Below are 72,089 nucleotides of genomic sequence, written 5' to 3' on the forward strand. Positions count from 1 at the left end.
GTGAAGAAACCATAGTGTGGTGGTGGATTACTTCGGTGATAGAACCATGCCATTGAGAGTTGACATCCTTGGCCATCTCTTCAGGCAATCCCGCACAAAATTATTGCTTTTGCTCAGCGAAGTCTATCTTTTGAGAGACAGTAGCGTTGAGATGTAAATCTCAAAACTTGTCTAGAGAAGCTTCAAACTCCGCCATTCGGTAAGCACTTTGTCCTTTGTATCACTTGCAAGGAATTGCTTCATGATGGAAACTCATAGAGTTTTTCATGTCTTTGGGACTTCCCCATTGCCACGAAGGATAGCCCACCATTGACAAGCAGATTTCTGAAAGTGCATAGCTACATTGCGTAGCTTGGAGGACTCTGTGAAGCCCTCGTCTCCAAAGGCCGCATCAAATTATTGGATGAAGGCCAATATGTTGTTGGTAGCACCAAAGGTGCCATAACAAGTGAGAAAAGAGATACTCTTTCCTCCCTCTTTGAACTTCTTGAGCTTTTGGGATTTGCGTTGTCCTTCCCTCTTGTATTCTCTAGGAGAATAGCTATAGCTTTCGTCGGAAGAGGAGGAAGGTGAAGAAGAAGGAGAAGAGGGTGACCTCTTTCTTGCCCTTTTCTTCCTTTGTTTTCTCTCCTTCTTTTCGGAGTGACGAGAAAAAGAACTGTGGGTTGACCGTTCCCTCTTGGGAGGAGTTGGCGACCATTTAAACCACCGTCTTTGTGGAGCCAGAAACTTACGGATTCATTACTTTCTTGTTCTTTGGATTCCTCCTCTCCTATGGGAGAGAGTCTTCTTTTGGGGGTCTCATCAAGAGGCCTCCTAATCTCTCTCCTCTTGGAGAGGAAGGAAAATCCCATAAGCACGAAGTTGTTGAGTAACTTCGGCTTGCAAAGCAGGGTTACTCATAGCTTGCTGCAACTTAGTAACAAGATAATTGACAAACATGGGGGCATCATCATTAGCACCTTTATGTGCAAAATCAAAGTTATAAATGTTCATTCTACTCTGCTGGTTATTGTCAGCCATGCTAATTATACGTATGTATAGATTACTTTGTGCTTTGGTACCCTCAAAAACCTTAGTCGCTACTCTTCTTTACCTTTGAAAATCAGTTCTCAAGAAGCCACACCCGTGGTTTAGACACTGTTGATTGCAAAGACTAGTGGAGAGGGTCTAACATTGCTCGGTTGATTATGGTTCCTGTTGAGCTTGCTCGTAGCTCAATAATGGTAACCAAAGGCAAGCCCCGAAAGGCTCCATTATTAAGACTACAGTTCCTAACGGTGTACCAAGCTAAGCCCTTCTCAACCAAGATAATAGATCCTGCCCCACTTACACTATTGCAATAGACATGCCCAACCTTTCATGGACAACTTAAGGACCTCTCTTCTTCTTAAGCAAGAAAAGAGAAACCAATAGCTCTGATACCAATGTAATGAAAATGGCCTATGAACATTGAGCATAGCGAAATTGAAAGAATTAAAGAGAGCATTTTGTGAGACTTCTTTGAAAACATAGAGGGTGAATTTATTTAGCGGTAACAACTTAATCACAATACTTAATTAACTTGGCATGAACAATACTTTTGCGAGAGAGAGAGAGAGAGAGAGAGAGAGAGAGAGAGAGTTTAGAGAACTTAACAACAGTTGAGGACCGGATTTATGTGGAGCCGGTTCCCCCTCTAATAGGCTTTTGTATTATAGATTCTCCCATCAAGAGAGACTTGGTACAATATAATCTTTGTGTTCCTTGTGACCTAGGTGATGCAATGAAGATGGAAAGCTTCATGCATCACGAGCATAATATAGAATTTGTAAAAAGCATTAACCATCCCGAGCCTCAGTCCTAAAGCCTCAAACACCTTCACAGGTGGAGAGAGCTAGCGGGGAATGAAGATAGGAAAGAGGAAGAAGAAACATTCATAGGAGAAAAAAATAGTTCCTCACTTATCATCACTCTTCTTGCTAGCATACATAATAGCATAGTAATGAAGATGGAGAAGATGGCAAGCTTAAGCATTGAAGCATAGCTCTTGGTTGGATTTGCATTCCATAGTCAAGAGTGTTGGTGTAGGCTCTCAACTTCTCTACTAGCTTGGAGAAGGAGATGGAGCTCTTGCACTTGCAACTCACACAATGAGAGTGTGTGTGTGTGGGGAAGGGAGAGTATACCCCCCAAGCTAGCCCCCTCCTTGCTTTGGTTCATATATGCTATTTTTGCTCCATTATGACTTGCATACAATCCAACAAGAATGTTTCAAACCTATTTTTCTATTTTTGTTGAACAAATGTGAGGAGTAATGGTGCACTTGCGATCAATGTGCCTGTGCATCTCTACTATCCCAATAAGCGTGTTCAAATGTAGGTAAAACAACGCAAGCAGTAGGAGCACAACTATTAGAACATGCAATATCCTCCTTAGAACCTAGATCCACAGAACCTGGACATACATCAAAACCTTTAACAATATTTCATATACCCTTGATAACAAGTACATGGTGCATCATGTAAACCCACAATGGATAGTTGTCTCCATTCAGTTGATCATCAACGGACAATATCTTGAAAACATCATTGCTCTTAGCTAGTGAGACTAAACTCGTTTTGAATGAGTGACATCATGCAAGACGTTAATGTTTGCAAACAAACCATGAATCCATGTAATTTGTTAGTTAGAGGCTGTGGGTTAGGCTTTGATTGTCATTTTTGGAAACCACCACAATCTACCCACCTCAACACTAAATACCACGAGGGATTAAATGAAGTTTAGGCAATGGGATTATCGCAAAGCACGGATGCCACTCGATTTGAGCATTTACAACAAGTATGGACCGAGTGTTTCTCTTCTATTTCAGTTACCTATTCTGGCATCTTGAAGGCATATGATATTACGCAAGAAGATGATTGTTAAAAAAATATTCACAGTTGGATAGTTAGTCGGGGCTTTTGGTATGTGTTTGGCATTGCTTTGGTTGACGAGTATTCCAACTGTGTTGTATTCGGTAAGGAGCTTGATGCGTTTCGTGTCAAGACTCTTGCGTGTCTTCTCTTGGAGTGCACAGACCATTAATAATGCCCAACAAGACGGAGCGAGAAGCATGCGGCTGTTTTCATCAGTGAATGCATAGTGGGGATTTCACTTCTAATACTGGAGAATTGTTGAAGACCATTTGGGTGGATTTCTCTCCTCATGAGACTATTATTAGTCAAAGGATTATGGTAAAATATGCATGCGAACCATTGCTTTGGTTTGCATTTGCAAAAGCATAAAAAGCACTCAATGAACTTCATGTCTAGAAAGTAGTTTATTGAGTGCACAATATAGGCAACAGGGGCAGGATAGGAAGAAAGAGGATTTCATATTAGTTAAGAGGCTAATGAAAGCCACCAGATATTAAAGCAGAAAAGATAAAAACAAATATTTTATTGATGTCTTCAACTCCAATCATTATCCATGTGGTATATCCTCTGTCATCCCAGAGTGAAGCCCACATGCACAAAATGGAGTCATTGTGAAGCACTCTCTACTCGTCGGATACATCTTTGAGGTCTCTTGGGATTGTTCCTACAATGTTCAAAGACTTCTCTTCTACAAATACAATCAACCACTTCCCTGACAGTGAGAAGAGATGCTTCTGCAAAGGATTTATGATAGGATGCCGTCACACACGATTCTTACTGCTCATTCCAAGAAAAAAAGAAGAGTGTTACAATAGTATTACACAGATTACAAAAAAAGAATGGTACTTCTTCTCAATTTCTACAGCCTAGAATGTCTCGAGCATCGGTGGAGAGTGATGTGTTCCTACACAACTTCTGAAGGTCTACATAGCCAATGAGAGCATCTTCAAAGTTTGAATCCTCTAGTTTTGCATTGTCGAATGTCGACCCCGAGAGAACTGCATTCCTGAAGTTTGCTCCTTGCAGATTTGAACCATCAAACACAACACGATCGAGGATGGCATTTGTGAAGTCAGCCCCTGAATGTCAATAATAAACAAAACCCTATATGAAAAAATATTACAGTATGTAAGCCTTAAGCCAACAAAATGAGGATCAAGAGGGACAAACTGTGCCCATGTCCTGAAGGGACGATACTCGAGCAATTTCTAACAATGTCATATCCTACCTTGCCTGGCTGCCGTAAGACACTGTAGGTAGCAATCAATTGCTTGAAATCTGTATCTCCTAATCAAATAAATTCAACACACACATACTCCAAGGAAAAACTAAGGAGATGAAAAGACTAGGGTAAAGGATCCAAGAAAAGGATGGGTCTCAAAACTAGGACAAGGTTAAATCCATCATATCTTTTTCATTATTTGAATACTTGATGTGTACGTAAAGATTTTTACATAAGCTTTCTTTCGACATAATCTTGATTCGATACCATGGAATATCATATGAGATTGGACAGTGAAGATTTGAATTTCCTTCAATTAGCCCATATGATTTGAAAAGTAAATACACACACACATTACATGCAACCCTCTCTAAATAGAGAGCACAAAAGCGTTTTCCAATGATATGAGACTTCATATTTTCTAGATTATAACCCTACGTTTTGGAAGATTCAAGATATGTTTGAAATTGTAAAGACCTACCTTGCTCAAAGAAAACAATATCAACTACATTGTCAACAATGTTGAATTGATAGAAAATTAAAAACTCACCTTTGAAGCTTGCACCTACTGCATATGCCTTGGACATGGTGACCTCAGTCATGTCTGCACCATCAAACTTGGCATCAGACATCAAAGCTGCAGACAATGTCTTGCCCTTGAGATTTGTCTTGTCATTACTGTAATCACAGAAGCGGAGGTCAAGAAGTTTGTCAGCAACACCATTTGCTTGACCAATTGTGTTTCCGACGAATGCTTTCTCACAGCGGTTAGGATCGTTGGAAAGGGGTGGCAGTCTCTGCAAAAAAAATGCTTTAGCTAATTAGAACGATGACCAATTCCGTGTAGTTGACATATTTAAGGTGTTCAAAGATCTAACAAGGTTTTTCTTCAATAGCTCTATCATTACCACTGCAGCTGATGCAAGAGGGGTTGACGACCATAAATTCAGTACTGTGGCTGCAGCACATAGACCGCATGCTACTTGCTTGGGGAGATTCCACGCCTGTTCTTCAGGAACATGAGCTGCAGTTTTTTACAGTTTCATCTCTCTCTCTCTCTCTCTCTCTCTCTCTCTCTCTCTCTCTCTCTCACACACACACACACACACACACACACTCTCTCTCTGATAGATGCATACAATTGGAGGAGGTCCCTATATCTATTCACTAACGCACACACAAAACCCCACATCAGCATAATATGCTAATAAACTGGTCCAAGGGACCAAATCTGGTCCCCGGGTAGACATTGACAGGGAAAACTGCAAAACTCAGACTCTGACCCTGGAAACCCAGGAACAGAGGCCTGCCTCATGCCAGCAGCCTATCGGGTGGGCAAACATATGGCTCGTACCGCAGGAAAAGTCAAGTCTACTTTAGATACAGCCGGGCACAACCACAAAACATCCCTCCCTCCCGAAACTACTCCCGGGAGATACAAGAGCGACCACCGGATAGAAGATGAAACTCTTAACCCCCCCTCTCGGCTCCTCAACAGGGATCCCATCCGAGAGAGCAGGCATGAAGGGATAACGTCTCCTCTGGTAGAAGTTTGGTAAAAATATCAGCACGGTTATCTTAGTAGAACAGTAATCGAGTCAGACAGTACCATCTAGGGTCTTCTCACGCACAACATGATAATGTATCTCTTTATGCTAGGTGCCGGCATGAAACTCCGGGTTCCTTGCAACAGCTCTTCAACTCTGATTGTCTAACGTGGTCATCTACTACGGAAAACCGATCTCCAAATGGAACCTCCGTAACCACATTGCACTACAAACAGCCTGATACTCAGCCTATAAGGCAAATATAGGCTGCTTCTTGCTACTCAATGAAATTGCTCTTGAACCAAAAGAAAAAAAGTAACTGTTGAACATCATTTTGTTTTAATTTGCTTTAGGAGCCAAGGCATGAGTGTGCTAGAGCATTACACTTGGCCTAGGGCCAGAAGCTGTCAACCGAGAGCACCCCCAAGATCCCAAGGCTGACACTTTTGTCACTAGTTTCATCCCCCTTCGACAGCCCACCTCTAAAAAGCTTGGAAGGGAGACTTATTCCACTTTCTTAGGGAGCACAATGTCCCCTCGGAAATCCCGAGATACTTCGTCATCATTCGTGTTGGCGTGACAGGAACCGGTACATTCTCCTCCGAAGCCTGAGAGACAGGGGTACGAGAAGAGGGTTCATCAAGAGACAAGAGGGACAAGAGTAGGAGAAGAGGGTTCATCAAGAGGCAAAGGGTCTCCAAGTATCGGCAAATCGGGGGTCGTCGTGGAAGACTTGGGAGCAAAAGCCCCCTTTGAAGTTAAAACCTCCTCGAAGATAACATCACGGCTGAGTCCAACATCCTTCTTCTCTGGATCATGAAGTCCATATCCCTTGGAAAGAGAGCCCAGGACTTGGGGTCAAACTTCCCTCTTTGCTCCTTCAAGACATGGACATAAGCATCGCTCCAAAAAATCTGAAAGTGGGAGACGACTAGCTTCTTACCAAAATAGGCTTCGAATGGGGTCTTCTTAGGAATTGAAGAGGTTGGAGATCTGCTTATGGTATAAATTGTCGTTGCAACTGCGCTTGCCCATAAAGATTTTGGCAAGTCTCGATGCTTAAGTATGGCCCGTGCCGTTTCTACCGATGTCCTATTCTTCCGCTCCACAACACCATTCTCTGAAGGTGATCCAGTATTTGCAAGCTCTTGCATGATGCCATGGTCCACACAAAACTGAATGAAAGCATTGAAGGTAAACTCCCCACCTTTTTTCGATCGAATAGTCTTCAACACTTGATTGCTTTCCTTCTCCACAAGAGAACGCCAGTTCTTGAAGAGGTCAAATGCCTCGTGCTTGTCCTGTAGAAAGTATACCCAAGTAAAGCGGTTGAAATCATCCACCAATAACATGAAATAAAGAGCCTTGCCGAGAGAAGGGGTCTGCATAGGTCCACAAAGGTCGGTTTGAACCAACTCCAATGTTGCATGCTTACTCCCACCATCTAGCAAGCCAATAAGCATTTGCGCACAAAAAGCAAGCCGAAGAGCATCATTGATCAAATGACCAAATTTGTAATGCCAAAGATCACCTATAGGTATCTGTGTCGTTGAAGAAAGAGCATGGAGCCTGTAGAGTGCGTTCTCTGCCAAGGCCCCTCTAACCTCTTTGCCGGATTGTCGATCCTAAATAGATACCGCATCCTCTGTAAAGATCACCTCCATGCCAAGCTTGCACACCTCGTACACAGACATAAAAAGAAATCCCAGCTTTCGAGCATAAAGTACCTTGGAGGTATACATACCCCCTCTGTGATCGGGAATGAACTCCATAGAACCCTTGTTGTGAATAGGAATTTCAGATTTGTCGCCAATGAAGATAGTACCACAGTGTCATCGCATGTTGGACAAAAGATCCTTGGAAGGTGTCATCAGACGTGAGAGTCGAAACATCACTATCAAGAATCCAATCACGATCATCTCGACCCGCAAGAGTCAACCCCACCTCCGATGTCCCTGGAGAGTCCTTTGTAGGGAGAATCTCCAATTGAACAAAGGTTGGTGACTGCACCACTGCCGCCAATGTCAAACAGTGATGAGGTGGCATGACCTAAAGGACAGACAGAAAGAGGTGAGAACCCTGCTGAAAGATGTAGAAGAAGTCGTGACAACTTCCAAAACCAATCCCAGAGGCAAAAAATGCAAGGACACCAACTTTTAGAAGTTGTACCAACTTATGGGGTCTTGTCCTATGGGTCCCAATAGAGAGACAAGTGAAACCGGCCCGCAGGGCGGTAGACTTTAGCTCCCGAATCTTCACTTGATAAACTTTACTTGACTTTACAACACAGAGAAAACTTTACGAATAAACTTGTGACTCAAAGCACGGCTTGGGAGCTAGAGTGCTTCAAGCAAACAACGACACCCTGTAGGCCCCAAAGACTGGCGCTCCTTTTGGTAATTCTTTATTCTTATTGCAAATAGAAGATCCGAACGCTTTCACCTAACTCTCACCAAGCTGTCCAAGCTTGTCCATGGCCGTAATTGCAGGTTTTTGACCCTATTTCGCCAACATAACGGCGCAAAAACCCCTGTAGGTCAAAAGTACACGTCAAGGACACTTTCCCTTGCAATTTAGAAGTTTCGAGTGAGCTGCAGGTCAGTTTCAGCATGCTGTAATTCCCTGTTTTGTCACTGTCAAGTGCCCAAAGCCCCGTTTAAGCATCCCAAGGCTTTCCCGAGGCTCCCCCGGCGATGTCTTGCAATTTAGGTGCGAGAAACCCTAAACCTGCAGAAAAACACAGCAGGCTGTAAATTTTTGTTTTGGATCTGGTTCCTGTACAGAAGGCTCTTACCTTGGCAAACGTACATAAAACCCCCAGAATTGTACATGGTCATCTGAGAAGCCTAACTAGTGGGGCATTACCATATGTGCAAAGGGGAGAGAGAGCTGCATGAGAGCAAATCATCGCGCTACATGAGACAAGGGAGAAGGCAAGCTTTCGATTAAAGTTGTGATCACCTACACACACACTTGTGTTCACTTGTAGAGCAAAAATCAGCCCCTAGCCTCAAATTGGGCGCCCCCTCTTGGGATGAGCCTGGCAAGTGCACCTGGAGCCGCCATGTGTCCAGTTTGTCTTTTTTGAGTTAATTCCTAGTACCCACCGACTTATAAAGTCTAGCAAGGGGGCCTAAATGACTTTGAAATGAGCCTAGACACCCTATTACTGCTCGGATTTCAGTGCCGATTGGCCTGACCATCTCGTAGCGACCTACCCTTCCCAACTGTGGGTGAAACTCTCAGCCATCGGCCGTTTCACACTGGCCAAACAATATCCGGCCATTTGTGACTTCAATAAGAGGGTCCCAAAAATCAAGGGAAAGAAACCAACTAAGGTTAGTGGTTGCCACAGTCTCGTGAGAACAAGCGTAAAAGGTTGATGACGTGGTAGTTGTACCGACCTCCGCGATTTGACTGCTGACGTGGCATCCGTACAACTTTTAACAAATTGCACTCACTGCCTAGCGCTAGCTTTCGGACCCAAATGCTTTTAGACCTGAAGCTTCACTGCTTTTGGAAGGCCGGCCTATAAATAAAGTGTCAGGGCCTCAGTCTCAAGTAGATAAGCTTGGAAGCACTCCTGAGACGAGGACCCTCCTACATTGTCTTCGTGAAGCATAAATAATAAAGAAATACCAAAAGAGGCGCCAGTCTTTGGAGCCAATCTCTCTGGGTGTATAACATCGCCGTGCCGTGTCGTCTCTCTCTCAGTTTTGTTCATTTCTTTCAATTTTCTCACGTGTATTGTGGTAGATTCCCGACTTGGAAGTGTCCAAGTCTGTTACAGCCGAAGAAGTTGAAGCATCTCCAAGTCGCTTTAAACATTATCTCTTGTTGAAGCTCCTGCATCTTCTTGATGTAATCTAGCATGGAAGAGTTCTTCACATCCAAGGTCCTCAACTGCACCTCCAGTGTTATCTGCTTCATTGGAGAAACTCGAACATAAAGTGAAGAAAGTTGATCCCAAATCAACTTCGCATCTTTTATCAATCATATATGGCTAATAATTGATGGTGTACTGTTGAGGATAATGAAAGACTGGATTCGAGCAATGACATGCTTCCATAACTTTGCTCTCGCAGGGTCCTTTGGCTTTTGAAAGTTGCTCGATACAAACCCTCCGAGCTCGCAAGAGTCAAAGACCGCCATCATGGTAGCTTTCCAAATGGCATAATTGTCTCCATTCAATTGCCGATCCGAGGCAAACGTAGGAAGGGTAGGTATCTTGATTGGTTAATCACCTACTCCGTAGTAGAACTAAGACCACAATCTCCCACTCCTCGTTGACGGGTGGTTCATTGCCACTGCCACTCTCATCCCCATGACATACTTCGCCATCATGAGCTGAATTTGTGTCAAAATCATCACTTCTCTCCATGGTGTTGGATAAGTTAGGCATCTGACGAAGCTAGGTCAAGGTAGAAGAGAGAAAATCTGCAAATCTGTCCACTACAGCCGAAATCAGCCCCAAATGAGTGAAAAACGCAGAAAAAACAGCAAACCGTCTCTTTTCGTCGCGGAAATTTAGCGCCAAAAACTTGCACAAATCACCAATCCAATTCAAGAGCACACTGTGGCTCTAATACCATGTCAAAGGTGCAATGGAAAAGGGTGAATCGGGTGATGAACTTGTCTACAACAGCGAGCAAACCTCCTCTCCATACCGGGCAGCCAATAGATCTCGGATCTATCGCGATGGATCCCCTCGTCGTCAAGCTCCTAGAGCGTACTGTCCACCGAACGGGCACGCGAACTCACCGCACGCAATGCCCCACTGAGAGGGTGTGCACACGGCAAGGGAGAGGGAGCGCTAGTAGCAAAAAGAGAGATCGCTATGGGAAAAAAGAGAGAGAGAGAGATTCACTGAAAATACTTCACAACTTGAAATCACAGTTCAATTCGAGACGACACGGCCTAGCGTAGTTCCATGCCCAGAACTATTGGCCCCAAAGCCTGACGCCCCTTTCGATATTTCTTTGATATTGAATCTTGAGCAAAGTACAACTCCTGTAGGTGACCTCTGCTCTCAGACTCTCCATCCAGATGCTCTAAGAAGTGAGGCCCCTAAGGGTCCTTTTATTCCTACAAGGGATACCAAAAGTAGAGCCCAAAAGTAGTTAAACTTAAAAGTAAAGTATTCCCAAAAGCAGCAAGGGCAAAAAGCGGAATTCTATACAATCTGCCACGTCAAGAGCACAAATTACGGACATCTGTACAGTCTACCACGTCAGCACCGTATTGTCGTGTCAGCATGCCACATCATCTTTTCTATACGGCCTGTCCATGTCAACCTGTCAACGAAAAGTCCGAGTGGTCCTGCCACGTCATCACTTTGTGGCATACCCCCCTCATGAAAGAATTGTAATCGCCCTCGATTACGCCTGCAAAACAGACAGAGGCCATAAATCAATTCAGTAGACACTGACTCTAAGTACTGACCCACTAGACAATACAAATCTAGCACTTGCACAAAGACGATTTAGTCAATGCACATTCGCATGACATCACAGGACATCACATGACAAATCAACACAGAAAAATTCATTCCAAATCTCACACAATGACTGCCAGCAACGTATTAGTAACCGCATCTAGATCCATCCCGGACCTCACTCATGGCGGATTAACTAATCGCATATTGCGATCATGTCTATAGAGATTTTCAACTCAAGCACTATCGTGTGCGAGAAATCATTTTCGGGGATCCCAAGTCGAAGTACTTCTCTCATAAAGTCATTCAGTAAAATACTGTCAGCCCATCAGTATCCCTTAATCCCAAAGGAAAATCAATGACTTTATTCCATCTAGGTAATCCGTGACAAAGGAGTGGGGTAACTCCTCTCTTATGCAGTCCTGCCTGCACTAGATTCAACCCGCTGATCTATGGGAACTCTTGGAATAGCCACAGCTAGACCAAAAGCATCGAGGTAAAGTTCCAAATCTGAGGAGTCTCTGCTATGTGCTCCTCCTCCGTTCATTTCACATTCAATGTTGAATGGTTCTTATTTAAGATCCACCGTTCACTTTACCTTTCTCTTTCACGTCTTGGAAAGTCAGTATCTGTTCCTGAATGAGTATCTTCTCGCTCTTTTTCAATTTAGGTTCATCCAAGAGCTATCGCAGCTCCAAAGTCATCATCATCATCTCATTCATAATTGTGTTACATGCTCACAAGTAACAGATTCTTCCATACAACATTGGTTTCATTCAAGAATTCAAGATCTTCTTCCGAAAAGTCTTATTTCATAATTTCATACAACAAAATAATGCTCATTCATCCATAATGTTCTATCTTAAATAAGAGAGAGATTAATATTTCAAAGCAGGAAAGTGTTTTTGTCACGATTGTGACGTATTCTTTGTCTTTGTTCTTACATTATACACTCTTCTTGATTCATTAGCTCGTAAGGCCTTAGCCTTTATCCAACAATTTGATATAGCATTTTCTGGAGGCCGCTATACAGAGCACTCCAAGATTAGACGGGCAGCATCCTTTCTGAAAGGCAATGCATGGACATGGTGGTCCACTAAACAGGCGCCGATAAAGTGGCTGAAATTCAAGATTATTTCTTCATGGCTCACCCAAGAGTATGAACGAGATGTGAGAACCGATTGGAACCATCTTCGGATGATCGGAGGTGACACTTTGGATGATTACTGTAAAAGATTTTGGGATACTTTCCTTTCAACCTCTTCCATCGAGAAGATCAGTTTTAAGAAGCAGATTGAGAGGTCTTGTTGTGGACTTCCCAAAGAAATTCGAGACTACTGTCTTGAGAAGAAGACAGAGTCCATTCAACAATTGATGGGACATGCTAAGCGGGGACTCGCTATGCATTCGGGTACCTTGACTTACCCACCAGATGAACCTTCAACAAGTAGACGGACAGATACACGATCTCCTTGTCCCGCTGTTTTCCATTCTGTCAGTCATTCTTATTCTTGTGCCTTGTTGGGGCACCGTGCAACAATATGTCCTTTTTCTCCACATTCAAAACTGTAAGGATTCTAGTTACTAATTCTTAATTGAGTACTTAAATTCATGATTGAGACTCAAGAAACTTTGACTCAGAGATAAGACTTAGAAGACTTTGTGTTTGATTCATTGAAACTATGATACAAAGACTCCTTATATAGGAGATGAACAGCTTCATATCAAAAGGTATGACCCTTCACGAAGAGACACATCCTTTAGGCGAATAGACATGTCTTTAGGCAAATAGACACATCCATTCGATGAAGAGCCGCAACCATTGGTTAAAGGGGCATGACTAGTCGTCGAAGGAGTGTGGTTGTTGGTGAAGAGACATGACTTTAGAGCGAAGGGTTGTGACCATTCGAGAACAGGGGCCCTCCTGTGTTAGTCACACTTCGCATCTGCATATGAAAAGGTTTCAAACTTTACCGCTTGTCCACCTTCTTTGAATTCCTTGGCCTTCTTGCCCTTGTCGTCAAGAAAATCATACTGATTAGCTCTATAAAAGTGCCTCCGCTTTGAATAAAACGTATAGTCCGTTCGTCATTTCTTGCTCTTTCTATCCTCATCACTCGAGTCAAAAAAGGATGAGCTATCCGAGCTGTCACAAGAAGATGAGGACGAACTAGACAATGCTTCGAAGCGTACACGCTTCTTCTGTTTTCTTACTTTCTAAAAAGAGGATTTTCAGCCCAAGTAACCAGGTAAGTCAGCTCCCTTGTTACGTTTCTTCAATTGCTTCTCTTTTGACCCAAATAGTTGGTTGACTCGCTTTTCAATAATGTCCTCGAGTTCATCTTTAGTAAACATCCGTGGGACAAGAGGTTTCTTGATTGCCGGTGACTTAATGGCTTTCTACCAATGAGTATGCATTTCATCCATCCAGTGCTGGGTCAAAAATTTGGTATATTGTGGACCCTTGGCAAACTAAAGAATCTGCTTTGGGCACTCGTCAACCTGCTGTTGACATTGCATCTCCATGAGTTCATACTGTGAAGGCCGAGGTGGCCCGTACTCATTCCTTGCTAATCCGCTTGAAATTTCCGTACCACCTCCCACTTCAGAGATGACAAATGGAGTCGTCTGAGTCTTTTCCAAATCCATATGTGCCGCGAGAAGAAGGATCGGATTTCCCAATAGCAGAGAAATTGGGAGTGCTCTGATACCACTATAACAAACTTGGGCACCCCAAGTCTAGAATTTGTTGGGACACGAGAGAGAGATTCACTGAAAATACTTCACAACTTTAAATCACAGTTCAATTCGAGACGACACGGCCCTGCATAGTTCCGTGCCCATAAGTATCGGCCCCAAAAGCTGGCGCCCCTTTCGGCATTTCCTTTTATACTAAATCTTGAGCAAAGTACAACTCCCATAGGTGACCTCCGCTCTCAGAGTCTGCGTACATATGCTTTGAGAAGTAAGGCCCCTAATGGTCCTTTTAATCTAACAAGGAATGCCAAAAGCAGAGTCCAAAAGCAGTTAAACTTAAAAGCAAAGTATTCCCAAAAGCAGCTAGCTCAAAATCTGCCAACAAAAGCAGTTAGCGCAAAAAGCGGAATTTTGTACAATCTGCCACGTCAGCACCGTACTGCCACGTCAGCATGCCACGTCATCGATTCCGTACGGCATGTCCACATCAACCTGTCAGCGAAAAGTCTGGGTGGTCCTACCACGTCATCACTTTGTGACAACCGAACAAGAATCTGAACTCTAACACAAGTACCCCTCTGCGCGTCCAAGTACTCTGGAATTAGATTAGAGTCATACAAGTATGGCAAGCCATCAAGGTAGCCCATCTTACAACCACTAAATTGTCTTTGTTGTGCAAGCACTTAGCAAGATCCGCATTGATCGGAAAGCCCGTGCCTGTCAGGTGCAACAAAATTGAAATGGTTGACAAGATCTGGACTTTACACTTACACAAATCTTTACTTCTTTCCTTGCTTGAATGTGTGCTACTTAGCACAGATGGTGGTTCCTTTTAGAGAGAGTATGAGAGACGTATAGATCTGAACACAGAAAGAGAGAGGACACGACACCCGATGGGGTCCCAACCAAGGGCCCCCCACACTGTTGCCAATGTGCTCTTTGCTTTTGATTGCGTAAATGGAATGTACACACATGCAATACTTCAATTGCAAACTCTACTGACTCAAAGGGGAAATGCCACCGCGATAACTCTTTGAAATGAAGCACCTCCAAGGCTGATTTGATGCACCTTTGGATCCGCCACGATGTGGGGTTGCAGATGGCCACAAAGGGGAGGATCTTAGGCTGATTTGCGCTCCCGATGTGAGAAGAATGAAGGGCTAAAGGCTGGCTGCAAAAACGCAGCAGATCTGATGCGCTTAGCAAGCCTGAAAATGGAGTAGATGATCGACATCGATGGGAGCACTCGATCCAGCGAGGGCCGAGAAGAGGCTCAAAACTGCCGGAGCGTCAGGGTTGCAATAGGAGTGTCAACAAAGAAGAGGCTTTTCCGGCGAGGAAGATGAGCCAAAACCTCAAAATGTTGGGCAGCAATGGGAGCACTCGATGCGGTGAGGGAATGGCCGAGAAGAGGCTCAAAACAGCCGAAGCGTCGGGGCTACAGCACGAGCGTTAAGAAAGGAGAGGCTTTTACGGCGAGGAAGATGAGCCAAAACCTCAAAAAGCTGGTCTACAAGGCTGATCTGGCGATGTGCTTGCAATAACACCAAGGCATTGCTGAGAGAAAAAAACGTTGGGATGATCCACAGCATTCAAAGCCGATGAAAATACACAATGCTTGCTACTTCTTTTATACTGCTCTTTTAGGTGCCAAGTGGGCTTGAATTTTTCCTTTTCACTTCTCACGTAATATCCGTGTGAATATATATGTAGATAGAAAAATCTTCTATCAACAGAAGATTGTTTTCTTGTTTCGACCCCAAGTGTTGGATAAAACCCTCAGATCCCCACATCCTATTATCTTGTCTATCCTTGACTATCACCACTCTTTCGATGTGTATCTTTATTTTGTCCTAGCTCCCTATTTTTAGTCCAATTTCAGCTATCCAAACTTTTGTAAAAAACTATTGTGGATTATTAAAATTATCATTAAAAAAAAGAAGAGTTGTAATTTTGGGTTCTTGGTTTAAGAGCAGATGGCTTTTCCAAATTTCTACAGAAAGCTAGGTGAAATCGCCCCATATTTTCTAGACAATTTAGAGATGGCTTTTTGGGTATTTGGGCGTGGGTATTTGGACGGGGTGACGAAGCTACTAAGGCCAAGGCCTTTCCTCTAGTTTTACGAAAAAGAGCCAAAGCTTGATATCAGAATTCTCTCCAGAGGTAAGAGAGGATTGAAAGAGGCTAAAGAGCTGAAAGAAGATATGGAGGTAAGGCAGAACTAAAGGAAAAGAAGAAGACGAAGACTGAGGATTCAGATTCAGAGTCAGAAGATGAAGATTCAGATCAGGATACTGACGAGGAAATTAATACTGATGATGAAGATTGGTCAGAAAAGAAGAAGAAAAAGAAAGATAAGGGTAAGCAAAAGAATGAAAAGAAGTAGGGAGAGGAAGTAGTAACTGCAGATGCAGTCAACAAAATTATTCAAGAAAAATTGCAGACAATTGGAATGAGCCAGCTCGGAATGTCAGGAAAACCATATTGTCAGGTTTGTCAAAGATTTGGTCATGATTATAAAAATTGTTATTATAATCCAGATTTTAGGAGAAGAAGACCTGAGTATATTACTCAGAAAATGAGGGAGGCAGCTGCAAATGTGGTAGCTCCTTTAGGTGTTAATAGGAGATATCAGGGACCTTCACCTCAAAGAAGGTTTCAGAACCAAAATAATTGGGGATACCAACAGAGGTTAAAATAATCAGCATCAGTTGCAATGTAATAAACGTGGAGCAGTAGGACATAGACAAGGTCTTGATTGTGGACTGTGGTGTAGACACAAAAATGATAAGAGGCATTCCTATCATCAGGTATAACAATAACAATAACAATAACAACAATAATAACAGGCCTCAATAACAGAATCAACAACCTCCACCCTAGCAACAACAAAGACCTCCAAGTGATGCTAATTTAATGGTGTTGGAGGAATGGATTGAAGAAGAATGGATTGAGGAGGAATAGATTCATGACAGGGTACAATTTCATCAAGAGAAACAAAAACCTGATCAAAAAGTACAAGAGTGTCACTATACTCAGGGAATGGGTAAGCATTACAACTGTGACTGTGCAAGCATGTAACGAAATTGAGGATATTTCTGAAAGCAGTGGGTGCAGTGATGCCATGGTTGTAACAAAACCAAAATCAAAGCCAGAAAAAGGCAATCATGCAGGGAAAATAAGATCAGGACACTGTGAGTTGGAAGGAGCAGAAAGCAATAAGAGAAGCAAAATTTTTCAAAGGAACATAGGTGTTTTCATTGCCACGTAGTAGGTCACATGAAAAGGGAATGTCCTAAGAAAGAATCTACCTCTACTGCGTCAACTTCTAATGCTACCTCTCAAGTGAATGTTACGAGTATGGTAGAGCAAGAAGCTAAGCAAGAGGGGATGTTTGAAGAGGATGAACTCATAAAATGTTATGGACATGTGAATGGTCAAAGGGTCATTGTGTTGTTTGATTCTAAAAGTTCTCAATGCTCATAATGTCATAAGTGAATCACTTGTGAGACGTGCACGTCTTCAAACTTCTCCTATCCCCACCCTCCTGGTGCACGGGTTTTTTGAAGGCATGGACGCTTCGATTTTTCAAGAATGTGATGATGTCAAGTCGATCATTCAACAAACCCAATTTACTTGTCGTTTTGTAGTCTCTAAACTTGCAGGATGTAATATCATTTTAGGCATTGAGTGGTGTCGCATATTCAAGCCCATTATCAATTGGGAGAAGCTCACGTTTCTCATCAAAATTAATGTGTCACAGCCCGTCCTCATTCGAGGCGAGAGCGGTATTTCCTCTCTCCCTCTCATCTCTCACGTGCAGGCAAACAGAGAGCTACGTAGAGGAGCCCAAGCGGCGGTCATCTATGTCAACCCCACATCAAGGAACTTTGGTATTCCTAACAAGTATAGTGAAGGTTTTGTTAAGGTCAATTTCGTGTTTTCCCAGGATCATCATTCCCCTACACACCCTCCCCATCGAACCATGGACATTGTTTCCGACCAATTGCATGACAAGAAACACGTACGTCAAATTTTTTCTCAAGCGGATAAAGAGAAGCAAAAACCAGGTGATTTCTCATTTAGGAGGCTTCGCCCTCCGAAGGTACATTCTTTTGGTTTACCAGTTCTCTTTGTTCGTAAGAAAGCAAACTCATTCCAGTTTGTGTGGATTTCACGGCACTAAAGACAAGGATGGTCAAATTCCGGAACTGGAGACCTCACATGGCTATTCCTTTGGAGTGTCCCTAGGAGGCACATCGAGTTTCGAAAGTAGACCTATCGAGTTGCCGCCACACGGGTGGACTTCCACCAGAGATCATGTTCCAATCAAAGTCACCAAGCCGAAGCGTTTTCGAATGCTTCCAATTCAGTTTTGCAATACGAAGGAAGCCAGGCAACATTTCCTCAAATTCAAGGATCGAGGGACACATGCAGATGCTTGGGTGGACGAGGACTTATTCATCCTCTATCCAGATTTGCTAGCCTCATATAACGAGGCCATGCAGATCGGTACCCATACCTCACCTTAAGCAGGAGGGGATGTCACATGCACATGGCTCTGTGTGCCACGTAGACATGCTTCATTGACTTCAAGAGCCAGTTTTCCCCTTCTTCCAAGATAGGAGGAGGATTAGTACGGCAATTTTGTGAACCTGTTCATAGGACCTGCATGTCCGGACAAGTCCATTAGATTAGGTTTTCCAAGTTGGAACCCTCTTGCATAAATGGTTTGTATACACGTTTTGACAGATGTTATTACACTACGGTGGGCATCTGGCATAACGAGCATGTAGTTTTAGGTTAGAGGAATCCGACGTGCCAGTCCGGTCGTCAATCAGATTCCCAGATTGGCAGATGTGCGCAGTTTGCACCCAGTTTTGACCCATGTTCCAGTTTATTAAAATAAATCATTTATCATTTATTTTGTTGGAATCGGTGGACGGTTTGCCCGGCCCAGGTACTAACTAATTCTTAAGCAACATAAGCCTAGCATTTGAAAGCAAGTGAAGAAGTGCTAGCTTGGAGCATATTACCTTGGCGCTATCTCTGGGAAGCCAAAACTGCCAGCATTTTCAGATTGCAGCCACCTGGCGTTTTCAGCCCTGCACAGCAGCCAGCGTTTGTGGAATACGCAGCAGATCAGCCAGCAATTCTAGACTTCAGCCCTAGCGCCAAAACTGTTGCAGATCAGACACAGCGTTTCCAAATTTCATCCCTTCTCCTCGCCGGGAAGTTGCTCGGATTGGCCTATGCGTGTGTCATGTTGCAGTCCGGTAAAGCCATTGAGCTCTTACTTCAGCCATTCCTCCCCGTCATCGAGTGCTCCATTGCTGTCCATCATCCGCATCGTCAAGACCTGCGTTTTCAGCCCTTCAGTCCTCTCACATTGGGAGTGCAAATCAGCCCCTTGGTGGCCATCCGCAATCCCACATCGAGAAGGATCCGAAGGTGCATCAAATCAGCCCCGGAAGTCCCCTTCTGGAGGAGTTACCGCAGAGATTTGTCGTCTAGGAGTCTGTAGAGTCTGCATTGACGTATAGCATTGTGTATACATTCCATTTACACAATCTCAAGCAAATACCACATTGGTAACGGTGTGGGGCGCCCTTGAGAGGGTTGGTTGGGACCCCATCGGGTGTCGCTCTTCTCTTCTATCTCTCTCTCTCTCTCTCCCTCCACACATCTCTATTGCATTCTCTCAGCCCCTCTCTTCATGGGAAAGCAAAAGGAACCATCATCTAAGCTGAAAGGAATCATTACTGCAAGGAAAGAAGTTGAAGGATGTGTGGAAGTGTAAAACTAGATCTTCACCATTTCAATTCAATGGCGCAGAAGATTATGGCTTTGACCGAGAATTTAGCGTGGAACACCTTTCTAGGGATACGGACTCTGTGACTCGCCAAATGAACACATGGATCAGATGCGTCTATAACCTTGACGCAAAAACCCTAACCCTAAAACCCCTCACAAGAGGAATGAAGGGCTAAAGGCTGGCTGCAAAAATGCAGATCTGGCTGCAAAAACGCACCAGATCTAATGCGCTTAACAGGGATGAAAACGTAGTTGATGATGGAGCAAATGGACAGTGATGGGAGCACTCGGTGTGGCGAAGGAATGGCCGAGAAGAGGCTTGATGGGTTGCCAAAACGTCGGGGCTGCATCAAGGATATTAGCATTAGCAAAGGAGAGGCTTTTCCAGCAAGGAAGATGATCCAAAACCTCAAAACGCTGGGTAGGGCTGATCCGGCGATGAGCTTGCAAAAACGCCAAGGCACTGTTGAGCGCAAACACGCTGGGCTGATGTGCTAGCACTCCAAACTAATGAAAAACCACTATGCTTACTACTACTTTTATACTAACTTTTTAGGTGTCAAGTCTGGAAAATGTGCGAGATCGGAAAAATGTGCAAATGTGCGCACATGTGAGTTTCCTGCAATAACTCACTGATCTATGAACCATTTGACGAAAGAACTGGACCGATGCGTTCCTATAGCCTAGACCTACGTGCACGTCATGTCAGATGCCCACCGAAGTGTAATAACATTTGTCGAAACACGTGTACAAACCATTTGTGCAAGAGGGTTGCAAAACTCAAAAACCTAATCTAATGGACTCGTCCAAACATGAACAAAATTGCCAGTCCTAATCCTCCTAGGAATCTAGACACTCCTATCTAGAGATATGTATAGACTTGGCTCTCGAAGTCAATGAACCATGTCCACGCAGAGCAATGTGCACGTGACAGTCCCACATCACCACCTATCTAGGCATCTCCCCAGAAAGAGATGCCATACCCGAGCTGGGCGTTGGCCCACAGGTGGACTCCAAGGTGAGTAATTTTGGAGACCACCTTACTCCTCACACCCACACACGGGAAGCGGTACTATCTCGAGCTAAAGCCTAGGGATTATTGTCGTTTCCCGAAGGCTCCGGAAATGCTATGGAAGAGGGGGACAGCCCACACTCCCTAGAGGAGGCCTAACAAGCACCTCCCCCATTAATGCGGCCTACTTTCCACCGGGGGAAAGCAGGTACAGTGCTCCCGCCCCCCACCCCTAAAGAGCTTGCCCACCACACGGAGGTGCAAAAGACGAATATCAATACGGATCCTACACCGAAACGACCCATTTCGACCACCTGCCAATGTGCGACCATTTGAAATGAGACATGCTACCCAGCTTTCTCACGGAAGATCATTTGGGAAGCTCTTAGTCCACGTCTAGTACTGCCACGTGGAGGCGCTCCCATCAGGACTAGTCGAACGTCATCCATCTGGAACTCCACTCCAATCGCAATCACTGCATCCTCCAAGAGAAATAGTATGTACCTCCAACACCATACCAAATGCCCAAGACTAGGACTGTTTCAAATACTACAAGATCCAAAATGCCTACTCCATATTTGATTTGGTGGACATCTGCATAAATGAACTGTGAAGTTGTTAAGAGTTTAGATTCCTCTCCTATAAGGTGCAGCGGAAGTGAATGTTGAACTTTGCTCAAGATAAGTGCTCCGAACTGTGCTCAAGGGTTCCTGTTACTTATGGAAGGGAGAGCCTTCCGTTCCTTTAGTAAGAGAGTGCAATAGACACAAACAAAGTGGTGAACATTGTGAATGAAGGTGCATGAGACTGAGAGATAGAGAGAAGAATACGACACCAGAATGTTGTCAAACCCTCCTCCTAAGGCCCCACTCTCTATGGCGAGAGCGGTCTACTTATGATTGCACAAATCTCTACAATGTTTGGACTTGTCGACGATGATGAGGACGACGACGAGACAGGCTGAAATCTGAGAATGCTAAGGGCTGAAATCTGCAAATCTTTATCTGCTGAATTTTGACTCTATGTCGGTGACGATGTCGATGGCGACGATGTGACGACGACGCGATGAAAACACAGATGCTAAAATCTGCATTTTACGGGCTGAAATTGCAAACTTTGCGGGATCTGATCGTGCGGCGAGGATCTGCTGCCGGAAGGTGAGATCTGTGAGGTTCCGGGGTTCTACTGCAGAAACTGACTGCTGAAAACTGAAAACGCTGAGTCTAGGGCTGATTCCGTCGCGAAGATCTGCAAAAACGCTGAGGTTGATCTGCAAACCAAAACGCTAGGGGCTGAAATCTGTCTTTGCGAAGGAAACTGCTAACGCTAGGGCTGATCTGCTGTCGCTGGGGGATCTGCTGTCGCTGGGGGATCTGCTATCGCTAGGGCTGATCTGCTGTGTCTTGTGGTCGTCGGGGCTGCTCTGCAATGCAAAAACGCCAAGGCTGATCTGGGAATGAAAACGCTAGGCTCTGCTGTTGGGCAAAAACACTAGGTTGGTCTTGGGAGGTCCTGCTGAGAAGGTGACTGTTCAACCAAAGTTCCTACTACCTCTTCTGCCAGAAAGTGCTAGCGCTAGGTCTCTATATATACAAGCTTATGAAATTTGCCCTACCTAGTTCCCAACAAAAGTCACTTAAAAATAATAAGTGAAAAATGTCAAAAATAGGGAAAATAGGTCTATGCACTATAAAAATGCTCCTGATGGGTTCTGACTGAAATCTGATGATCATGCCGTGTGCAACCAGAGGATATGCATCTACTCCAAGTGTTTGGACATGCACGGTCTGCGAACAGACTCACAAAAGTGCCAGATCACTTCCTATTCTAGACTGACTTGACTGAACTGAAGCCTGGTCATGATGTAGCTTGTCCACGGACAGATAAGGTTGGATGTATCACGTGACATCCCCTCCTTTTCAAAGTGGGTACTGGTACCGAACTGTATGGCGTCGAGGGAGATCGCCAACAGCGTCCGGAATCCTGAAAAGGACCCTTCGCCGGCCCACTCTGATGCGTGGGCCACTCTGATGCGTGGGTCATGCGATACTTAAACTTCAGAAAGGTCTGCAACGCTTGCTTCTTTGGGCCGCGCCGAAAGCGACACAAAGTCATCTGTGGCTCCTTCAATGCTTCAACTTCGTCGATAGTCATGCGTCTACTTTCTTCAAGAATCTCCGAGGATGAAAATTCTTGAAACCACTTCAAACACCAAAACATGAACATACCCATTCCATGTAAAGTGACTGGAAAAATTCTAGTCTTTCGAAAAAAAATTGCATGCAATGTAGATGAACATAGGGACGGAGTGCCAAACCGTTCATCAAACACACGAAAACAATGAGATCGAATCTTGACTTTCTGATCAATCAGTCAACTGTGGCAAATCACAATGGAAATGCCTATGCTTGATGCTCAATCCTTCTTGTGCTCTTTCTGAAAATGTGTCATGCCAAGGAAGAGACATGGAATGTGAATTCCTTGAATGCATACTTTTCAGCTTTTCATGAAAAATCCGCATATATCCGTGCTCATTCATGAGTGAATCGTGCTCAACGTACAATATGGCATGCCTTTGGAAAGGGATCACATAAAGACGCTGACTAAAATACAAGAAATGATCACGAATGGAACACTCGAACAATGCGTGCTGACTAATTATACAAACACATAATACTTCCTGTGAGGGTTCTTTGGACCTAGGCTCGAGAGCCAAGATCGGTTCTTCCTGATTGGTCGAATCGTCCTGTGTGGGTTCTTTGGACCTCGACTCGAGAGCCAAGATCGGTTCTTCGTGATTGATCGTCTCTGCAATGAGGTTAGCTTCACTGGAGAAAGTATCAACTAACACATCATCCTTGTGAACAATCACATCATCTTCATGCAAATCAACGTGCTGGTGAGAAATCACATCTTGATCATGCAAATCATCATGCTTGTGAGAAATCACATCTTGATCCTGCAAATCATTATGCTTAACCTTATCATGCAAATCCTGTGTGTCTTGCTTTGAAGAAGAAGAGATTGAGAGAGTCTCCTTTTCCTGAATCTCGTGCATCTGTGCCTGCACTTGAGAAAAGAGTCGCAACATCTCTTTCATGTATCGGTCGTTCATTTCTTTTCTTGCCTTGTTCTCGCGATCAAATTCTACTTCTCTTACTTTGGCTTCCAAGCGTGCTTGCTCATGCTCAAACTCTATGGCTGCCATTCTTTCTTCGTATTCACAATCTATGGCTGCCCTTCTTTCTGCAAATTCACGATCTATGGCTGCCATTCTTTCTGCTTTTCTTGCTTTGCTTTCTAACTCCCTATCCATCCTCATCTTGTCGAAAGCCTCCATAGGAGTTAGTGCAATCCTTGGCGTAGATGGGGAAGAAGGAGGATCGAAAAAACCTCCTGGTGGGGAAACTCTTCTTCGCCACTCCCATGCTCACCACCTCCAAGCGAAGTATCCATTCCGCTTCGAGTGATGACCATCCATTGAAGTTTGGGTTCTTCAGTTCACGAGGAACTTGGCTTCTTGGGTTCTTAAGTTCAGAAGGAACTTGGGTTCTTGAGGGTCTTGAGTTCTTGAGGTTCTTGAGGGTCTTTTGCCGCTTGCAATCTGTGTTAGAGAAGGATCTTCTCTTCACCCAAGTTCTGCTCTTTTTCGCGGGCGCACCCCTTGGCGGCCTTGCGCTCACACCAAGGTTACTTTTTTCCACCTCACGTCCATTGGCCGGCCGCTAAGTGCACAGTCCGCTCTCAATGAGTGAAAAGAGGCACAAGGGGAGACTGGACAAGCCCTTCTTTCTTGGGATTCCTATCACTCTTCAAAAACACGATTAGGAATCAACACACCCAAGAGAACTTGGGTTACGTGCGACCGCAACAAGCAAAAAAAAAATTATGTGGTTCTTATGGTTCTTTCCTTGAGCGATACAGAACACTGTCAAAGCTCTGATACCAATGTAAGGTGTAGCGGAAGTGAATGTTGAACTTTGCTCAAGATGAGTGCTCCGAACTATGCTCAAGGGTTCCTTTTACTTACGGAAGGGAGAGCCTTCAGTTCCTTTAGTAAGAGAGTGCAATGGACACAAACAAAGTGGTGAACACTGTGAATGAAGGTGCATGAGACTAAGAGATAGAGAGAGAAGAATACGATTAGGAATCGACACGCCCAAGAGAACTTGGGTTACGTGCGACCGTAACAAGCAAAAAAAAATTATGTGGTTCTTGTGGTTCTTTCCTTGAGTGATACAGAACACTGTCAAAGCTCCGATACCAATGTAAGGTGCAGTGGAAGTGAATGTTGAACTTTGCTCAAGATGAGTGCTCCAAACTGTGCTCAAGGGTTCCTTTTACTTATGGAAGGGAGAGCCTTCCGTTCCTTTAGTAAGAGAGTACAATGGACACAAACAAAGTGGTGAACATTGTGAATGAAGGTGCATGAGACTGAGAGATAGAGAGAGAAGAATACGATTAGGGATCGGCACGACCAAGAGAACTTGGGTTACGTGCGACCGCAACAAGCAAAAAAAAATTATGTGATTCTTGTGGTTCTTTCCTTGAGTGATACAAAACACTGTCAATGCTCTGATACCAATGTAAGGTGCAGCGGAAGTGAATGTTGAACTTTGCTCAAGATGAGTGCTCCGAACTGTGCTCAAGGGTTCCTTTTACTTACGGAAGGGAGAGCCTTCCGTTCCTTTAGTAAGAGAATGCAATGGACGCAAACAAAGTGGTGAACACTGTGAATGAAGGTGCATGAGACTGAGAGATAGAGAGAGAAGAATACGACACCAGAATGTTGTCAAACCCTCCTCCGAAGGCCCCACTCTCTATGGCGAGAGCGGTCTACTTATGATTGCACAAATCTCTACAATGCTTGGACTTGCCGATGATGTCGACGATGATGAGGACGACGACGAGACAGGCTGGAATTTGCGAATCTTTATCTGCTGAATTCTGACTCTATGTCGGTGATGATGTCGATGGCAATGATGTGACGACGACGCGCTGAAAACCCAGATGCTGAAATCTGCGTTTTTCCGGGCTGAAATTGCAAACTTCGCGGGATTTGATCGTGCAGCAAGGATATGCTGCGGGAAGGTGAGATCTGCGAGGTTCGGGGGTTCTACTGTGGAAACTGACTACTGAAAACTGAAAACGCTGAGTCTAGGGTTGATTCCGTCACGAAGATCTACAAAAACGCTAGGGGCTGAAATCTGTCTTTGCGGAGGAAACTGCTAACGCTAGGGCTGATCTGCTGTCGTTGGGCGATCTGCTATAGCTAGGGCTGATCTCCTGTGTCTTGTGGTCGTCGCCGCTGCCCTGCAATGCAAAAACGCCAAGGCTGATCTGGGAATGAAAACGCTAGGCTCTGCTGTTGGGCAAAAACGCTAGGTTGGTCTTGGGGAGTCTTGCTGAGAAGGTGCCTGTTGAACCAAAGTTCCTACTGCCTCTTCTACCAGAAAGTGCTAGCGCTAGATTTATATATATACAAGCTTATGAAATTTGCCCTACCTAGTTCCCAACAAAAGTCACTTAAAAATAATAAGTGAAAAATGTCAAAAATAGGGAAAATAGGTCTATGCACTATAAAAATGCTCCTGATGGGTTCTGACTGAAATCTGATGATCATGCTGTGTGCAACCACAGGATATGCATCTACTCTAAGTGTCTCTGGACATGCACTGTCTGTGAACAGACTCACAAAAGTGCCAGATCACTTCCTATTCTAGATTGACTTGACTGAACTGAACCCTAGTCATGCTGTAGCTTGTCCACGGACACATAGGGTTGGATGTGTCACGTGACATCTCCAGTGGTGGCTCCCGAATCTCCCAAGAGCAGATTAGGGAATGAGGGTTTTTTTGTGGCTGTGCTCGGCCGTATTTGAAATAGACGTACCTTTCTCAGCGATGCACTCCACGGTGTTGCTTACCTGGTAGGTTTGCAAGAGGCAAGACCCTTGTTCCTTAGGGTTTCCCCTGGTTAGAGTCTCCACTTCTTTGCAATTCTGCTACTAAATATGTGTACTAGGTCACTTTTCAAGAAACTTTCAAAAGCCAAAGGACCCTGTGGGAGCGAAGCTATGGGAGTGTGTCAACGCTTGAAACCTGTCTTTCATTATCCTCAACAGTACACCATCAATCATCAGTCACATCCGATTGATGAAAAACGCGAAGTTGATTTGGGATCAACTTTCTTCGCTATATGATCAACTTTCTCCAATGAAGCGGATAGCCCTCGAGGTGCAATTGAGAACCCTGGATGCGAAGAACTCTTTTGTGCGGGATCACTGACAAGATGAAAGAGAAAGCTTCAACATCCACATCAACAAGATGCAGGAGCTTCAACAAGAGATACTTCATATGGGAAAGCTTATCAATTCAAAGAACATGGCTATCCAGCTTTTGGCCCAATTACCTCCTCAATATACTAATTTCTCTTCTTCGTTGACAACAAGTGGCCAGCTGAACACTATTTCTTGTTCCAATGGTACTAGACCAGGAGGAGCGGTTCAATACCGGGAAGAAGTCAAACTCCGAAGTCTTGACCGGTTTTGCCAACAACCACAAGAAGCACAAGGGTAAGAAGAATAGCAACAATACCAAGGAAGTGATGTTGAAAAAGAAGCCTTGAAGGCAGAACGGCATTGCAATCATTGTGGAGACAAAGGCCACTATTGGCGGAAGTGTCCAAAGCAAGTTGGAGATGCTTCGACTTCTTCAGCCACAGTGGTACAATCACCAGCCTTTGTTCATTTGGAGATTCTACCCTCAGAAGACTCTTCAGAGACATCGGAGGTTGCATCGACCCTTGCAGTTCGAGATGATCATGATTGGATTTTGGATAGTGGTGCCTCACGGCACATGACACCTTCGAAGAATCTTTTGTCCAACATGCGGCCACACTGTTGTACCATTTTTAGTAACCACAAATCTGAAATGCCTATTCACAGAGGTAACTATGGAGTTGATTCTTGATGGCAGAGGGGGTATGCATATCTCCAAGGTACTTTATGCTCCAAAGCTGGGATTTCATCTTATGTCTGTGCACGAGGTGTGCAAGATTGGCATGGAGGTGATTTTTACACAGGATGTGGTATCTATTCTAGATCGTGAATCCGGTAAGGAGGTAAGAGGAGGCTCAATGGAGAACGAACTCTACAGGCTCCATGCTCTTTCTTCAGCAACGCAGATACCCACAGGTGATCTTTGGCATTACACATTCGGTCATTTGAACAAGGATGCCCTTCGGCTTGCTTTTCGTGAGCAGATTTTTATAGGCTTACCACATGTTGGGAGTAAGCATGGCAAAAGCATTACTTGCATTTGTGGGAAGCAACATCGAGAATCTATTCAGAGGCTTGCTACACGCCGAGCCATTGCCGTTTTAAGGTTGGCTCACACCGCACCTTTGCGGACCTATGCAGACCCCTTCCCTCGGCAAGGCTCTTTATTTCATGTTAATGGTGGATGATTTCAGCCCCTTTACTTGGGTATACTTTCTACAGGACAAGCACGAGGCATTTGACCTCTTCAAGAACTCGTGTTCCCTTGTGGAGAAGGAAAGCAATCAAGTGTTGAAGACTATTTGATCGGAAAAAGGTGGGGAGTTTACCTTCAATGCTTTCATTCAATTTTGTGTAGACCATGGCATCAAGCGAGAGCTTGCAAAAACCGGATCACCTTTAGAGAATGGTGTTGTGGAGCGGAAGTATAAGATAGTGGTAGAAATGACACGGACCATGCTTGAGCATGGAAACTTGCTAAAATCTTTATGGGCAGACGGTAGTTCATACCATAAACCAATCTCCAACCTCTTCAGTTCCAAGCAAGCCCCCGTTCAAAGCTTATTTTGATAAGAGGCCCGACATCTCCCATTTTTAGATCTTTGGGAGCGATACATATGTCCATGTACCGAAGGAGCAGAGGGGGAAGTTTGAACCCAAGTCTTGGAGAACGGTTTTTGTCGGCTACAATTTTCTTTCCAAGGGATATCGACATATGATCCAACGAAGAAGGATGTTGTAGTAGTCAGCCATGATGTTGTCTTTAACAAGTTTTTATCTTCAAAGGGGCTTCTGTTCCCAAGTCTTCCACAACGACCCCCGATTTGCCGATACTTGGAGACCTAGATTATGTGTTGCCTCTTGATAACCCTCTTCTCCAACCCCCTCACGCTACGGAGAAGGATGCACCCATTTCAAATGATGCAGATGAAAGTGATTCTCATCATAGTGCAGAGTTAGAGCCAGATATACCAGTAGCTCCTCCCCCGAAGAGCAAGTCAAACAAGTTACGACTTACCGAAGTGGCTGTTGGAGACCTTGCGAGATGCAACAACTCTAGATTTTCCACACCCCTCGCTTGACGCCAGTAATACACGACGATCTCAGTGACTTCGATTTGTTGAGGTAGATGGGACTTTATTACAGGTGAACTATACTTTGATGTTGACAATGATCAAGGACAGAGATCCTCTGATAATTGAGGAGGCGCTTTCACAACCAAAGTGGAATTTGGCCATGCAAAAAGAACTTGATTCCATCAAGAAGAACCACACTTGGACGTTGGTTCCACGGCCTGCCAAGCGAAAGGTGATTGGTGTCAAATAGGTTACAAGACCAAGTACAAATCTGATGGTTCTTTGGACAACAGGCACAAGGCACGACTCGTTGCCAAGGGCTTTTCTCAGAGACAGGGTGTGGACTATAACGAGACCTTTGCACCTGTCACAGAAAATTACGGAAGCGTAAATTGACGTTTAATTACACTTCAAATACTCACGAGAATTAGAGGGAGAGAGAAAACTTGACACTTCATTGGGGACCAGAACATGGGCTGGTCCCCCCCCATAAAGAGAATATCTTTATTACTGAGAAAGTGTTTCCACTTTCTTTCTACTTAGGGGATTTCCTGTAACAAACTTGGACACTCCAAGTCAAGAATCAACCGCGACAGCACCAAATAACCACTTCAAAACAATTCACAGATCACAATAAATTTGCACTGGCCCGGTGGAGTTCCGTGCCTAGAGATATTGGCCCCAAAGACTGGCGCCCCTTTCGGTATTTCTTTTTATATTAATCAATCATCAAAGTACAAGAGAGCGGTTAGGGTTTCACTCTCAGACTCTGCGTCCAGATGCCCTGAGAAGTGAGGCCCTCACCACTAATTTAAAGGTTACAAGGGATGCCCAAAAGCAGAGCCCCAAAAGCTTTTAAAATCAAAAGCATCAGTTCTCTCTCTCTCTCTTAGAGAGTCTTTTCTCTTTTTTTTATAAAAAAAAAAAAGCAAAAGCAAAATTCGCGTCGCTCATCATTTTCCAAAAAATAAAAAAATTTAAATAATCCGCCTCCGCGATTTCCGGAATTTAGGGTTTTTGGCAAAAATTAGGGTTTGCAAGAATTTTAGGGTTTCTGCTGTCCGCCACGTCATCACTTTGTGACATACCCCCCTCTTGAAAGCATTGTAATCGACCGCGATTACGCCTGCAAAACCGACAAAAGCCATAAATCGTCTTAGCAGACACTGACTGTTAGTACCTACGTACTAGGAACGCACATCTAGCACATGTACAAAATCGACAGTCACATCACCAGACATCACAGGACATCACATGACATTCAACATTCATTCGGATCTTAGACCATGATTTATCGGCAATGTAGCTAGCAATCACATCTAGGTCCAATCGGGACCTCATCGATGTCCGATTGACTAACCCCTATTGCAACCATGTCTATTCGAGATCAATCAGACCAAAATGCTGCAGTCATTTCGGCTATCAGTTCCTGCACTCACAAGAAGTCAAGAACAAATCAGTATCATAATCAGGAATTCCATTTCATAAAGTCATCCAGCAGAATACTGTCAGCTCTCAGTATCCCTGAAGCTCAAAGAGACATCAGTGACTTTAGTATCAAAATCGAGGCATCTGTTGACAAAGGAGCGGAGTAACTCCCCTCTTGTGCATCCCACTGCACCAGATCTTCGGCCAAGCTGAGTTTCTGGGTTCCGTTTGGAGTAGACTATGCTAAACCAAAACATCGAGGTAAAGTTTCACAATCCGAGGAGTATCTGCTAGGTCCTCCTCCTCCATCCACTTCGCATTAAATGCAGGAAAGTTCTTGAACTTAACCAAGAACCGCCTTCAGACTTTACCTTTCTTCGTATCATTATGTGCCAAAATCTGTTCAGGAACAAGGATCTCCTCGTTTTCTTCCACTTTGGGTTGCTCATCAGGCTCCCCATCATCAGGCACATCACCCTTAACAGGGTTCAAGAGACTCACATGCAATGCATTGTGAATCCTCCAAGTATCTGGCAGTTTCAATCGGAAGGAGACATCATTTATCTTGTCAGTAATCTGGAAAGGTCCGTAGTATCACATACTAAGCTTTGGAAAAAGCCTCTCCTTTCCCTGTTTCTTTCTTAGGCGTGCCTTCTCAAAAGTAAGAGCACCCAATCATCCTCCTTCAGTTTCCAGTCGCGACGATGGCGATCCGCTGCCTTTTTCTATCGTTCTTGAGACTCCTACAAAGTCTCGCGAACCTTGGCAAAAGCCGTATCCAAATCTCGCGAATATTCATCTACTTCAAATTTCTAATCTTTCGTGCTCAGAAAGGATGGAACCTTCGCAACAGTTTCAACAATCTCACATGGCATCTTCCCCGTCGAAGAGTGTATCGTGTTATTGTAGGCAAATTCCACCAAAGGTAAGTTCTTTTCCCATTGAGTCTTCTGATGCGAGATACAAGACTTCAATAAATCTAAAATCACTGAATTGGCAATCTCAGATTGCCCGTCAGTCTGCAAGTGGAACGATGACGAGAACTGCAACCGCGTGCCAATGTTCTCCCAAATTGCCTTCCACAACAAACTCATAAATCTGGGGTCTCTATCGGAGACAATCGTCTCAGGCGTGCCATGTAATCGGAAAATCATCGTGATCATTCTGTATTCTCGGGAGATTAAAAAAAAAATGAAATCCATTTCAATATTTTCCCAGGGGCGGGTGGGTATGGGTAAAGGCTGTAACAATCCCTGTGCCTTATGCATGTCAAACTTGACCTTCTCGCATACCAAGCAACTGCGCACAAACTCTTCCACATCCTTCTTCAGTCTCCGCCAAAAGAAATCTCTCTCTACCCCTTTCATGGTGGTAGCAATGCCGCGGTGACCCGTAAAAGGTGGACAGTGGCAATCAATCATAACCTTTTCCCTCAACGGCTGTGTAACGCACAACATAGTCTTTTTCATCAAGTAGCCTTCCCGAAGGGAGTATCCAGCTACTGTCTCCCCATCCCGTATCCGTGTGAAAATATCTGCAAAATCTGTATCTGTGGCACACTGATCGACCATATCCTCGAAGCTCCTATGATGTATCGTGGAAATAGCCAGAACCAACGGTTTCCGAGACAAAGCATCTGCCACCACATTCTTCTGTCCCTGCACATGGACAATCTGGAAGTGGAACTGTGACAAGATGTTCACACACCGCATCAGCTTTTCCGAAAGCTGCTTCTGTGACAAGTAGTAGCGCAAACTCTGATGGTCTGTAAAGACAGTAAAATCCGCTCCGAGTAGGTAATGCCGCCACTGAGTAAGAGCGCCAAAAGCTCTTTCCCATAGATCTGTGCTGTCATCTGCGGCCTAGAGAACAAACGGCTCTCGTAAGCTATGACATGGCCTTCTTGCATCAAGACCATACCCAGACTACGACCACAAGCATCACAATATACTTCAAATGACTTCTGCAAGTCCGGCAAAGTCAAAATATGGTCCTGTAGTCAATTTCTCTTTCAATGTCTGAAAGGCAGTCACCTCTGTGGGTCCCCACGAAAAACGTACTCCTTTCTGTGTCAAGGTATGCAAAGAGGAAGCAACCTCTCTGCAAACTTTCGTATGAACCGCCTGTAGTACGAACACAGTCCCAAGAAGCTTCTAGCTTCATGGACATTCCTCAAATCGGGCCAATCACGGATAGTCTCTATCTTGGCCGGGTTCACTTGTGATCTCGTAATGCCTGAAAGACCTGAAGCAGATGATCTCTGTGTTCTGCCTCATTCTTGGAGAAAACAATGATGTCGTCAAAGAAAGTGCCAACAAATAGCCTGTACTCTCGAAAAATCCTATCCATCATCCGGTTAAATGTCGCAGGAGCATTGGTTAAGCCAAAAGGCATCACCAAAAACTCAAATAACCCAAAAGTCGTTCGAAAAGCTGTCTTGTAGACATCTCCTGGCGCTATCCTGATCTGATGATATCCACTCTTCAAGTCAATCCTGCTAAAGCACGAGGATCCCTGTAACCTGTCGAGTATATCATCGATCCTAGGAATCGGAAATCTGTTCTTGATGGTGATTTCGTTGAGAGTGCTATAATCGATACACATTCTCCAAGATCCGTCTTTCTTCAAAACCAACAACACTGGAGAGCAATACGGTGAAGTACTAGGCTGGACAAGACCCTTTTCCAAGAGGTCTTTCACTGAGTTCATAATCTTTTCATTCTGTACTCGGCTCACACGATAAGGTGGCCGATTCGGTGGCGTGCTTCCAGATATCAGATCAATGGTATGATCTTCAGGCCCTCTCAAAAGCAATCGGCATGAGCGTGGAGAAAAAAATCTTGGCGTTCTTTTCTTCAGGTCAAAACATATTCAACTTTTATCCATCGTTCAGTTCTCCCAAAAGAATGAGTAAGAAAACTGAAGTTCTTCAAGTACAATCTCTAAGCCCTTCATTTATCAAAGTCGCTTTCTCGGCCCGGTAGTCAACCACAGCGTAGTTCTTGTGGTACCAAGGGATCCCGAGTAGAACGTCACTCACGTGCCCTGAACACCCCTGTCATTGCAAACGAAGTTTGCCAATGCTCGGTGTAATGGCAACATCCCATCCGGGTACCAGTCGAACTACCTCCGCCTGTGGCATCAGTCTGTCGGGCGTAGTTCCAAATCGAGCCGCCAATTCCAAGTGAAAAGAAGTTGGCCTTGGCTCCTTCAAAAGAGCTTTCTGATCCTTCACTTTGCCCCAAAAAAAGCGGCAAAGTTTGTACTTTCATTCATTTGATTCGGTGCAAGTCCCACGCCATGTGGTACCAGTTCTACTTTTCTATCTGCCTTTTCTGCCACATTCCTCAGCTGCTCTCGAACTCTCAGACCTGTCGTCGTCTTTATCATTCTGTTCTTTCTGTGCCTTATCAGGGCACTTCGCGGAAATATGTCCATGTTCCCCGCATCCAAAGCACTTCCCCTCTCTGATGAAGCGAGCTCTCTCCTCAGGAGTAAGCTTGGGTCGTGCATCCTTTTTTTTCTCTGGGTTGCTCTTTTTCATTCTACTTTCATTCCCAGAAGTCTGTTCGGCTCGTTGTGTCATGGCCTCATCTGTGGGGTAGGTCAGACTGCCAGAGTGAATGGCAAAGCCCCGCTTCGCATGACTCATCAACTCCTGAATAGAAGCTGACTTCTGTTCCAAGCAGTGATCTCGGATCTCTGTAAGTAGACCCAAGGTAAACTGCTCAATCTGTTCTCTGAATGAGATCTTCTTGAATGAAGAGGCGGGTAGAAAAGAGCTCCAAAATCTTTCACAATAAGAATTCACTGTATCGCTCTTGGTCATCCGGAGATGGTTCCAAGCAGCTCGTAAATCTCGCTCAAACTCTCAAGTCAACCAAGAAGAAATAAAAAGCCTCTTGAATTTCAGCCATGTAACTGGCACAGTCTTGCTTAATAGAAGCGTGGACTACCAAGTACGAGCATTCCCCTTAAAGTAAGAGGCAGCTCTCCGAATCTTGGAGTGCTCTGAATAGCCTCCTCCCGCGAAAGCGATGTCAAACTGCTGAATAAAAGACAAAGCCTTCGAAGCATCTGAGTCTCCTGAAAAGTATCAAACTTGATCGAGTGGCCACCTTCCTTAAACTCTCGGACTTTCTTGCTTTTATCTTCGAGAAAGTCATACTGGTTGGCTTTGTAAAAATTCTTCTTGTTCGCATAAAACTTTCCGTCATCGGAATCTGAGCTGTCTGTAGACGAGTCCTCAGTAGAAATGTCAGTCTCTGGGCGAGATTTAGCCTTCTTTGCCTTGCCCTTTCCAAAGCGTTGCTTCTTGCTTCGCTTTTTACCTTTTCAGTCTTCTTCGCTCGAATCCGAGGAGCTAGAAGAACTGTCAGAAGAAGAAGAAGAAGAACTGGGTACTCCTTCAAATCGAACACGCTTCTTCCGTTTCTTTGCCTTGTCAAATGTCAACCGACGACCCAAATATCCCGGGAAGTCAGTGCCTTTCTTCTGCTTTTTGCCGTGCTTTTTGGCTTTCTTTTGCGTGTGAAAAAGCTGAGCAATCCGTGCATCAACCACGTTCTCCAGTTCCTTCTCCGTATATTTCTTGGAGGTAGAAGGTTTCTTGAGAGCGGGTTTCGGGAGTGGTGTTGTGGTTCTCTGCCACTCCATCTGTACCTCTTTCAAAGAGGTCTGGTTCATATATTTTGCCATCTTCGGGTCCTTGGCAAAATTGAGCATCATCTTTGTTGCATCGCCAATCAATTGACGACGCTCCATCTCTCTTTGCTCCGCCTGAGTAGGCCGAGGCGGGCCATACTCTCTGTCTGAATCTTCGTTGTGATCCCAGCCCGCATCTCCAGATGCAGAGGGAGTCGACTGATCATTGCCTGAAGCCATAGGTGTCGCGGAAAAAAATTCGGGGATCGGATTTCCCGTAGAAGAGAAATCGGCCGTGCTCTGATACCACTGTAACAAACTTGGACACTCCAAGTCAAGAATCAACCGCGACAGCACCAAATAACCACTTCAAAACAATTCACAGATCACAATAAATTTGCAATGGCCCGGTGGAGTTCCGTGCCTAGAGATATTGGCCCCAAAGACTGGCGCCCCTTTCGGTATTTCTTTTTATATTAATCAATCATCAAAGTACAAGAGAGCGGTTAGGGTTTCACTCTCAGACTCTGCGTCCAGATGCCCTGAGAAGTGAGGCCCTCACCACTAATTTAAAGGTTACAAGGGATGCCCAAAAGCAGAGCCCCAAAAGCTTTTAAAATCAAAAGCATCAGTTCTCTCTCTCTCTTAGAGAGTCTTTTCTCTTTTTTTTATAAAAAAAAAAAAAGCAAAAGCAAAATTCGCGTCGCTCATCATTTTCCAAAAAATAAAAAAATTTTAATAATCCGCCTCCGCGATTTCCGGAATTTAGGGTTTTTGGCAAAAATTAGGGTTTGCAGGAATTTTAGGGTTTTTGCTGTCCGCCACGTCATCATCTTGTGACATTTCCCCTCTTCTGCAAGACTGGTTGGAAGCGAAAAGAGAGTCTATCTTCCAAAACAGCTCATCGGAAGCTCTCACAGAGGAGAGTCCATCTTCCGTTATGTGTTGCCTTCATGCTCATTCATTCATGCATCGAACACAAAAGAGAAACAAGCAAAATGCACACGCACATGCTTGCTGTAATTTTCTGCACATAACCTGAAATTCTTACCTGTGCATACCCCTACGCTGAAACAGAGGTCTTCTTCGCGATGGAATCGCACCAAACTTGATGTAGGCTTTGGATAAGGAGAGAGAAGAGAATTTCTATGGTTGATCTGCTGAAAACAGCCCTAATCGAGGTGATTAGGGGCTGAAAACAGAGAATTACAGCCACCGCACTCTGCTAAGAGAGCGTCTACGGCAGCTTCTCGCGATGAAACTTCACCAGAAGGTGTCTATGACTGTGAGATCCCTTGTTCTTAACAATGGGAGCACAAGGCTACCACATATGTCGCAAGGGGCTGCTCTCAAGCTTCAATGGAGGTCTCCATCGCGTAGAGCACGCTCACATTAGGGGAGGTAGGTGCACTGCCAGCCCTGAAAATGGGGGAGGGGGGGCTCCTAAATAGCCATCAGGGAGAGGGGGCGCTAGGAAGAGAGAGAGGGTGAGAGTGAGAGTGAGAGTGAAAGCTTGCATTGGTAAGTGTGCCACTTGGCACACTTACTTTAAAAACTTAAAAACCATTCAACTTTTGACTTTAAAAACTTCTAGCTCATTAATTAAAAATGTGCAACTAACTAACAAATGCTACCAATGATTCTTTTATGAGAACACCAAAGGTTTGCCGGCGCAATGCCGCACTGGCACTGCACCACCTTTACCTGTTCACACTTGTCCGGCCGCCCGCCCGGGCACGGACCGTTAAATTTAATTTAACAAAACTTACCCTAAGGCTTTATTAGCTTTATTAGCCTTAGGGTCACTGTTCTAAGGACCCCATCTCATTCATGTGCTTGTACTGACGCGTGTATTTTTTTCTGAGCCTAAAATCTGAGGCTACTGCTTAACCCTTTCTGAAGACCCAATTTCCCAATCACTAGGGCTTCAGGCTAAGGTCCCTCTGAGGTGTTGTGGCCCGCATTTAGGCTCACCTGAGGCCTTAGAACTGCTAGGTCTATTCTGGTGTGCACACAACTAATTAGATAATTCTTTTCTCGTAAATAAATTAATTATTTACAAAGTCTGACTTAGTTACAGCACCAACTGCGAGGATGGCGACCATTCGGATAGTTTTTGCCCTTACTACCTTTTTACGGTGGCCGTTTTTTCAGATGGATGTTGTTTCGGCTTTTCTCAACGGTGACTTAGAGGAGGAGGTGTATGTGCAGCAACCTCCAGGGCTTGAGGATCCAAATTTCACACACATGGTTTGTAGGTTGCTAAAGGCTCTCTACGGCCTGAAGCAAACCCCTCGAGCGTGGTACCAAAAGATAGACTCTTTCTTCCTACGACACTCCTTTTGACATTCTTTTGCAGATCTAGATTTATACATTCACTGTAAGGGAGGATTGGTGACACTTGTTATCCTCTATGTGGACGATCTTGTGATTATAGGTTGCCATGTTGAGCACATCCGCAGTACTGTGGAGACCTTGGCTAAGGAGTTTAAGATGATAGATCTCGGCTTGCTTCTGTTGCTAAATTGGCTTTATTTGACAGAAAAATAATTCTGAATGAATTATTGGATTTATAAGTGAGAGGGTTTTCTCGCTTGGAACACCAAGAAAATAATTCAAAATGAATTATTGGAATTTTAAGTGAGAGGGTTTTTCTCAATGGAGACATCCGAGTACAGAGTATCCCTAGTGCGTCATTCAAAGTAATGACAAGAGCACTGTGAGAATATCTGTAAGGCCACCAGGAACGGGTACTTCTGATGCGTCACAACGGATGGGTGACAGGGAGCATCAATAAAGAAGTATCCGACCGTACGGGAACGGGCATCTCTTGATGCGTCATAGGATGGGTGACATAGAGTATCATGAAGGAGATTGTACCGTAAGTTCGGTAGGAAAGGACTAGGTGATGGGTATTCCTGATGCGTCACAAGGTGGGTGACGGATGCATCAGAAAGGGGATATCCATAGTCGAGAAGAAATCCGAACTCGAAAGAGGAATACGCGTAAAGACGCGAGCACAAGAATAAAGATGGGTTCTGAGAAGCTTTTCTTAAAAAGCGGAAAATTTGAACGAGTTTTCCGGGGAGAGCAAACGCTTTCCCGCGAGGAATCTATGTCTGCATTGCATTTGTGCATGTGGTTGCATCGAGGGACGCCTTGCAAGTGTTGTGAAAGCATTGTTTTTAACTTATAAGGTTTTATTGAGTTTTTGGGCAGATTCAGACTATTTTTAAAATACGCCAGCCGCCCATTTAACAAGTGGACAGCCATCCGATAAATAAGGCAACAGATCAGCCAGCGTTTTCTCTTTCTCTTTTTCTGGCAAAACAGCGAAAAAAAAAATTAAAAAAAAAAAAAAACGGCCGCGATCTCTACGCAAGTAGCTATTCGTGCCGTGGCGAAGAAGCTATAAAAGCACCACATGCCCTCACTGAAAAGGGAGTTACCAACGTCAGCAAGAGAAGACTCTGCCGCCAGATAACGCAAGAGATCGCGAGACTACGAAGCACGGAAGTCGCTTTTCCCGCGAAAGAGCGATAGGTATCTATTGTGGATTCCCCATACGAATTGTTGTCGCGTGTTTGCGTGTGTGTTTGCAAGTACTTCATTGCGAAGGAGAAGCGAGAAGGCTTCGGCCCACGCTTGGGAATTCCGGAAACGGAATTCGGAAATTGTCTGTGGAGTCTCAACTCCGACTACAGACGGAAATTGTCTGTGGAGTCTCCGACTCCGACTACAGACGGAAAAAGGATTGAGAGCTCGTCTCTCGGATTTCCCTTACGGGAAGGAACGACCATCGAGTCAGAGAATTAGAACGGAGGGGTTTTCTCCGGTTCTTGTGCTTGTAAAAAGATTCTCCCTAATAAAGGATTCTCTTTAAGGGGGGGGGGACCAGCCCATCTTCTGGTCCCGAGTACTGTGTCGATCTTCTCACTCTCTCTCTATTTATTTCTCTCTATATCCTTTGGCTTCAGTATTAAGTGATAAATTCTATTTATCCGAGTATATTTTATATTGTTATGCGCTCCCGTTTGTGACAGTGGTATCAGAGCATGGTCTCCTCTCTTTCTCTGTAAAGGAGGACGACTCTGGGAAGATACGAGAAGAAGCCATGACAAGCCAAGAGAGAAGTAAGCAAGCGGAAACCTAAGTTCTACAGGAAAAAGCTCGCAGAGTTTGAATTTTTTTTCTCTCTGCAAGAAGTCGACACAAGACTTGGGATTCTCTAAGAAGGCAACAAGAGCATGATGCTCAAGAACCTAGAGAATCCAAGGAGCGAAATGCTCGAGATCCTTCAAAATCCAGAAAATATCCGTGAACATCAATCCATAACCATAGCCAAGAAATCCCGTCATTCCGGGAAGGATATGAAGAAGGTCTTTAGACTTCAGAACGCTCCTGTCAAGTTTGATACTTTTGACGGATGGGAAGATGTCCCAAAAGCTAACGCTTGCCTTTGCAAGTGGCAATTTCTTAAAAGCGTCGAAGGTGAGGCATGTGACCAAACACCTCAAGGGGGATTGCAAGTACTTGGTGGTATACCAAAGCTTTGCAAGGAACTTACAACAAGACTTGGATTCAATTCAAGGCTGAATTTTCGGACAAATTTTTTTCCTCTACGCTTTGAGGAAGGCATTCAAGAAGATTGGGATTGGTTTGCCCAATAGGAACACGAGCGAGTCAAAGCAAGTAGTGGTTCACTCTTGCCAAGGTAGCTCCATTTTTTATCCTCTCTGAGGAAGGAAAGATGAACAAATTTAACGAAGGACTTTTGCCCGAATTTTGTAAACCCATCTGCAAGATACTTTGCAGCAGAAAGTGTAAGTGTACACCTTGATGTACATAAAATAAAATCCCCGCAGTGGGACGAGAACCATTGAACACATAAACAACGAATTTTTGTTACCTCTCCTCGAAGGATACATTGCTATCCGGAGAAAGTTTGGAGTAAGGGAATTCAATCTAACTCCCGAGTTTTTGACCCTTAAACTTTTAAGTGAGAGGACAGGTCTTTGATCAAAGTTAAATCTTTGAGGAACTCATAAAATGCATTTTGCTTTTAAGCACAAGATATGCATGTGTCTAACCAGGACAATCACTCTCGAGTGTTTATAAAAAAAAGGTTGAGTCAGAACATTGTTTTATACGATGAACTGCTTTGCTTAACCATCCGGAAGGTCCATGATTGATCTGGTATCCGGTAGTTCTCCAACAAATTACCTGCTATTGCGGGTAGGAAATTATGAAGGAACCATTCTGAGCTTTCAAGCAAAGAAAAGCTTTCATGAAGCTTGAGTACTCTTAAAGCCCACCCCCTACCCGGTAAGGGAAGATATGGTAGTGCTTTTTGCACAAGTGAATGAACACTCTCTTTACGAGGGAAGGAACAAGCGACGACTACTACCTCTGCTCAAGGAATCCAAGGATTGAAATCCTAGCTAATTTGATGAGCAGGTTTTGCTCTAAGAACGAGCCAAGGAATCATCAAGTTGAGCGTTTCGCTCTAAGGATCTTACGAAGGGAAGGTAATTTCCCAGGTTCATCGAAACACAGCTTAAGAATTATACATACTTTTGAGTACATGGGAAAACACATGAAGATGCAGACCTATGCCAAGGAATTGGATGAGAGTTTATTATACTCTCTTGAGCGCCTTTTTGCGCCAAGGATATTCCGACACGAGAATCTCTATTTGAGATGTGTTCGGTAGAAGGAATTTGAGTTTCTCTACGGAGAAGAGGTTTTCTGATGGTCATTGATCATTGAGTACGCTATGTGCTTTTATCATTACAGTATCAACTTTTGGTTGCGGTATATGTTTCTCCATGAGCAGGTCAAGTAGCATTTACACGCTGCTGGAATAAATTCGAACTATTCTGTTCGTAAGTATATAATTCGCCAACCGTTTCAAAATGGTAAGAATTACATATGGGAGAACATCCCTAAGAATCAAAGAGGGTTCGCTCTATTGTGAACCGGGTTTGAATGTACGTTCAGAAAATGCTATGGCTAGAATCCTATCTGCTTGAGATTTTGCAAGTCATCATTGATGCTTGCAAGGTGAATCATTTTTTATGATTTTGTAAGGAAGAGACGCTAATGGGCGTCGAGAAAACACTGCTGGTGGTAATAACTCGCAGGAGGAAAAGACTAGAAGAAAGTGGCGCCGTGCACAAGGAATCTTCGGATTAGAACCGTCTGTCTACGTTGAGCGACGGCCCAAAACAAGAACCTTCTTTAGCGAACCCTGTTTGTGAAAGAAAGACATCGAGCTTAATGCCCTATGACTTGGGCATTCGCTATGTGGGAGGACATAAGAGGTTTAATATCCTCAGGACTAATAGCGCAAGGTTATGCGCAAGGACATAGACCTAGATTGATTTCTAGGAGGATTATTCTTCTCGGAATTGAGAAGGTGGAATTGAGTTAACAGATTCTCGAATGAGGAAACTTCCGATCTGTTGGAAAGACGCGAATGACGAGTTCTTACATGGCTCGTAGCTTTAATGAAAGGTGAAGGATATCCTCGAGGTACTAGAGGAAAGACATAAACCGGTAAGGTAAGTATTGAATTATTGAATTATTGTTTAATTTAATTTTTAAGTTCTCTTTTGAGAAAGGAGCTCAACTCACCATTGAGGAAGATTTGGAATCTTTCCGGTTTCTCCCCAGCAGTTCAGTTGGACCTCTACAGTTGAGGACAACTGTTTATAAGTGAGAGGGATGCTGCTAAATTGGCTTTATTTGACAGAAAAATAATTCTGAATGAATTATTGGATTTATAGTGAGAGGGTTTTCTCGCTTGGAACACCAAGAAAATAATTCTAAATGAATTATTGGAATTTTAAGTGAGAGGGTTTTTCTCAATGGAGACATCCGAGTACAGAGTATCCCTAGTGCGTCATTCAAAGTAATGACAGGAGCACTGTGAAAGGGAATATCTCTAAGGCCACCAGGAACGGGTACTTCTGATGCGTCACAACGGATGGGTGACAGGGAGCATCAGTAAAGAACTATCCGACCATCCGGGAACGGACATCTCTTGATGCGTCATAGGATGGGTGACATAGAGTATCGTGAAGGAGATTGTACCGTAAGTTCGGTAGGAAAGGACTAGGTGATGGGTATTCCTGATGCGTCACAAGGTGGGTGACGGGTGCATCAAAAAGGGGATATCCATAGTCGGGAGGAAATCCGAACTGGAAAGAGGAATACGCGTAAAGACGCAAGCACAAGAATAAAGATGGGTTTTGAGAAGCTTTTCTTAAAAAGCGGAAAATTTAAATGAGTTTTCCGAGAAGAGCAAACGCTTTCCCGCGAGGAATCTATGTCTGCATTGCATTTGTGCATGTGGTTGCATCCAAGGACGCCTGGCAAGTGCTGTGAAAGAATTGTTTTTAACTTATAAGGTTTTATTGAGTTTTTGGGTAGATTCATACTATTTTTAAAATACGCCGACCACCCATTTAATAAATGGACAGCCATCAGATAAATAAGGCAACAGATCAGCCAGCGTTTTCTCTTTCTCTTTTTTTGGCAAAACAGCGAAAAAAAAAAAAAAAAAATATATATATATATATATATATATAAATTTATATTAAAAAAAAAAACGGCCGTGATCTCTACGCGAGCAGCTATTCGTGCCGTGGCGAAGAAGCTATAAAAGCACCACATGCCCTCACTGAAAAGGGAGTTACCAACGTCAGCAAGAGAAGACTCGACCGCCAGATAACGCAAGAGATCGCAAGACTACGAAGCACGGAAGTCGCTTTTCCCGCGAAAGAGCGACAGGTATCTATTGTGGATTCCCCGTACGAATTGTTGTCGCGTGTTTGCATGTGTGTTTGCAGGTACTTCATCGCGAAGGAGAAGCGAGAAGGCTTCGGCCCACGCTTGGGAATTCCGGAAACGGAATTCGAAAATTGCCTGTGGAGTCTCAAGTTTCAACTCCGAGTACAGACGGAAAAAGGATTGAGAGCTCGTCTCTCGGACTTCCCTTACAGGAAGGAACGACCATTGAGTCAGAGAATTAGAACGGAGGGGTTTTCTCCGGTTCTTGTGCTTGTAAAAAGATTCTCCCTAATAAAGGATTCTCTTTAAGGGGGGGGACCAGCCCATCTTCTAGTCCCAGCACTGTGTCGATCTTCTCACTCTCTCTCTCTCTCTCTCTCTCTCTCTCTCTCTCTCTCTCTCTATTTATTTCTCTCTATATCCTTTGGCTTAAGTATTAAGTGATAAATTCTATTTATCCGAGTATATTTTATATTGTTATGCGCTCCCGTTTGTGACAGCTTCACTACATTCTTGGATTGAAGATTTGGCAAAAAAAAGGGGAGGAGCGCTATATAGAGTTGTTGGAAGCATTTGGTATGCTAAGCGCAAACCAATCTCAGCCCCTATGGATCCCAATAAGAAGTTGTCATAGTATGACTTCTCAGATGTAGCCTAGTCGATGCTTCAAAGTATAGAAACTGGTCGGTTCTCTTATTTGGGTTCTCAACACCCAATTTGATGTCAGTATCCCGATGGGGCTTCTCAATTCTTTCATGCAGAAACCCGCCAAGTCACATTTGGAGCGGGCTCTTCAGACTCTGCGATATTTAAAGGCGACCAAGTCATTAGGCATTCACTATGCGGCTGGAGGTACAGACTCCATGATCATTCTATGCAGATGGAGTGATTCAGATTGGGGTGGAGAGACAAGAGTCGACCACAGGTTACAACTTATCTTTTGGCTTAGGAGCAGTTTCATGGAGCAGCAAGAAACAGCCTACAACTGCCTTATCTTCCACAAAGGGAGAGTACAAGACTGATTGTAGTGCTACATGTGAGTCACTGTGGTTACGGAGGCTACTTTCAGAGATGGGATTTTCCCAGCATACAACCATCAAGGCCTCTAACAACCAGAGTTGTATAGCCATTGCAAGGAATCCCGTGTTCCATGCCCGGACCAAGCATGTAGAGATACAATACTATTTTGTTCGTGAGAAGACCAAGGAAGGGTCATTTTCACTAGAGTACTTTCCGACGTCAGATTACCCTACTGATACCTTCACCAAACCTCTTCCAGAATCCACACGCAACACTATCCTCTCATGCCAGCTCCCTTGGACTTGTTTCCCATCCAGGAGCTGAGAGGGGGTGTTAGAGTTCAGATTCCTTTCTGGTGGTGGTTCTAGTATCTCCCGAGAGCAAATTAGGGAGTGAGGGTTGTTTTGTGGCTGTGCGCCTTTCTCGACGATGCACTCCACGGTGTCGGTAGGATGGCATGCGGCGGGACCCCTATTCCTAGGGTTTCCCAAGGTCGGAGTCTCCAGTTCTTTGTAGTTCTGCTACTAAATATGTGTACTAGGTCACTTTCAGTGAGTTGACATATTTATTAGCATTTTTCCACGCTTTTGGGGTCGTGGGGTTTTTACCAGGCAGGTAGGGCAATTTCCCAATTGCCCTAAATAGGCAACCCTCCCTCTGTATTTTTGGCATATGTGTTGTGATCATTGCAGAGTTCCAACGTTTGGGCACACTCTCTCTCTCTCTCTAGCGTTTACATCTACTAGCATTTTTGCATCTCTCTCTCTCTCTCTCTCTCTCTCTCTCTCTCTCTCTCTCTCTCTCTCTCTCTCTCTCTCTCTCTCTCTCTCTCTCTCTCTCTCTCTCTCTCTCTCTCGCATTTTTGCCTTGCGATTTCTTCATCTATCTCTAGCACTTCCCTTCCCCTCTGTCTTGAGCCCCTACATGTATGGTTGTACGCGTACTTGGCCCGAGCCCGTTCGATGGGCAGTACATGTAGGAGCTTGTGTACGAGAAGATCTATCGCGATAGATCCGAGATCCATTGGCTGCCCGATCCCGAGGAGGTTTGCTCGTGGTTGCAAACAAGTTCATCACCAGATTCACCCTTTTCCGCTACACCTTTGACAGAAGTCCCATTGAGACACTCATGTGAAAACGGTTGTTCAACAACCAAATAAGAGTGCCGACTAAATTTCAATACTTTGTAGTATCAGCTACATTCAAGGAGTCACACACAGACTTTTGCTTTGAACGTGGGATCCATCGGAAAAGAGATCAATCTGTACTCGGTCGTACCAAATTGTTCCAACTCTTGGAAGTAGCCTTGCCAAGAGAGAGATGCCCCCCCTTTATCCACCATATCTCTAGTCCAAGAAAGTAATGAAGCGACCCCAGATCTATCTCACGCTCATTTGCCAAGGTCTCCATAGTACTGCCAATATGCGAATTATGGCTACTTGTAATCACAAGGTCGTCCACATGGAGAATAACAAGTGGGTCTACAAAAGAACACCTTTGACAAAAGTCCCAATGAGACACTCATGTCAAAACGGTTGTTCAACAACCAAATAAGAGAGCCGACTAAATTTCAATACTATGTAGCATCAGCTACATCCAAGGGGTCATACAAAGACTTTTGGTTGATACGTGGGATCCATCGAAAAAGAGATCAATTTGCATTCGGTCATACCGAATTGTTCCAACTCTTGGACATAGCCTTGCTGAGAGAGAAAGATGCCCCCCTTTATCCGCCATATCTCTAGTCCAAGAAAGTAATGAAGCAACCCGAGATCTGTCTCTCCTTTGCCAAGGTCTCCATAGTATTGTCAATATGGGAATCATGGCTACTTGTCGTCCACATAGAGAATAACAAGTGCCGCCAATCCTCCCTCTCTGAAAGAGATAAATCCAGGTCTACAAAAGAACAATAGGGGAATGTCGTAGGAAAAAAGAATCAATCTTCTCACACCACGCTCGAGGAGCTTGCTTCAACCTACAAAGAGCCTTCCTCAACCTGTAAACTTTGTAACTCGATCCTGGAATTGAGAATCCTAGAGGTTGCTCCACATACACCTCCCCCTCTCGAGGAAGGTAGACTTTACATCCATCTAAAACACAGGCCATTGATGGTGGGCTACTAGGGTAAAAATTGTCCGAATGGTCGCCATCCACGCAATCGATGCAAAAGTCTCACCATAGTCCATTCTCGGTCTATGAGACAAGCGCTTGGCAACAAGACATGCCTCATGCCTATCTAACTTGTATTTCGTCTTGTAGACTCACTTAACACCAATGACCTTCCGCTTTGGTGAACCAGCTCCCATGTGTTATTCTTCTCAATGGAATCAAGCTCTGTATGAATGGCCTCCCGCCACTTCGGTTGTGAAAGGGCCTCATCAATTGTAAGAGATTCTCTATCCTTTTCCATGGGGACATTTCATCCTTCTCTTCGTCGTCCTCTCGATATCTTGTCCAAGTCTTTCTCAACGAAGTTGTCTGCATCTCTATGTTGTTCCTATAGGCAACAGGCACCCCTCCCGGTAGCGCTAGCACCATATGCATCATCATGGCCACCATGTCCAAAACAGCGTGTTTTGTCTCGGCTTGGAAAAGAGTTCGACTCGCTCCATTTATGAGCTAGAACTTGCCCCAAACTCACCAACTATGAGTGACCTTACAATGGAATCTCTCTCAATTTCCTCTTCTAATGAAAGAATTTGAGCCCTTCTTGCCAACGGATGTCTTCGCCTTCACTTCGATCTATAACTCTGTCTTGGATTTAGGAGGGTAAGATGCATTCTACCACTGCTTAAAAACTATAGTCATAGGTCGAAGAGCCACGCGAAGAGCCATAGGCTGAAGACCCACTTTGCGACCTCCAGGGAAGAGCCACGAGAAGATAAATTTTGGGCTTTTTGTCATAAAATCGTAAACGTGATTATGTGGCCTTTTTGTCTTATGGTAAACGTGGTTAAGTCTTATACCAAGTGCACATTGGAGTGATATGCAAGAACATTAGTCTTCATAATTTGAACAATTTGGTGACATATGCAAACACGTTAGTCTTCGTAATGTGAACAATTTGGTGACCTAGTTGAGCCGGTGTCTACTCAAGGTAATCGTCATGTTGATGGATTGAGTAGGAAAGGATAGATTCTCTCTCTTGAGGGTAGCTTTTCTCTAACCAAGGTGTTCGTTTTGACGTTTATTTGTGTTGAGATCTTGTAGAGCACCCATTTCTCCTTGTGCAATTCTTCCTCTGAGCTTTGTCTCCCTTGAAGATCTTGAGGGGTTTTTCTATGACTGGTTTTTGTAATTTGGCCTCACTCGTCTCATAATTGGCATATTCCCTTAATGCAATACAAACGGGAAAAACGTATCATTTCTCACACACACACACATACACAGAGTGTTTGTTGGTACAAGAGTGACACAGCTGACCTTATCCGGTCTAATCTGGTGGTCTTACCCCAACCCTCCTATATATAGGGTTTAAAAACGTGTAGATAACATGCCACCTTGAAGTTAGATAAAAATTAAGGAGGAGCAGCTGTCTGATGAAGGTAGCTTATGGGAAACTAACCAACCTACTGCAACACCACACAGAAGACCGCTGCTAAAGTTGGATTAACAACTCTTTGATGAGCACGATCCTTGTGTTGAGCCTCCCGAGGAAACAGGGATGGTCAATAGAGAAGCAGAAAAGGGTCTCTAAGCACATTGTCAACATGACTCTAATGACTGAGATCATGGGCTCTATAAAGAAGCCAGCATCTGGTCAAGCAGCACATAGAATCGACAAACAGCTACATAGAAATATCGGGAAAGGTGGGATTTAAATTCTATTAGCATCCAAAAGCTACAATACCCCTATCATCAGGTGATCAGATCAGGTGGCAACCCACAACCGAGGGGCTGTGTAGTGAAATCAAGACAGAAAGTGAACATTCTAACAAGTATACTGCTACAAACATAGGTGAAAAAAAAATCAAATTTGCTAGAAATCACGTTACATCTGGCAGAGAATCTATTGCATGCTTGATTTTAGATTGGAGGGAATCCTTGTAATCTATTGTAGTTTAAAATTCCTGGTACACTTTTTTAACATGTTACATCTGGCAGAAAAACTCTTGCATGCTTGATTTAAGATTGGAGAGAATCCTTGTAATTTATTGTAGTAGACTAGTTTAAAATTCCTGGTACAGTTCTTGAGCTTTAGATCAAAACCGCATGTAATGGAAGCCTATGAATTTGAACATGTATGCATGGCAACACACGACAGTCGAGTAGCAACATCCTCAGCTCCATGTACACAAAAATGCAACTCTTTCTTTATCCTACAATGCAAAGGACGCACAAGGTAAGTGGCATGAATGTATCTAGTGGCGCTTTTCAAAACCAAAACTGGTTCTGAGAGCTGCCCCCATACTTCTGTTGAGTAATTATGGGTTTGATAATGTGGTAATCCTGGTACCAATTTTTCGTCAAAGAAAAACCATCCATCCATTGGAAAGGCATGTCTCTCTCTCTCTCTCTCTCTCTCTCTCTCTCTCTCTCTCACACACACACACACACACACATGCTAACGAACCTGAGCAACGGACAGCAACGGACGAAAATCTGGCAACGGAGGGAGCTTTGTGCAGGCCCAAGCCTGACCTGGCGCCAAGGAGAGAATACGAAGACGAGGCGCTCAGAGGGCGCACGTCCAGCGACGTCGCAGTTACAGCCATTGCTCTCTCTCACTGGATAGGCGTGAGCTCAATGGGTAGAGCGAGTACTGTGGGCCAATAGGACAAAATATTCACGAGAGAGAGAGAGAGAGAGAGAGAGAGAGAGAGAGAGAGGGGGAGGGAGGTGGGATCAATGGCCCACATTAGGCGTCGCGAGGCGGGTGCAATCCGGACGTCCGATCATCTTGAACTAGGTGTGAACTAAGAGTGAACTCGGCAGGTATGTGCACCACACCGAATTTGGTGTGAACTCAACGTGAACAAAGTGTGAGCTTGGAAGGGTGCACACCACACCAAATTTGGTGTGAAGTAGATGAACTAGATGTAAACTTGTCCGCAAAACCGTGATCTATAAACTTACCACACACATACCTTTCAACGAGCGCACGGTAGCCTAGTGGTTAGAGTCAATCCCGTGGGGGAGAGGGTAGCAGGTTCAAGTCCCGGTTATGAAAAAGTGGAAATCTTTTAAATTCCCTAAGAAATCCAATGGTCACAATCAACCGGTGATCGTGAGCCATTGATCCCACCTCCCAAAAGGAGGTGTCAATTAGTGGGGGGGGGGGGGGGGCTCTATCAAAGTTCTTATTATTGAAAAAGCCTTGATAGTTGTGAAGGCCAAAGGTTCAGGGTGTGGAAGGTGAAAATGTTGGGATATTGGAAGGCCAACACTCTTATGTTATTCAAGCAATTCCTGACGTCAACTCTTTGTGTCATGCGTTTCTTTGGTTGTGTAACATCAATTTGGAGAAAGGAGCAAGGTTAGATATGCCATGTGGCTACAACTGATTTGCCTCTTAAAATAGGCAAGAGGATCGAAAAACGTAGAGAGAGCGATGGTTTTAAAAAAAAGTGATCCAAAAGAAGCGGCTAAATTATGGAAGGTGAAAATGTTGGGATATTGGAAGGCCAATACTCTTATGTTATTCAAGCAATTCCTGGTGTCAACTGTTTGTGTCATGCGTTTCTTTACCTTGGTTGTGTAACATCAATTTGGAGAAAGGAGCAAGGTTAGATATGCCATGTGGCTACAAGTGATTTGCCTCTTAAACTAGGCGAGAGGATCGAAAAACGTAGAGAGAGCAATTGTTTTTTTTTTAAAGTGATCCAAAAGAAGCGGCTAAATTTGTAGCACCTTAGGGTGGGTTCAAACAAGGTGACGACAATGCAATGCATTTTCCTATTCCGCCACCATAGTACTCACACGAAGCAGAGGTAGGTGAGCAGTTTGAGTGGTCAGCATCAGATCAATGGCTGGAATTTCACAAATCTCCTACATGGCTGAAGATGTGCAAGCTTCTGGGTGGAAGTACCTCATTTTCAAGGGGGGGAGGGTCGCCCATGAAATGGTGGGTCCGGAAATACCTTTGCTTTTTGCCAGCCAATGAGATGGTTCCATGGAGGAGGCACGCCCTTTTCTCTCTCTCTCTCTCTCTCTCTCTCTCTCTCTCTCTCTCTCTCTCTACATATATGCATATAGCCAAAGAGAGAGAGAGAGAGAGAGTTTTATATTGTTAACCCTCACACCTCACGGACACCATATCACCTACGACGGACGTTGTATTATTTACTTGGTAGAGTTGAGTTCTAGGCGTGTCGGTCCAATAGGAAAAGGGTAAGAGTGATCGCCGATGAGAGGCACACTCTAACTGGAACATTCAAGGGATTAGTTGGCTAAGTATGGGCGCCCAAGTGTGAATGGGGTGAGCTCATATAAAAGTCAAATAAACCTAAAATTCACTCATTATCTCATTTGTGCAATTGAAGAGTGCTCTTACTCCATCTCCATCTTCTTCTTCTTCATCTCCTTGTGTGTGTGTGTATATGCGTGAGAGAGAGAGAGAGAGAGAAAGTGTGTGCGATCGAGCATTGCGACGGTACGATAGCGGCGAGGCGGTTGAGCGCGGCGTAGTGGCGTCTCCCTCTTCTTCGCGGTGAGGAATCCTCCACGAAGCAAACTTAGAGCGGTGAGTGACACACCATTGTCATCTTTGAGCTTACTAATTTAGGCTTGTTGTGTGTTTGGAGCCATTTGTGGCTCGCACGCGATGTATCGGCAAGTTCCTTGCATACGCGCACATTTTTGGCGCCATTGCCGGGGAATGCCATACACTAAGCTTGAATGGCACTTTGTGCTTCTTTTGTGGTGCAATTTCAATTGTAGGAAAGGTAAGCAAGAAGGGTGTGTGTGTGTGTTGAGAAGAAGGATTTTGTGTTGTACTGTGTATTTTTTTCGTTAATGGAGTTTTCAAAGGTACTGTGTTTATTCTGTGTATTAAGGTTGTTAGTTTTTTTTGTTAATGGAGTTTTCAAAGGTACTGTGTTTATTCTCTATCTATTAAGGTTGTTAGTTTTCTGTGTACTGTAAGTAGGAAGTAGATATGTGAGAGCTAATAGAGTGTGTTAGTGTGAAACAGTAGGTGTATTAGTTAGAAGTAGGTAGATAGAGTGTGTGTGTGTGCTCTCGTGCAGGCCGCTGTCGTGCTGTGACACGTACATAGTGGGAACGCATGCTACAAGATCTATCTTGTATTTTTTTTAGATACATAATTATATTTCCTATAGTGTACATATGCATATTTAAGTATAATAATAAGCCTTCTATCTTATCCTATTATTTTTCTCAAGGGTAACATATCCTTACTTTACCATCAGAAAATACTATGGGAAAAGCATCAATAGCTCCGCCTCTTTAACTTGGGGCAAAAAGCATTGATTCTTTATTTCTACTATTTCATTATCATCTCACACCCTAGCTAGATCCTATATCTAGGGTAAACTCCAATATATATATATTCTATGTATTTTTTATACTTTTCTTATATTTCTTTTTAAATAGCTACACTGAGAGAATCAAATCCTAGTGGGACACTAGGTGGCATGATTTCAAAGATACACTTATTTTAATGCATTATTGCAAGCATGATTACAAAACTTTGTCAAGGATCAATGTCATGCTTTCATATGGCATGAGGTGTCCTTTGGAATTAAATGAAAGTCAAGGCTAAGGAGACCACATGAAGACTTTTGTTGCCATAAATGGACCCTATTTTGATGAATTTTTTACACAAGGTTCCAATGCGAATTGGAAAACGAATTTAAAATGAAAATCGTAGATAATGAGCTGAAGTTTTTGTCCATATTTTTACTTTTTTATTTAGAGCCACGGTTGAGGAGATATGATCAAAATACTGGACCCCAATCTGCCCACATCATGCAGGGGCAGCTCATTTCCAACTTTTCCAATTCCTGTTCACACTGGCTCCTCTCTTCTTGTGTAAACCCTTGGGGGTTCCCTTCACCTATAAAAGGGGACCTCTTCTTCCTTGGAAGGAACTCAAGCATTCAAGCCATTGATGAGAGGAATTCTTGAGGGAGTGAGTAGTAATGCCTAATTGTACTTAGCCCCATTAACATAAGCCCAAGCCTACACTTTCTCCTAGAGGAAGACTAGCCATTCTTGTACGCTATCCTTGGAAGATCAACTCTAATCAAAGAAGGTCTTGCACTTGGTGTATCAATCAAAGTGGAATTATCCACTCTTCTTCTCTCTCCCATCAATAAGAGTGCCGAAGGGTTTCAAGTAAGATGTGTTCTACATTGATTTTTTCTTGATTTCTTGTTGTTTTCATTTTCATCTCTAATCCAATATATATATATATATATATATATATATATATCTAATCTCATCTCCTTAACCAAACCTATCTCTCTCATTCTTAGTAATTCATCCTCTCTATATTCTCTTTGCTACAGATACATCTCTCCCCGCAGTATCCTTATTGCCTACGGGCAAAAATAGGGCTTGGGAGCGAAACTTCTCATCTCTTCACTTCTCTCATATCTACATTTCTCACATACTATCCTAGATGAATAACCCACATGATGATCATTTCTATCGCTTTCACTCTGTACGATCTATTAGAATTAACGTATGGATTAGCCGTAAAATACACTTTCAACAACGTATAGTGTTTCTCTTTGGCCCAGAAAGGCTCAATGAAATACTTCTATCACCGGATCCCATCATACTACCTCTCATAGACTATAACTTTTCTTTTGACGTAAGCGTAGTTATCTTGCTATGAACCAAGAGGATTGGTACACACAATTAATCCCAATCACTAGACAAAATATATATATTATGGTAAGCACAAAACTACAATTCCAAAGAACAATTCGTAGCCTATTTGGCCAGCCAAGATTGAATGCCATTAACTCATCCATTAACCCTTTCATATTACCCATGATACGATATGACCATAGCCTTGATGTTTTCATCTTCGTATTGTTTTGACATTCTCTTTTGCGTTCTTTCTTTGTGTGTGTGAATGCAAGAGAGAAAGAGTGAGTCTTCTTTGATTGCACTTCTTTCCAAACCCTAATCTTCATGGCATCTATGGTTTAACTCCTTCATATAGTTTTTGTTGAGTTCTCTCACAAACTCTCACAGCCATAAGCCCGGTGCTTTCCTGGCAAGACCGCAAATTTCTCAACACCGCGACAACCTTATCCTTTAAAAAGTTCAAAAAATTAAAAAAATTTAAAGGTAGGACCGGGATCGAGAATATCTCCCAGACCCAAGCCCAAGCTCACCCTCAGGCCTAAGCCTTAGTCACCTTTTAAAACTACGAATTTTAGCTTCACACATAGCTAAAAATCGATTTTTTGAGGACCAACGGAACTTTAGATGCCCGAAAATTGTGCTGTAAAGCACACAACGACCCTCTGAGTGATACGCTTGTTTTGAGCTATCATACACTTTAATAAAAAATAAATCAAACATAAAAAAAGTTTTAAAAAACATTAAAAACGTAAAAAACACGAGGGAAAACGGACGCTTAAAAAAGGCAAGCGGTTAACCTTCGAGGTTATTCGTCGAAGCTTGTAGGGTGCCAAAGGCACATGCATCTGCGCTCTGGTCGTGTGCTAGAGACGGAGCAACTAGAGAGAATTTCGACTTACGCGAGTTCTCAATATCCACCTACTTTAGGTTCTGGGGGGGACCCAAGGTAGTACAAACCAAGACCCGAACATAGCGGCTAGTGACTCTCCCTCTGACTACGACGTCATGGAGGGTTTCTCGATGCCTAATCCCGATAGCTCAAGCCAAGACATGTATGCCATGGGTCCTCGGTCCGGGCCGAGCGTGCTTAGCAACCTGAAGGAAACCTTTAGTAGAGCCACTCGCTCCGAACATGGAGCTAATGATGTTAATGAGGGGGGTGGGGAAGTAAATTCTCCATTCGTGACCAACGTAGACCCTATACTCTTAGAGAATATGCACGTGAATACTTCATTCACTGCACCTCCTGACTCTTCAGAGCTATTCCCCTCCAAGGTCGTATTACCCGATGGTAGAAGCCTTGTCGAAGTGCAAGAGGTTGAGCGATATATCCTTGCAGCGAGGGAAAAGGAAGTCGAGAGCTTACGTAAGGCGGAGCAATGAAGAGAGTTAAAAGCAAAAGCCCCGAAGTCGATATCCTTGCTAAGAGAGCAATCGAGTGCTCCTGACTTAGCAACCGCTAAGGGTCAACCCCTAGAAAGCAACATTGCATCTAGCTCAAAGGACACCCCTAGCACCTCAATCCTAGATGGAGTGTTCCTAAATGAGAACTGGGAGTACGAACTACAAACATAAACTCTGACCGACCTATACACGAGTCACACCTATCCACAATGGGTGCTACTAGTGTGGAGGATCGACAACAAAGAGTTTGTGAGGTCATCCATAGGGTCATTGAGTTAGAGAGACAGAACAAGGGGATCAACATGCCTTAACGGGTCTCATGAGATTCTTAGATACAGGAAAGGCTAAACAACCGACCTTGTTGCAAATGGAGACTCCCTCGATAAGTTCGATGGATCCTCCATACGTTGTTTCGCCAGGGGTCTCAGTGCAATCTGAGTCCACAAGTGATAGCTTTACCTTTCCAAGTCTAACTCATCTTTCCCTTGATGACACCACGGCTACCATGCCTACCCCAATGATGGGCATGCCAAGAAACATGCCATGGACCTCATTTGTTAGTAAAGCACCGATACATGGTAGCTCAATGCCTGCAAACAATACCTACAAGTGTGTACCAATCGTATACACCCATGGGTCCTCGTACTCATATAGTCCCTATCCCTCCAATTGTTTCAACTACCTATGCTTCACAACCACAACACCCAAGTTCTTATTTCCATGGGACTATACCGGCTAGCATTAGTATGTCACATCCGACGCATGCTATGCCTAGGGCCACACATATGAACTTTGGGCCACCACATGGCACAACATCGTATCCAACGTGGAACCCAAGGGCTTCCTATGCGCCAAGCCCGATGCCAATACCTACTCCACATGTAGTCTTTGGAGCACCTCCACCCACGGTGCCTGCTCACTTAGGTGACCTGGCAACATTTGCTCAAGCTATCGGTCGATCTATTGCTGAGAATATGCGTAACATGCCTGATAGAGAGCCTAGAAGTAAGGCGGTACAAATAGCCAAGCTCACACAAAAATTTAGTGGAGACAAGGATGTGAGAAAACATATCGAAGCGTTCGAACAAATATGTGATTCTCTAGGAGAACACAATGACCTACATAAGAGCAATGCTTTAAGCCTAACCTTAAGTGCAAAGGCTGGGGATTGGTATAGAACCCTAAGGGTGGAAGAAAAAACGAATTACCCTGCTCTTAGGAGACTGTTGTTGAAAGAATACATACGAGAGGGAGTGCTTTGGGGTGTAGCCTCCCAGCTCCAGAAAGCCCAACGACAGGAAGGAGAGTCGGTGAGAGACTTTATTAGTCACTTGAAGCATTTGAATTCTCGATGTAATCCAAATGAGCGCTTCAACAATAACCAATTGCTGGATAGATTCATTAGGGGATTACGACATGAGGATATCTACAATGGCTTAGTCATTAGAGGTATCACCACTTGGGAAGCAGTCACCACCAATGCAATCCAATTGGAGGATAATTTAATGATTCAAGGAGAAAGAGTGTCTGTTGAGCCTAAATCTATTAGCTCACAAGCATCGGAGCATCAACGAATGACCCTAAAGCCTATTGCTAAGGAGCCAAAGATATCTGAGATGACTTTAGCAGATCTCACCAAGGCTATTCAAGAGAATCTTAGAGACAATCGTGCTCCGCAGAACAATCATATGTATCCAAGAAGGGAGCAACAATGGTGCTCAGTATGCAATGGACCGCATAGTACCAGTGAATGCCCTACTTTTAGAGTAAAATTCAATGGGAATTGCAATGCATGTGGAAGGTATGGTCATCAAGCTAAGGATTGCATAGTATTTAAGCGTGCAATGGCCAATAGACCAACCTTAGCATGGACAGACACACCTCGATTGCCTGCATTGATGCCGGCCCCACCTCTTGAACAAACAACACAACACATGGTCCCCAGGGCCCAAAATGTTGTTCAAACAACACCCTTACCACCACCACATCCGAGAATCACTTCTGTGAATCAAGTGGGTTGTGAGTCATCTATTTCTTGTTTGGAAGGCTGTGAGTAAGATATAGATCCTAATATCGCCTATGGGATGGATGTGCTTGAAGAAAGTCCACAATACTATATGGAGGACTATTGGGGAAAAATCAAACCTGTATATCAAGTAGCTGCTCTTGCGGCAAGAGGCCAAAATATCAATTACACAGCTAAGAGACCACCTCTTTAATGCTATGAGTGTGAAGGTCCACATCGTGTAGCCGAGTGTCCTATTAGGCTACAAAAGAACGCCACACTAATGCAAACGAGTCAAGCGAGCACGTTTATAATGCCGATACTCATGTGTAATCGATGTGGCATAGATCATTTGATTGCCCAATGTCCAAATAATCCAAATGCACCAAAGATCACACCATTAAACTTGATTGAAGTTACCGAGGAGCCATCACAAAGTAAACATGTGGTACCAGTAAACGTACTCACACGATCGATGCTCCAAAAACAAAATTATATTCTTGAGGAAAGAGACACGGTATCAATTGCCTAATCTCAAAAAAAGAAGAAAACACGAAGAAAGAGATCGCAAAAAGCAGCGAAGTCAGACCTCAGTTCAAAGACCAACATAGGGATTGGTGACGACCCCGTATATATGAATGACGTTGAAGAGGATTCTGATTCAGGAGAAACCATGGAGACCAAAACGACCACTAAGATAGAAACCAACAAGGAAGATCTTCATGAGCCACAATGGCCAGGATCCAAGAAGAAGATAGGAACTTCTCCAAACTCTACAGAGGAGATTGAGCGAGTCAAGCAATTAAGGAGTTTGATAGAAGATACCCAAAGGGATTTAGAACCACCACCTAGGAAGATCCAAATTATAGACGCCGTGTTCCCTACGCAACAACAACCTCACCAAGACCATAGACCCTTAGCCATACCTAGTGTCATCCAAGAAGAAAGTGACTTAAAGTCATGGGAAAGTGGGTGTACTCACTTCTTGATGGAAAGAATGTTTACAGAGGGACTACTCGATCCTATCGAAGAAATGGAGATCCCATCTTCCCCATGTCAAGGGACTCAAGGCCAAAAGGTTCCGTTAAACATTGCCAAATTGATGGATTTCATGTCTTCAGAAGTTAGAACCACCATCCTGTCCAAACTATATAAAGATCCTGAGCTAGTCTCAGCTCTTCGAGCCTTCCTCAATGGAGAACTAAAGTTTGGGCTACCACAATTTGCACAGATGGATGGAGCTGGGGAGATGCCAATAGAGGAGGAACACTTAGATCCACAACCCAACTTAGATGAGAACCTTGTTATAGAAATACCTATTAACAAGTTGGGACAATACTTTGAGGGTGATGAATCCAATGCGACCATACCAATCACTACTAAGGGATTAACTGTGAAGGGAATCCTTGATGGTGGCGTTGGGGTTAGCATTGTGACTAAAAATTGATGGGAAACTATGGGAAGACCTCACCTTGTGACCACAACCATAGTAGTGAAGATGGCCAATGGGTCTATTGTTAAACCTATTGGGATGCTAGAAGATCTCAAGATCAAGGTCTTTGGACATAAAATAAGGATTACCTTCATTGTTATGGATTTCTCCAAACACACTATGGCATCGGAGATGATCTTAGGACGTCCTTTCATGAGGGAAGCAAAAATGGTGCATGACTGGTCTAAAAACCATGTCTACTTGCAGTTCCAAGATTCTGTCATTTGAGTGGATCTTGTGACTGGTCTAGCACATCCTCTAGGAAACAGGTTTATAATTGATCATAGATCTGACACCACAGTTCACTCGGCCCCATTGCAGTATTGTTACACGTGTAAAGCGGACACTGATGTTGGGGAAGATTCTCCTTATATGGATGTACTACCTGGGATGACTGAGTCGGACAATGTGGATTGGGTCCACCTAACAGCAACCATAGACACTTGGGGAAATAGGGGGACGACCTGGGTAACACCTGAAGGGGATGAAATGCCACCACTCGTACCCTTAAATATGCTAGAAGCAATTCATATAGCTTCTGATGACCTCCAAACACACCATGGCCTCTGAGATGATCTTAGGACGTCCTTTCATGAGGGAAGCAAAAATGGTGCATGACTGGTCTAAAAACCGCGTCTACTTGCAGTTTCAAGATTCTGTCATTTGAGTGGATCTTGTGATTGGTCAAGCACATCCTCTAGGAAACAGGTTTATAATTGATCATAGATCTGACACCACATTTTACTCGGCCCCATTGCAGTATTGTTACACATGTAAAGCGGACACTGATGTTGGGGAAGATTCTCCTTATATGGATGTACTACCTGGGATGACTAAGTCGGACAATGTGGATTGGGTCCACCTAGAAGCAACCATAGACACTTGGGGAAACAGGGGGACGACCTGGGTAACACCTGAGGGGGATGAAATGCCCGTACCCTTAAATATGCTACAAGCAATGCACATAGCTTTTGACAAGACTCATCCTAATACAACGAAAAAAACATACAAGTGGGTCCCTAAAGCTTCTTTAGCGACCATAGCCAGTGCTAAAAGACAGAAGCCTTGTAAGAAACGTCCCACTTGCTCCAAGAAATGTAAAGAAACGTTGTGTTGGATTCACAAACGACTATTGGAAGCCCAAGGCTACTATCAAGGAAATGATTAAATCTGGGTGCCAAAACGTAGATTGTGTTCTTACCTGTCACATGACCCATGTGAGCCCAATCCTGTAGCTTCAAAACGAATTGACGATCGCGCAAAGAAAAAAATCATAGAATGCTACACACCCGCTCCAGAGCTAGTTTGGATACCGAAGAAAGAACGATTTGTTCCAACTAGCTCAGGAAGGGGGGAGTCCCATGAAGCTTCTAGCTCCTCATGTAATGCATCCATAGAGGTAAAAGCTTCTCCACATCCTCCACCTACAATAGTGGACCTCCATAAAGCTACAAAGGAATCCACACCTCCCAATGTTCAAGTATCACCTGATGAACCACTTCAAGTTCGATCCTGGGAGAGTACCTTACCACCCTTGCAACTCGACGAGGCACCTAAGGTAATAGAAAACTACTGGCAAAAATCCTCACCTAGTACCAACTGGAACAATTGGTTTCAAAGGGTGACCAACACATTTCAAACGGTATGATCTACCCAAGGAAGAGGGGAGTGTTTGCTGACAGTCATCATTCACTTACTCCCCTCTCAACCTTCCTCCCTGACCTCTCAATCTCCCAATATTAGGGAATGTATATATAAAGACTTATACTCACAAAAAACAAAAATAATAAAGAGCAAGAGCAATTAGCAAACAAGTATGCACAATAAAAGTCAAAACATTGACTCAGACCTACACATTCGCATCCGGTACACTGAAACAAAAACCTATGCCATAAAACACCTTTGATCCTCATCACTCGAGTGATGGAGGGTAGGTAGAATTAGTACGATAGGAGTGTTTCTGTTTTAGAGTTGAGTGATTAGCAAAGTTCCTTTTTTCCACTGATGTGCCTCCTGGAGGTATTCTTTGTGTTTTCTCGTATGTACAGGAACATGTTGCTGTGGTTAGAATTTGGACCTTCATGGATTGTTTCTCTCATCCACTTTTCAAATCAAGCGCAATCATTAACACAAACAGGTGTTTCTTGTCCATTAGCATTGCCCCTTATCTTTTTTGCATCTATGTTTGTCTGCTTTAATTGTGATTGGTAGCATAATATTCAACGCATTTGCTTAGTATCAAACATGAAATTCAATGTAATTGTTTGTCATAATCACCTGTTTAGATTTAAAAACCAAGCAGTCCGACTAAGCTAGTTTGACCAAGCTAGGTGTTACAGATCTTCTCTTAATACCATGGGGATTGCCTTCCTAATAATCAATGGTTACTTAGGTTCTTAATCCGATTTAGGCAGCATTGTGTGAAATGTATTAGGGCTTTCTAGTGGGCTTAGTCCCTATTGACCTTTAGCTTAAGTATTATAAAGGGAGTTTACTAGTGTGATGAGCCTGTAGAGGTGTAACAGTGTTATATGACCCCCCAAAAGTTACAAAATCAAAATGCTGAAAACGAACAAACAAAAATAAATCAAAGTGCCACAATGTAAAATCTTAAGCTGGAAGAGAAATCTCACCTTGATTTGGTACTTCACTCACATGTATCGCCTATGGTACTAGAGTCCTAGAGGTTCCCAGTGTGGGCGATTTTCCTTGAAAAGCAAAAAACCCAAGGCATACAAAATAAGCACACGCATCAAAATTGAATCACTCTGAAAAGACTTTGGGGGGTCAAAGAAAAGATAATCAGTCAGGTGATGATTTCATGAGAAATTCCTTTTATTGTAGCTTAACTACAAGGTCTTCTAGGTATAGCCTCTAGTAAGCCCTCGAACATGAAATACTTGGCTCTCGTGATTAAACAACTTAACTGACCAGAGAAAATTAAGAAGCTTACCCATGGTATTAATAGTCGATCTCTAGTGCCTTTCGACCATTAAATTAGCGACCCCAAACTTGTTTAATTTTTTTACCTTTACATCTGTTTATGCATTTGATTATATTGCAATTTAATCTTTATTGCTAACAAATGGTTTAAAATTTTGTTACCAATCACATTGTCTGCCTACAACTGCATATGATTTTTAATTCTATATGAAAACAATTACTGTGCCAATGTTGTTTGATTTTGCAGTGACTAAAGAAGGCTAAGGACATTCATCTCAAATGCTCTTCCACCTCGACGAACGAGCTTCAACTCAATAGCTTCCGAGGACGGAATCTACATCAGGAAGGGGGGCATGTTAACCCTCACAGGTCACGGAGACCATATCACCTATGACGGATGTTGTATTATTTACTTGGTAGAGTCAGGTACCGGGCTTGTTGGTCCAATAAGAAAAGGGTAAGAGTGATCACCAATGAGAGGCGCACTCTAACTGGAACATTCAAGGGATTAGTTGGCTAAGCATGGGCGCCCAAGTGTGAATGGGGTGAGATCATATAAAAGTCAACTAAACCTAAAATTCACTCATTCTCTCATTTGTGCAATTGAAAAGTGCTCTTGCTCCATCTCCATCTCCATCTTCTTCTTCTTCATCTCCTTGTGCGTGTGTGTATGCGTGAGAGAGAGAGAGAGAAGGTGTGTGCAATCGAGCATTGTGATGGCACGACATGCGAGGCGGTTGAGCGTGGCGTAGCGGCGTCTCCCTCTTCTTCGCGGCGAGGAATCCTCCACGAAGTAAGCTTAGAGCGGTGAGTGACACACCATCGTCATCTTTGAGCTTAATAGTTTAGGCTTGTTGTGTGTTTGGAGCCATTTGTGGCTCGCACGCGGTGTATCGGCAAGTTCCTTGCATTGACACGTGCGACATACGCGCACATATATACATAGGCTAAAATAGCACATGTGACTTCATCAGAAATTCAAGAACCGTAGACCACAACATCTATTTCAAGTAGACATATCTATTTAGTCATTCACACTAAAAAATACATCTATCTAATGTGCAGGCCAGACCTTAGTTTCTCTGGGGTCCTGCTAGAGAAAAGGGAAAAGAGAGAGAGAGAGAAATATAGTTGCATCATGGCCAATTGTCTAAATGGCGCACGGGGAAGCCTTAAAGCAGCTCAAAAATATGCCACCGTGCCATACAACCACATTCATTGTCAATTGTCTGAATGGCGCGCAGGGAAGTCTTAAGGAAACTCAGAGAAGCTCGATCGCACCATACAACCACATCCTGAAAGTTACTTATAAAAGCTCGAGTAGCACATGAAACTTCATAAAAAATTTAATATCCATCCATTTCAAGTAGACATATCAATTTAGTCATTAACATAAAAGATACATCTTTCTGATGTGCAAGCCAGATCATAGTTTCTCTTGTGTCCTGCTAGAGAAAAGGAAAAACCGAGGGGAAAAATGACAGCATGTCCTTCCTTTAGCAAAGCCAGAGAGAGATCACCCTTACCTACATCCACAGAAAGAAAATAATCAATAGATTAGTTTCCAAACAGCATTACAGGTAACTTGGGTAACTCTTCCATGTCACCTTAACTTATACTAAAAAAGGAGAATGCTATAAAAAGGTGGGAGAATCTTTTCAGGAAGCAACCTTCCTTTCCATTTACCTAAAGCCCTTTTGTTCTGGTACCTCAGATGGTCCAGCGGTGTTGTTGAATGCCATGGCAGAGTGGTTTGAAACTTCAAACGTCCAAGTTCAGTGTTGCTATAACCTTCTTACCCACTCACTCAGAGAAGAAGGAGGTGTAGAGTTAATGATTTATTCTTACTTGATATCTTTAATCAGCAAGGCTCTAATCACAAAGGAAGCCCTTGCTATGCTCACATATTAAGTAGCTGATGTTTAAGAAATGTTGAAAAGGAAACTAAGTGAGCTCAAAATAATGAGCTCAAAATAATGAGCTCGCCTTTAAGTACTGCTTTTCTTGCTCAGAGTAAGGTTGACTGCTTTTTAAGTCTCACAAATTTTGAAGCGTCTATCACGGATTTCAATTATAGTAAGATGTTATAACTACGCCATCGGGCTTATCTTACCTTCCTTGGTCACCACGCTTGCAAAAAGGATTTTTCCTTCAAGTTGGCCCAGGGTATAAGCCCTTGGGTTTATTAACATCCCAAGTTCCCAAGTCAAAGGTATTAAGGCCTAGTACATTCCACATAGCCTTAGCCTAGCCTAATTAGGTTTCCCTTGTGATCTAGTTAGTCCATTAGGTCTCATCCAGGTAGTCTCAGCAAGGTAGTGGTAGTTAGCTTACTAACTTCATCAAATATTCAAGTTAGCCTAACTAGTAGAACTAACTTGACTAACAATTAGTTCTAAGTTCAATTTTTGGGCCATGTGCCCATACTAGATTCAAGCATTTATAGGCCTAGTACATTTCCCTAGGTGTCATCAGATCAAGTATTACTGGGTTGTGGTTTCTATCTTAGTGAAAATGTAGAGAGAGAGAGAGAGAGAGAGAACAAGTGTGTGTGTGTGTGTGTGTGTGTGAGAGAGAGAGAGAGAGAGAGAGAGAGCGAGAGAAATTGAGATAGCTAAAGGTACATAGTGGCTAGTTTGTCTAATGGCACGCGGGGCGGTTTTCCATCAAAAGTGCCATACAACAACTTCTTGAAAACATTGTAAATAATTGTCAATTCTTTGAATGGTGCATGGGGAGGTATCAGAGGCAAACAGAGTTACACCATCGCGCCATACAACCACATCCAGAAGTTGGTAAAAATAATTGTTGAAAGTATTCCTTTGTGGAGGTATATATATATATATATATATAGAGAGAGAGAGAGAGAGAGAGAGCAGCCCTTTCACCATTGCCACTGCCTGTGTGTGTGTGTGTGTGTTGTTGTTGTTGTTTTAAACTTATACTTATACACAAAAGAACATATCAGTTCAAAAGACAGCTTGCTTTAGACGAAGGACAAGGATTAGCAAAAAAATGACTCCGTCTTTGTCATAAAATATAATATCTAACTTTACCAAATGATTTTCTCATATTAAACCGATCATTTAATGTGGGAGAATAAACGAGAACAAGAGTTAGAATAGAGACATGTGCTTCTAGACCTATCCCAACACGGTACCAAGAGGAAAGATGTTTACATCTCAATAGGGGTCCAAAAGAAGATGGTCTATCAAAGAGAAATGTGCATCTAATGGAGCTTAAAAGACCTTCGGGTTAGCTTCATTAAAGACCTCCAATGGCTAGTGTTAAAAGTCCTTTGACCTTAGGCAAGCTAGGGCTGAGCTTGAGGTGGGAACCCAACCTAAACTTACCTTTGACCTTCTGCAAGCTAGGGTTGATCTTGAGGTGGGAACTCGACCTAAACTTGCCTTTGACCTTAGGCAATCTAGGGCTGAGCTTGAGGTGGGAACTCCACCTAAGGTGCTTGTCATGCTTGATGACTAAGGTACTTGAGGTACTTGTCATACTTAATGAGGAAGGTGCTTGAGAAGCTTCATATGCATGGGGGCTAAGGTGCTTGAGTCAAAAAGAGACCCTACAAACTTAATGGGGGCTAAGGTGCTTCATATGAATGGGGGCTAAGGTGCTTGAGTCAAAAAGAGACCCTACAAACTTAATGAGGAAGTTGCTTGAGAAGCTTCCTATGCATGGGAGGTAAGGTGCTTGAGTCAAAAAGAGATCCTACAAACTTAATGAGGAAGTTGCTTGAGAAGCTTCCTATGCATGGGGGGTAAGGTACTTGAGTCAAAAAGAGACCCTACAAACTTAATGAGGAAGTTGCTTGAGAAGCTTCCTATGCATGAAAGTCCCAAAGTTAGGAGAATCTTTGACCTAACCTTTCACTCACCCAAAGGGCACCCATTTTCTAAAAGGACACATGGGACACATGTCAGATTCTCACTAAGCTTAACCACATGGTGTGCTTGAATGCTATTGGTTGGGCTAAAGAGGGGTCCAATGAGCTTCTAGTTCCATCCAATAAATATCTAGATATTTTCAAACTCTCTCTCTCTCTAAGGGGTAAGGAGGACACTTGTCAAAAGACTACCCATGTACTTAACTACAGGCTGCGTGTGATTGGCTAGGGGGAGAGGGGTCCAATGAGCTTGCAGCATGTGGAAAAGTTGCAACTCCGCCACAAGCAAGCAAGGGGGGTGCTAGGGGGATATACACCACACACACACACACACACTCATTTTGTGGATTCATTCTCACTTGGTGAAAGTATGGGAACTCCACCTCCTTCTCCAAGCTTGTGAGAAGTAAGAGCCTACACCAACACTCTTGGCTATGGAATGCAAATCCAACCAAGAGCTATGCTTCAATGCTTAAGCTTTCCATCTTCTCTATCTTCATTACTATGCTATTATGTATGCTAGCAAGAAGAGTAATGATAAGTGAGGAACTATTTCTTTCTCCGTGGAATGATTCTTCTTCCTCTTCCCTATCCTCATTCCCCGCTAGCTCTCTCCACCTTCAAAGGTGTTTGAGGCCTTGGGACTGAGGCTTGGGATAGTTAATGCTTATTACAAATTTTATGTTATGCTTGTGATGCATGAAGCTTTCCATCTTCATTGCATCACCTAGGTCACAAGGAACACAAAGATTGTATTCTACCAAGTCTCTCTTGATGGGAGAAACTATAATAAAAAATGCCTATTGGAGGGGGGACCGGCTTCATATGAATCCGGTCCTCAACTATTGTCATGTTCTCTAAACTCTCTCTCTTGCAAAAGTATTGTTCATGCCAAGTTAACTAAGTACCATGTTTATGTTGCTACCATCAATTAAGTTCACCCGCTATGCTAATAAAGTAATCTCACAAAAGTGCTTCATCTAATTTCCTAATTCCGCTACTCTCAAAGTTCATAGGCCATTTCCATTACATTGGTATCAGAGCATTTGGTTTCTCTTTTCTTGCTTAAGAAGAGAGGTCCTTAAGTAGCCTATTAATGGTTGATTTTGTTAATTATATTAGGGTAAGTGGGATTGGGATCTATTATCGGTTTTGTTGAGCCCACTATGTGGGATATGGTGCACACCTCGGGAGCTTTGGTCCTAATAATGGAGTCTTTCAGACTTGCCTACAACTTCATTATTATTGAGCCATAAGAAGTCCAAAAGGAGCTATCCCTCGGCAACTTTGCTATGTTAGACTCACTCCACTACTCTCTATAATTAACCAATTCGGGCCGTGGGTGTAGATACTTAAGTGCCTATTTCAAAGGCTAAGAGGAGTAGCAACTAAGGTTTTGAATTGCCAAAGCATACACTAAGTAAACACCTAAGTTTAGTTAACATGGCTGACAATAACCAAGAGAGTAGAATGAACATTGATAACTTTGATTTTGCACATGAAGGTGTTAATGATGATGCCCCCATGTTTGTTAATTATCTTGTTACTAGGTTGCAACAAGCTATGGGCAACCCCTCTTTGCAAGACGAAGTCACTCAACAACTTCGTGCTTATGGGATTTTGTTTCCTCTCAAAGAGGAGAGAGAGAGCTTAGGAGGCCTCTTGGTGAGACCCCCAAAAGAAGACTCTCTCCCATACGAGAGGAGGAATCCAAAGAACAAGAAAGTAATGACTCCCTAAGTTCCTCAAAAGATGTGGCTCCACGAAGAAGGCGGACTAAATGATTTCCAACTCCTCCCAAGACGAAACGTTCAACCCATAGTCCTTCTCCTCGTCACTCCAAAAGGAAAGAGAGGAAACAAAGGAAGAAAAGCGCAAGAAAGAGGTTAGCCTCTTCTCCTTCTTCTTCACCTTCCTCCTCTACCGATGAAAGCTATGGCTATTCTCCTAAAGAATACAAGAGGGGAGGACATCGCAAATATTTCCCTACATGGCGAAGGTCACAAAAGCTAAAGAAGTTCAAAGAGGGAGGACTTTTCTCACCTATGATGGCACCTTTGGTGCTACTGACAAAGTATTGGCCTTCATCCAACAATTTGATGCAGCCTTTGGAGACGAGGGCTTCACGGAGTCCTCCAAGCTACGCCATGTAGCTATGCACTTCCAAAAATCGACTCGTCAATGGTGGGCTTGCCTTCGTGGCAACGGCGAAGCCCCAAAGACATGGAAGACTTTATGAGTTTCCATCATGAAGCAATTCCTTGCAAGCGGATGCAAAGGACAAAGTGCTCACCGAATGGCGGAGTTTGAGTCTTCTCTCTCATGAGTCTATCCACAAATATGTGGACAAGTTTTGGGATTTACATCTCAAGGCTACTATCTTTCAAAAGATAGACTTTGCCAAGCAAAAGCAACAATTCTGTGTGGGATTACCCAAAGAGACGGCCGAGTATGTCAACTCTCAACGGCCTGGTTCTATCACCAAAATAATCCACCACACGATGGTTGCTTTGCGCATCAATTTCCAACAAGGGGCTAGACGGTATTTCAACTCCATGGAAAATAAAGACAAAAGTGATGCCAAGGAAAAAGCCAATGCCCAAAATTCTTACCAAGGCCATTCCAACAACAACAACAACAACAACAATCGGTCCAAGGAGAAGGGAGTTTACAAAGGTAAATATAAACTCTCTCCTAAAGAGCTAGAAGCATTTTGTAAGGACCACAAATGTTTTAAGTGTGGGGGGGCAAGGCCATGGTTATCATTCTTGCCCCAAGAGAATTGCCCGCAATGAGACTCCTAGAGCCTCTATGTTTGAAGCTCCAAAATAGGATGCTCATTGCCAAGGATTTCTCCTTTCCTATGCTTGGGGAAAGTTGAAAGAGCATGATGCTTTTATTTTGTTTGCTCACAACTTCATATCTATAGAGTTGACCACCAAGCTAGGCATACAAGCCCATGAGATGGGAGATGCATTGAAAGCCAATGGAGCTATCAAGACGTCTCAGTTACTTCCTTAATTGAAAAATTAAGGCTTCATGTCCAAAGCTATGTGGACAAAAAGTATTTCTTCATCTCCCCTCTCAAACATGAGAATGTTATCGTTGGGGCACCATGGTTTAACCGCATGGCTTCCAACATGAATTATCTTGAAAGGAGAATCTACTTCACCTACAGGGAAAAGAGCATATATATAGATGCTAATGAGTCGGGGAACACCATATCCTTGCAATAAAGGGAATCAAGAGGAATTAGAGTTGTCTAATTTCCTAAATGGATCCCAAGATGTTTTCATTGATGACATCCCTAGTGAGCTACCTCTAAAATGAGGGACGATGACCATGCAATTGAGCTCCTACCAGGAAGCTTTTAGTACCTAACAAGCCTCCTTATCTAGTTTCACAAGCTCAACAAGAGGAGATCATGAGGCAAGTTTATGAATTGGTGGAAAAAGGGATGGTGAGGTCTAGCTCCTCTCCATTTTGTTCACCATTTCTTTTAGTGCAAAAGAAAGACAACACATATCACATGCGTGTCGATTATAGAGCACTAAATAAGATCACTATCAAAAATAAATTTCCCGTGCTACGGGTAGAAGATTTATTTGATAATTTACAAGTTTTGGCCTGACAAAAGCTCCAGACACATTCAAACTCATGATGGACAAAAATCTACAGGCCATTCAAATTCTTTTGAAGAGTACAAGCGATACCTCCATGTAATCTTTCAAGTTGTGAGAGAGAATAAGCTTTTCATTAATAAAAGGAAAAGTGAATTTTTCCTATAAGAAATTCAATACTTAGGTCACATTATCTCTAAAGATGGCACCCGTATGGATGCAACAAAGTTAGAGGTAATAAAAATATGGCCTAATCCAAGGAATCTACAGGAGGTACGAAGCTTCATAGGTATGTGTGCATACTATAGATGCTTCATTGAAAAAAATTCTCGCTAATAGCAAGCCCATTACATGACTTAACAAAAAAAGAATGTTAAGTATAATTTCATGGATTGCAAAAGTGCAAGAAGCTTTTGAAGAAGCCTTTAAGGAGAATTTTATCTCTCAACATGTGCTCACACTACTAGATCTCTCAAAGCCATTTGAGGTCCAATGTGATGCTTGTGCAAATTGCCTTGTAGCTATTTTGCTTCAAGAAGGGAATGCCATAGCATATGAGAGTCAAAGACTCAACTTTGATAAGTGAGTATTGGGCAAATACGAAAAAGAGCTACTAGCTATTCTATTTGCCCTAAACACGTGGAAACACTGTCTCTTGGGGACTCCATTCATCCTACGAATGGATCATAAAGCCTCAAGAACTTCATGACGTAAACCAAGCTCTCCAACAAACAAACGAGATAAGTATGTTATTGATTGACACTTTAAGTATGTAATTAGAGCCTTTGCATTAGGGAAGGAAAAAAGAACCATTCACCTTGAAGGATAGTTATCTTCCAAACGGCAATAGGCTATGTGTTACTCACCCATACAATAAGAAAGTCATGTATTAATTCCATACTTCTCCTTATGCGGGGAAAAGAGGGATTCCATAATCTACACTTCGAGGTGTAGAAATGTATTTCTGTAGGTCTACCATGAAAAGTAAACATACAAGAGTATGTTTCAAAATGTGTGGTATACCAAAGTTGAAATTTGCTCGAGGGAAGCAACTTGGATCGTTTCAATCGACGGGCTTAAAACACACTCTATGCCTGTCAAAAAGACTATTAAGGCATATCAAATGGCAACCCTCTTCAGATCTCAAACTTTCAAGCATCATGGATTTCCAACACCCATAGTGTCGGACAAAGATCCTAGAATGACCAATAATTTCTAGAAGGGTCTCTTTGAGAATCTACAAAGTATATTAAATTTCTCTTTCGGCCTATCGTCCACAAACGGATTACCAAAGTGAAATAACTAATTTAACGATTCTTATATCTACTAAAAGCCTATGTCGTGGAAGTAGATCAACGTTCTCAATGATAGAAGTACCTGCCTCTTATAAAGTATGCGTACAATGACATTGTACATACTTCTATGGGGAAAGCGCCTTTCGAAGTTAAAGAGGGAAGATCCAAAAGTCCCTTACTACTTAAAGTACATGGGAAGATCTTCGCCTGCTGATGAATATAGCCGAGACTCACAAGAATCTTTTCCAAAGATTAAAGAGGTTATATCCATCTCAAAGCAAAGGCAAAAAGGGCCACTGCTAATAAGCATAGAAGAGACTTAGCCTTTAAGGAAAATGATTGGGTCTTGCTAAAGTTTCTCAAGGCTCGTCTAAGGCATACTACAGGCAAGAATTCTATGGGCCACCAAGAGTATTATGTTAAGCTAGCAAAAAGATACTATGTTCCTTTTTTAATTCTTAAGCCAATCAATGAGATGGCTTATCAATTAAAGTTGCCCCAACCATTGGCTCATGCACCATGTTTTCCATGAGAGCCTATGTAAGCCTTAGAAAGGAGCACCATCAAAAGAAGCAATAGTTGGAGACCCTCCAAAAATCGGATATCAGGGTGAAAGCATGAATAGGTGGAAAGCTATATATGTGATATAATTAAATAGCATAGCATGACATTGGGGGTGTGGTCACTGGTGCCATATTTCAGACGTCCAAATTTATATTCTAAAAAATGTTATACTGAAAAATTCAGCCTTCACACACCCACTTTGTTTCATGAGTAGTTAGCAGTTTCAAACACCGTGCCCCCCGACCCCCCGCCTCTCTCTCTCTCTCTCTCTCTCTCTCTCTCTCTCTCTCTCTCTCTCTCTCTCTCTCTCTCTCTCTCTCTCTCTCTCTCTCTCTCTCTCTCTCTCGCGCGCGCGCATGCTCAAGGTCTACTGTGCTTAGAGCTTCTACTGTGCAAGCTTGGCTACTTCAAGGACGATTGCAGTAACCGCCCTCTTCTCTTCGAGGTATGTCTCTCCCATTGAACATGTACACTCTCCACTTCTTGAGCACGCGCACCCCACCTGGGATCATTTAGCTACATTAAGCTGCATTTGGATCTACATGAGTGCCACACCTTGCTCATTTGCAACAAGAGGCGAGCAAAACCTAATGCTGCTGCTGGCTACATGAGAGGACAGAGACTCCCGACGTAATTTGCTAGTCCACAAGCTGCATGCAATCTTGGGGCAAATCCCATAGCACATCACTTTGAATGCCTTGCTTACAAGAGCAGGCCCATGAAGTTCTTGTTTCTTTTTAGCAGGGATGATAAGCGAGGGCACACCACGTCTCATGAGTTCATTGGATGATGTGCAGGTATATCACTTGAGACTGCATCATGGCACCTTCCTCAAAGCATCCAATTCAAGCAAGCAGCAGTCTAGTTAGGAACATCGAACCACCTCTGCATACGAATTTTTGTCGTCTTGCCGAGGAATTTCATATGGAGCGTGGATTGCCATTAGAGGGAGTTGATTCGCATAGCTTGACAGGAAACAATGACATCTCTGAGGAGGACTGGGAAGCTGTCTTTATATGCCCAAAGCCTGTTCCGGGTAGCCAGAAGAAAGTGAAGGCATACCATGCTCGGTCGGAGTTCTTACAAAAGCTTGTGTGGAGACACTGGGATGTCTACCAGGAGGGTCCCTTCATGTATGAAGTAGGGACTCAATTTGCAAAGACCTTTGCATTGGAAAACTGCAGTGAACTTGGCAAACATCAAATTTCTTGGGCTATCTTTGCAGAGAGGGCAATGAGAGCCTCAGAAGAAAGACACAATTTGCAAAACAAGCTCAAGAGGTGGGAAGAGCAGATGAGTGGTAGAGGGAGAGGTTCCAAAACCACTGCTGCCTCTACCAGATCATCATTGAAAACAAAAGGTACGTCTGTACCATTGTCAAGCGTGCCTATAGGAGGATGCTTGGTACAATTGGCAGAGGAGGATAGCAGGGCACTTGCAGAAATGAAGAATATTGCAGAGGGCAGATTGCAAGAGTATTTGTCAAGACTTGAGGGTGCAAAGAAGCAGGTAGAGGATCAAGTCAGAGAATTGCATAGGGCTGAGGGTGCTCAAAGCTCAAACACTTTGGCCATAAAGTTGCAAACGGAGATTGATTGCGTGCAAGACCCTGTAGCTCGACAACGCCTGATTGATTTGATTGGACAGTTCTCGAGTACTACTAGAGAGAACGTTGCTCAATTAGAAGCCAATGTGACTAAAGCAAAGGTGCATACCCTCCTACATGTGCTTCACTTTGTTTTGGAGTATGTGGTTCACTTCCATGTGGTTATGTGGTTAGAGTGTTATGGATTGTATTGTTATGTACTGTATGAGCATATTCTATTTCTGTTATGTGCTATATAGCACAAAATATGTGCTATATGGTCACAATATAGCCATCATCTTCATGGAGTGGGTGGTTATATGCTATGTGCTATGTGCTATATGGTCACAACATAGCCATCATCTTCATGGAGTGGGTGGTTATATGCTATGTGTGGTTATGTGCTATGTGCTTTATAGTTCAATCTAGGTGAAGCATGTTCACAATAGTACCCTCATCTATTTGAAATGTGTTGATTCTATGCTATGTGCTCTGTGTGGTTATGTGCTATGTGATACATAACACAATGGACATGTGTAATATGTGCTATATAGCATAACCTGTATGCTATATGCTCACAGTATAGCCCTGAAGTGTGTGTTAAATATTGATATGTGCTACATAGCACAATATTTTTAT

General features: G+C 43.4%; 1 protein-coding gene across 1 annotated transcript; it reads right to left on the minus strand.

The window, feature by feature from the left end:
• Positions 1-3,658: 3,658 nt before the first annotated feature.
• Positions 3,659-48,623, minus strand: LOC147419498 (Tetratricopeptide repeat (TPR)-like superfamily protein). Its single transcript, XM_086505931.1, has 4 exons — positions 48,437-48,623; positions 5,028-5,143; positions 4,670-4,916; positions 3,659-3,976 (listed from the first exon to the last, which is right to left on the minus strand). The coding sequence occupies exons 1-4, from the start codon at positions 48,576-48,578 to the stop codon at positions 3,750-3,752; spliced, it is 732 nt and encodes a 243-aa protein (XP_086362057.1). The 5' UTR covers positions 48,579-48,623; the 3' UTR covers positions 3,659-3,749.
• Between the last annotated feature and the right edge of the window lie 23,466 nt (positions 48,624-72,089).

Source organism: Adiantum capillus-veneris, chromosome 29 (assembly GCF_014529385.1).
Source record: "Adiantum capillus-veneris isolate H3 chromosome 29, ASM1452938v2, whole genome shotgun sequence".
Classification (NCBI taxonomy): Eukaryota; Viridiplantae; Streptophyta; class Polypodiopsida; order Polypodiales; family Pteridaceae; genus Adiantum; species Adiantum capillus-veneris.

Coding starts and splice junctions, on each gene's coding strand:
- LOC147419498 (XM_086505931.1), bottom strand. CDS start 48,578: ATGGCTGTAACTGCGACGTCGCTGGACGTGCGCCCTCTGAGCGCCTCG. Junction 5,144..48,436: donor CGTTGCTGTCCGTTGCTCAG/GTTCGTTAGCAT, acceptor AAAAAACTGCAG/CTCATGTTCCTGAAGAACAG. Junction 4,917..5,027: donor CTCTTGCATCAGCTGCAGTG/GTAATGATAGAG, acceptor TTTTTTTTGCAG/AGACTGCCACCCCTTTCCAA.